This window comes from Microtus pennsylvanicus, chromosome 1 (assembly GCF_037038515.1).
Source record: "Microtus pennsylvanicus isolate mMicPen1 chromosome 1, mMicPen1.hap1, whole genome shotgun sequence".
In the NCBI taxonomy this organism is placed as follows: domain Eukaryota; kingdom Metazoa; phylum Chordata; class Mammalia; order Rodentia; family Cricetidae; genus Microtus; species Microtus pennsylvanicus.
The window spans coordinates 93518177-93572861 of NC_134579.1; the positions used below are offsets into that span (position 1 = coordinate 93518177).

Consider the following 54685-nt stretch of genomic DNA (forward strand, 5'->3'; position numbering starts at 1 on the left):
TTGACCACTGAGGCCTCGCTTCAGCTCTTAGTCTTGTTTTTGGTTTGTGTTTTTTTGTTTGTTTGTTTGGTTGGTTTTTATTTTTTATTTTTCGAGACAGGGTTTCTCTGTGGCTTTGGAGCCTGTCCTGGAACTAGCTCTGTAGACCAGGCTGGTCTCGAACTCACAGAGATCTTCCTGCCTCTGCCTCCCGAGTGCTGAGATTAAAGGCGTGCGCCACCACCGCCTGGCTTGGTTGGTTTTTTGAGACAGCGTTTCTCCATGTAGTCCTGGCTGTCCTGGAACTCCCTCTGCAAAGCAGGCTGGCAACAAACACATAAAGATCTGCCTGCCTCTGTCTCCTGAGTGCTGAGATTAAAGGTGTGAGCCACCATCATCTAGCTTTGTTTTTTTAAGAATTCACTGATTTTTAATTTTATGTGTATTGGTGTTTCGCATGCATGTGTGTTTGTGTGAGGGTGTTGGATTCCCTGGAAACTGTCCTCAAACTAGGCCCTTACATGCTAGGCAAGTGCTCTACCACTGAGCAACATTTCCACCATCTTAAATTTTTGTTTTCTAAACCAGGCATAGTTGTGCAGGTCTTTAATCCCAGTACACAGGAGACAGAGGCAAGCAGACCTCCGTGAGTTCAAGGCCTGCCTGGTCTACACAGAGAGTTCTAAGGTGGCCAGTTCTACAAAGTGAGAATCTGTTGTCTTAAAGATGGTTTTATTTAAATTTAAAGTTGTATTAGTAGTGTGTGTGATGTGTGTGTGGCCGCAGACACAGACCTGTGGTGACAAGCACACGGAGGTAGGAGGACAGCTTTTGTGACTTCCGACTAGCCAATCCAGGCTGTCAGGTCTGCTAATTCAGGATCTTTGTCTGCTTGGGCCAGCTCACTGGTCCTACCACACTTTCTGTTGTTAACATATTCATTTATTTGAAACATGACTTCATGGAGCTCAGACTGGACTGGAACTCTGTATGTAGCTGAAGGTGACTTTTTTCCAATCCGCCTGCCTCTGCCTTCCAAATACCCGGATTACCGGTGAGTGCCACAATTCCTGTTTTACGTGGAGTTGCAGAAGGAACCTTGAGCTTTGTGTTTCTTAGGCAAGCACTCCACCAACCCAGCCACGAACCAGCCTTTGCTTTTGTGTTTCTGAGATGGTGTCTGTTTCTTTAGCCTAGCTTGACTTGAAGTTCAACATGTAGCCCCGGTGGTCTCTGGGCAATCCTCCTGCATCATTCTTCCAAGTGATTGGTTTACAAGAATGAACCAGCATGACTGATTTACCAGCCCTTTTTATTTACTTACTTTTTTGTTTGTTTTTTGTTTTTCAAGACAGGGTTTCTCTGTAGCTTTGGAGCCTGTCCTGGAACTAGCTCTTGTAAACCAGGCTGGCCTCGAACTCACAGAGATCCACCTGCCTCTCTGTCTCCTGAGTGCTGGGATTAGAGATGCGTGTAACCACCGCTCGGTGCAACAAATGCTCTTAACCACTGCCACACTGCCATCTCTCCACACCCTTATTTATTTATTTCAATAGAACAGGGTTTTTCTATGTAGCCATGGCTGTTGTTCTGGAACTAGCTCTTTAGACCAGGCTGGCTTCAAACTCACAGAGATCCACCTGCCTCTGCCTTCTGAGTACAGGATTAAAGGCATGAACCATCATGCCTAGTTAAGTTTTGTTTTGTTTTTTTATATAGTCTAGCCTCCAGTTCTCCCAATCATCCTGCCTCAGCCCCTGGGATAACTGGATGGATAGGTCTATGCAACCATATTTGGTCTTACACTGTCTTGATTGTTCATCTAAGGGATGGGGAGATTCCGGCTGACTGGGTAGGGGTGTGGTAAGCTAGGGGTAGCAGGCAGTACCCTGTAGGCACTCAGCAGGTTGGGAGGCCAGGACTGAGGCTGACCCCTGGGGCTCAGTTTATGAGTCAGCTGTGGCCAGTCACACCTACATCTATCTACCCAGCATTCCCTCCCAATCCCACTTCCTCCAAGGCCGGCATCCCCCTCGGTAAAAACTCTACTTCTCCACTTGTAAGGGGCATTTCCAAATATAGTCCTCCCCCAAATCTCAGACAAGCAGGGTTCTCCACTTGTGAGGGACATTTCCAAACTGAGTCCTCCCCCAAAATGTCCAGCAAGCAGGGTTTTTTTTTTGTTGTTGTTGGTTTGTTTGTTTTTTGAGACAGGGTCTCACCATGTAGCTTTGGCTGTTCTGGAGCAGGCTGGCCTCCAACACAGAGATCACCCTGCCTCTGCCTCCTCAGTGCTGAGATTAAAGGCATGCACCATCACACTGGTTAGGCAGAATATTGGTTTTATTGTTGTTGTTGTTGTTGTTGTTTTGTTTTTCGAGACAGGGTTTCTCTGTAGCTTTGAAGCCTGTCCTGGAACTAGCTCTTGTAGACCAGGCTGGCCTCGAACTCACAGAGATCCGCCTCCCGAGTGCTGGGATTAAAGGTGTGCGCCACCACCACCCGGCCTAGGCAGAATATTGTTTTTTTTTTTTTTTTTTTTTTTTAAATATTTATTTATTTATTAATTATGTATACAATATTCTGTCGTGTGTATGTCTGCTGGCCAGAAGAGGGCACCAGACCTCATTATAGATGGTCGTGAGCCACCATGTGGTTGCTGGGAATTGAACTCAGGACCTTTGGAAGAGCAGGCAATGCTCTTAACCACTGAGCCATCTCTCCAGCCCCTAGGCAGAATATTGTTAAAGCTAAACCTTCTCTTACCAGGAAAGGAGCAAGCCCCTCATATTGACCCCAGGACCCAGCAATGGCCTGACCTTCAGACTGTGACTCCCTACATATTCCAGATTACCTACCTATTTTATTGTTTATTTATTGGGCTGGGAATGGAACCCAGGATTTTGGATGTGTTAGGGACCACTCTTTGTTTTGCTTTGTTTTATTTTTCAAGATAGGGTTTCTCTGTGTAACAACCCAGGCTGTTGTCCTTGAACTCACTTTGTAGACCAGGCTAGCCTCGAACTCACAGAGATCCACCTGCCTCTGCCTCCTGAGTGCTAGGATTAAACATCTGGACCACAGCACACAACATAAGTTAGGGATCATACTTTGTTGAGCTACACATTCCAGCTCCTCAATTTGAGAATCTAGGTAGGTATTTCACCACTGAGCCACACCCCAGCCCCTCACTGGGGGATTCTAGGCAGGGGCTCTAACCCTGAGCCACACCCCAGCCCCTCACTGGGGGATTCTAGGCAGGGGCTCTACCACTGAGCCACACCCCAGCCCTCACTGGGGGATTCTAGGCAGGTGCTCTACCACTGAGCCACACCCCAGCCCCTCATTGGGGATTCTAGGCAGGGGCTCTACCTCTGAGCCACACCCCAGCCCCTCACTGGGGATTCTAGGCAGGGGCTCTACCTCTGAGCCACACCCCAGCCCCTCACTGGGGATTCTACGCAGGTGCTCTACCACTGAGCCACACCCCAGCCCCTCATTGGGGATTCTAGGCAGGGGCTCTACCTCTGAGCCACACCCCAGCCCCTCACTGGGGATTCTACGCAGGTGCTCTACCACTGAGTCACACCCCAGCCCCTCACTGGGGGATTCTAGGCAGGGGCTCTACCACTGAGCCACACCTCAGCCCTCACTGGGGGATTCTAGGCAGGTGCTCTACCACTGAGCCACACCCCAGCCCTCATTGGGGGGTTCTAGGCAGAGGCTCTACCACTGAACCACTCCCCAGCCCTCACTGGGGGATTCTAGGCAGAGGCTCTACCACTGAGCCACATCCCAGCCCCTCACTGGGGATTCTAGGCAGGGGCTCTACCACTGAGCCACACCCCAGCCCCTCCCTGGGGATTCTAGACAGGTGTTCTAGGAAGCTCTTTCTCCCAACTCTTTTTGAGACAGGCTTTCTATACACCCTAGGCCTCCCTTGAACTGGTGTTCATCCTGATTGAGTATTCTAAATACCTGGACAACCTGAAGAGACCAAGGTCCCCAGGAATGCCTTAGCCCTCAGGTGACAAACTGGTGGCCACACCCTTGCAGGCTGTTACTTTGGTTCCAGGGATTAGTGGATACCCTAGCCTCCTTCCATCCCTCCCACTTCCTTTCCTCTGAACACTGGGTGGTCTTTCCACCAGGAAGGAGGGACTGGAGTTCTGCCCACCCTGGGACAAGCGAAAGGGCTCAACTGGTGTGTGTACAGGGGAAGGAAGACCTGGAAGTTTCTCTTCTGTTTCTGAATAAATCACTTTGAATTTGCAAATCTGGGAACTCCCCAGAAGGGTGCGGCGGTTTTTCCTGGTGCCCTCGGGGACTAAGACAGAAGGTAGTTTTTAAAAGGATTTTTCAAAACTCTCCCAAGAAGCCTAAGAAGTTCCCCAATTCCTGGCTTAGGGCAGTGGAGCATGCTTCTAATCTCGACACTGGGCTGTGAGTTTGAGGCCAGGCTATGCTATAGTACGAGAACTTGCCTTACAAAAAAAAGCAAAGGTGAGATGGAGAGATGGCTCAGGGGCTAAGAGCACTGATTCTTCTTCCAGAGGACCCGGGTTCGATTCCCAGCACCTGCATGGTGACTCACAACTGTCTGTAACTCCAGTTCCAGGGGACTCGACACCCCACACCGCCATCCATGCAGGAAAAATTCCAATGCACATAAATGAATAAATTATTTAAGAAAAGCAAACACGGCCCAGTGAGATGTCTCAGTGGGTAAAGAAGCTTGCCACCAAGCCTGATGACCTGAGTTAAATCCCCAGCAATCCATGCAGTGGTAGAGAGAGGGGCCTGACTCTTCTATCACAGGGAGCACATGTGCGTGCATATACAAACACACACACACACACACACACACACACACACACACACGGTTTATCAATTAATCCTGTGGACACTGAGTGTGAGAGCATTTAACTGTTTTTTTTGTTGTTGTTTTTTTTTTTTTTTAGAAGACCTGGATTTGGCTCACAGCAGCCTATAACTCCAGTTCCAAAAAAAAAAAAAAAAAAAAAAAAAAAAAAGGAGAGAGAGAGTGAGAGAGAGAGAGAGAGAGAGAGAGAGAGAGAGAGAGAGAGTTCAAGGTCATTGTCCTCCCTTCACAGCTGATTCGGGTCAGCTTTGGGAGACTGTTTCAAAACAAAAACAACAGCTGGGCACGGTGGGGCACGTCTGTGTCATCCAATGGGATTCAAAGCCAGCCCAGACTATGAGCATATGAGCAACTGTGCAAAACAAAGAAAAAGACAAAAAGCCCAGTGAGGTGGCTTAGGGGGCTCCAGCTCCTGACCTAGCTGGTAGGGGAGAGCCACCTCCCCAAGTTCGCTGTGGCACACACACAAATAAACGAATGTAATAGAAATAACAAAGATCTAAAAGCACCCTCAGCATGCGCCCTTCCTAAGGAAACCTTACTGATTGATTAATTGATGCGTTGATTGAGACAGGGTCTCTGGACATAGTCCTAGCGATCCTGGAACTCACTCTGTAAACCAGCCTACCTTGAACTCACAGAGAGCTTTGCCTGCCTCTGCTTTGCTGGGATTAGGCGTGCGACACCATGCCTGCTGGAAACTTTTTTTTCTTTTTTTTTTTTTGGTTTTTCAAGACAGGGTTTCTCTGTAGCTTTGGAGCCTGTCCTGGAACTAGCTCTCTTCCAGACCAGGCTGGCCTCGAACTCACAGAGATCCGTCTGCCTCTGCCTCTGCCTCCTGAGTGCTGGGATTAAAGGCATGTGATACCACTGCCCAGCCATGAGGTGGCTTTCAACTGTCTGGCATCTGCATTCACACAGTGCCCATAAATTCCTGCAGGCACACAGACATATACACACATAAATAAAAGTAATAAATAAATCTTTTAAAAATAGTTCAGAGCCGGAGCATGGTGGCACACGCTTTTAATCCCAGTCCCAGTCCTAGCATTTGAGGGCAGAGGCAGGTGGAGCTCAGTGAGTTTGAAACCAGCTTAGCCTACAAACAAGTTCCAGTTGGAGCTACACAGCGAGGCCCTATCTCAAAGGCAAACAACATCAACCAAAAAAAAAAAAAAAAAAAGAGAAAAAAAAAAGAAAACCCTACATTTATTATTTATTTATGTGGGGGGGCATGCGGAGATCAGGGGACAGTTTGAGGGAGTTAGTCTCTGTCCTTCCATCATTTGAGTTCCAGAGACTGAACTCAGGCAGTGAGGCTGGGAAGCAAGTACCTCTATCCACTATGCTACCTAGCCAACCTTATAGAGATTTTTTTGCAGCTGGGCGGTGGTGGCTCAGGCCTTTAGTCCCAGCACTCGGGAAGCAGAGGCAGGCGGATCTCTGTGAATTTGAGGCCAGCCTGGTCTACAAGACCTAGTTCCAGGACTGGCTCCAAAAGCTACAGAGAAACCCTGTCGGTCTGCGGAGGTGGGGGTGGGGTGGGGGTGGGGGGATCTTTTGTTTTCCTTCTTGACACCAGCAAGCATTCTCTTATTTGAGGGCCAACTCAAAGTATCTACATTATTCCCATTGCTCAAATCAGGGCCTGATAAAGCACTCCTCCCCCCCCACACCTGGTGCCTCCAGCCGAGTAGGCAGTAGGTACCACAACAGTGTAACTCAGCAGCTGCTTGGGAGGAAAGGTCTCTCTGCTTTGACCCCAGGCTATTCCTTTTCTGGGTCATATTGTTACCTGGCTCACTTGCTTTCTAGGCCTGGAAAGGGCGCCAAAGGCTGACAAGTTAGAGGAACCCCATAACCTTATTCTAAAAAATCCCTGACGAACTCAGAATGGTTGGGGAGGACCCTGCCCGCGGATTTCCAGGAGACTCTTCCAGAGGTACCTTGGGACCAGGAGCCTTCGGCTTGTCCCCATGGAACCCCAGGAGTTAGAAATATGTACTGAGGAGGGGGTGGGGCCAGGAATTCAGAGCAGTCCTTGGACCCAGTCCCCGGGGACATTCCAGAGGTCACTTTACCCAGGGAGGGGCCCTGAGTACAGAGGCCTATGACTGGATTTCAAGGCACTGGGCAGTGATCAGTCCCACCTCAGTTTCCTAGTCTGTAAAAAGGGGTTGTTTTCTGGAACACCCCAGGTCCTCCCTCATTCATTTAGTTAGTGTCTCACTGATAACTGACATCCTGCTGTCTCCAGGAACCCGCCCTCTTGGACAGAACCCTTGCCAGTGTAACAGGAAGTTCTCTTCTTCCTCAATTTCTTCTCTAAAAATGTGTAGCTTAGGGTCTTCCTGGATAGCTGGGCTCGAATGTTCCCAGCAGAAGTGAAACGTGGCTTCTGAGTGAAGGACCAGGGAGCAGGCCTTGAATGAGACTGTAAAAATTCTTTTGTCCCAAGGTCTTTCAGGATAGGGGATTCTTGAAGAAAAAAAAATGGACTCAAGTTATAGGTGTCGTGCATCGGCTGGGTCAGCCTGACTGCCTGCTGGGTAGCTGCCCGACAGTGACAGCTCTCTGTGAGGGCAAAGTTCTCCTGAGACCAGCTTCACTTCCTCTGCCTTTCCCTTCCTCCACTTCCTCTTTCTCCCCACCCCCACCCTGTTTTCTGAGATCAGTGTCTCCCTGTCTACACCCCAAACTCAATAGCACAGGCCCCCTCCTGCCCTGGGGTCCTCTCAGGGTCCTTCCCCTCCTTCAGGCCTGAGAACGCCCAGGCCAGGCAGCCTCTCATTCATCTGACAGAACAGAACCCCTCAGTGTGTGTGTCCTGGGAGGAAGTGGGGGTGATGGAGCCCCTCAAAGGGCTGGCTTGTTTGATGTTGTGGGGGCTGGGGATGGTGCTGAAGTATTAAGACTAGGCTGAATAGGCACCATGACCAGCTTCCTAGCTCCTCAGGAAACTGAGGCAGGAGGATCAGGAGTTTGAGGACAGCCTGGGCTATATAGGTTACAAACAAGGGAAGCTGGGCATGGTGGCACATGCCTGGAATCACTCAGGAAGTGGAGGCAGGAGGATCAGGAGTTCAAGCTTACTTGGCTACACAGTGAGTTTGAGGCCAGCCTAGGCCCTGTCAAAAAACAACCCTTCACACACACACACACACACACACACACACACACACACACACACACTTCCAATAAACCAAGAGAATCAATTTCTCTTCCTCTCTCTCTCAAGAATGTGTAAGATAACACTAGAAAATGGCCACTGTAGACAAGACAGAACCATAAGTCAGTGGTGTAGATCAGAACTGTTCCAGAGGTCGGGTGGGGCCCCAGTGCCTGCCCCTTGACCGGTCCCAGGACCAAGGGGTGACAGAGTGGCAACACAGGTCCTGCCTGCCTGGGAATCTGGTCTGTTCCTTCCTAGTAAAGCTGCCTGGTGTCACACAGAGGTTCCCACCTCATCCTGCACCCCTGGTGGTAGGTAGCACGTCCTCCCCTGCACCCCACCAGGGCTCCTCTGGGAACACTCAGGCAGTCTTCATTGACAGGCGGTATTCGCCGTGCCCCACCCCCACCTGTGAACTGCAGGGTTGGCAGGTCCTCAGGCAGCTGGCAACCTGCCCGAACAATTGAGAGATACAGGGCCAGGGCCAGGGCAGTCCCGTCCCCCGGAGGCAGGGAGGGGACAGGCTGGGAAAGTTCTCTCAGGCCCAGGGCTGGTGACTGCAGAAGACTTTTGTCAAATCTCTTGGGTAGCTCTGAAGCTGGGGGTGTGCTTCCAGGACATGCTGGGGTCACCCTTCCACCCTGAAGGCCTATGCAACGTCAAAGTGCGCGGCTACCAGCTGCACAGCCGAGTACAAGGAAGTCGGTCCAGCCTCCATGCAGGGCCACTGCTCCAGTCCATATATGGACGAAGCCATTCTGGTTTCAACACCTACACTCAGGAGCTCCTACCATGCATCTGCAAAGCCATGAGAGGCCCAGAGCATCTCACCTGAAGCACCGCTCTCCCCTCCACTCAGTTTTCTGTCACCCTGTCCCGGGAAGTGTGTGTCCCTCTAAACGAAGGCCTGGCGGCTTCAACCCCGATCCCTTGTGTGCAGATATCAGCTGAATAACGTCCTGAGCAGAACACTCTTGGGTGCCTAAGTTTTGCCTGAAGTTTGATACACAGAGCCATGCTGAGAAGAGGGGGGAAATCTTCTCGGGTGGGGGCTCCAGGCACCACCAACGCCTCCCTGAGCACGCTGTCATTCCCAGAGCCCCCCCTCCCCCCCAGCCTCCAGCTGGATTGGAGTACAGTTCAGCTGTAGCTGCACTTAGCAAACAGAGGATAGATGGTGGGCCCCAGCCCAACGGTGCCTGGCAGTCACCCAGAGCCACCAGTTAACGGCCCGGACTTAGTCTTTCCTGGGTGTGATCAGGCAGCCCTCCAAAAGTGCCTGACTCCATGACAAGGTTTGCTTGTTCTATAGAGCACAGTTCCTTTCTAGGTCTGGGGTAGGGGACATCCGGAGACATCTTCCTGCACCAGCGCCAGTCACTTGACCACCAGGCTTGCCTTGGTCGTGGAGTGTGGCCCCGAGTCTCCTGAGTGGCCCAAACCCTCTCACCATAGTTCTGCTCCTAAACTGTACCCCAACGCACCTAGCGAACTGGAACCCCACCAGAAGTCCTCCAGATTTGGCTTTCAGGCTATTGCTGGCTAAAGGGGAGTGACTTCCTGCCCATTCAATCCAGGCCCCGAGTGTCCCTCAAACAAGAGGCCACATAAACATGGCCCAGGCCTCCATGCTGACCCTTGCCCACTGAGGTACTCAACGTTCACGTGACATCCACACCCAGGGGGTCCTGGGGTGGGTGGGTGACCCCAGAATGCAGGCCTGATAGCCGAGACCCTGAATCGGGCAGTGTCCACATAGGCGGAGGCTATTCGTGCATGTCCGCATGTCCGGCCTATCGGGCCAGCACCTATCGCCAGAACTCTCCATCCTCTTCCTCAATCTCGCTTTCTCTCTCGCTCTTTTTTTTTTTTTTTGCAAAAGTGGGGGGGGGGGTAAAAAAAATGCTGCACTGTGCGGCGAGGCCGGTGAGTGAGCGGCGCGGAGCCAATCAGCGCTCGCCGTTCCGAAAGTTGCCTTTTATGGCTCGAGTGGCCGCTGTGGCGTCCTATAAAACCCGGCGGCGCAACGCGCAGCCACTGTCGAGTCCGCGTCCACCCGCGAGCGCAGGCCTTTTGCAGCTCTTTCTTCGCCGCTCCACACCCGCCACCAGGTAAGCAGGGACACCAGGCCCAGCCAGCTACAGATCTCCCGTGGGCAGTCACCTCGGGGCAGGGCCGTGGGAGACACTCAGGACGGACACTGGGCAAGGGTGGAGGGTGGTGTCCTGCCGCGGAGCGGACACTTGCAGATCCAACTTTCCGCCCAGGGTGGCGGCCCTTTGCAGCCGCATTACCACGGTGTAGACACTGCTGGACCGGCTCTGGCTCAGAGCACGCGGCTTGGGAACCCACTAGGGTCGCAGTGTGGGCGCTAGGAGAACTGATGCGGCTCTTGGGGGTTGAGCCCTCTCTGCCCACCTTGAGGGGGACACAGTGTTGGGAACCAAACGCTACGATCACGCCTTGGTGATCCAGGAGTCTTTGTCCAAACCGGTTTGCCCATTTGGCTCGCCGGGCTGGGTGGATGGCGGGCGCGGCGGGGCCGGCTCGGCCGGGTGGGGGCTGGGACGCCACTGCGCTTGCGCGCTATGTCTCTGGGTATTGGGGCGCGTGCACGCTGGGGAGGGAGCCCTTCCTCTCCCCCCCCCTTCCAAGTTAAACTTGGGCGTGCGTATTGAGACTTGGAGCGCGGCCACCCGGGGCTGGGCGAGGGCGGGGCCGTTGTCCGGAAGGGGCGGGGCCGCAGCGGCGTCGGGGTGCCCGCTCGCGCTTCCTGCTGGGTGTGGTCGCCTCCCGCGCACTCCAGCGGCCCGCCGGCGGGGCGGAGGCGGGGCTTGTGCCCGTTTGGGGAGGGGGCGGAGGCCTGGCTTCCTGCCGTGGGGCCGCCTCCGGACCAGTGTTTGCCTTTTATGGTAATAACGCGGCCGGCCTGGGCTTCCTTTGTCCCCCGAGCTTGGGCGCGCGCCCCCTGGCGGCCCAAGGCCGCGGCGTGCCGGAAGTGGGCAGGGCAGCGGCGGCTGTGCTTGGTGGCCCCGCGGTGACCGTGGCTCTCTTTTGTGCTTTGATAGTTCGCCATGGATGACGATATCGCTGCGCTCGTTGTCGACAACGGCTCCGGCATGTGCAAAGCCGGCTTCGCGGGCGACGATGCTCCCCGGGCCGTCTTCCCCTCCATCGTGGGCCGCCCTAGGCACCAGGTAGGTGACCTTTCCTTTTGCGGGTGGCGTTGCTGGGGTTTTCCAGGTGGGAGGTGGCCGTACTGAGAGCACCGTTACCCTCCGCAGGGCGTGATGGTGGGCATGGGCCAGAAGGACTCCTACGTGGGCGACGAGGCCCAGAGCAAGAGAGGCATTCTGACCCTGAAGTACCCTATTGAACACGGCATTGTCACCAACTGGGACGACATGGAGAAGATCTGGCACCACACCTTCTACAACGAGCTGCGTGTGGCCCCCGAGGAGCACCCTGTGCTGCTCACCGAGGCCCCCCTGAACCCCAAGGCCAACCGTGAAAAGATGACCCAGGTCAGCAGCCCCTGTGGCCACCTGCGCCTTTGCCAACTTCTCAGCCACGCCCTTTCTCAATTGTCTTTCTTCTGCCATTCTCCCATAGGACTCTCTTCTATGAGCTGAGTCTTCTCCCTTGGAACTTTGCAGTTTCTGCTCTTTCCCGATGAGGTCTTTTTTTTTCTCTCGATTGCCTTTCTGACTAGGTGTTTAAAACCCTACAGTGCTGTGGGTGTAGGTACTAACAATGGCTCGTGTGGCAAAGCTAATGAGGCTGGTGATCAGTGCCTGGAGTGTGTATTCAGTAGATGGCACAGTACGTCTAAATGGAGCCCCTGTCCTGAGACTCCCAGCACACTTAACCTATCTGTGTTCTTGCACTCTGCATGTTCCAAATCTGTCCTGACAGTCCCACCTTCTTGGACAAGATTAGTGGCTTTAGGAGCTTGACAAAGCCCCCTTTCTCCCTACAGATCATGTTCGAGACCTTCAACACCCCAGCCATGTACGTAGCCATTCAGGCCGTGCTGTCCCTGTATGCCTCTGGTCGTACCACTGGCATTGTGATGGACTCCGGAGACGGGGTCACCCACACTGTGCCCATCTATGAGGGCTATGCTCTCCCTCATGCCATCCTGCGTCTGGACCTGGCTGGCCGGGACCTGACAGACTACCTCATGAAGATCCTGACCGAGCGTGGCTACAGCTTCACCACCACAGCCGAGAGGGAAATTGTGCGTGACATCAAAGAGAAGCTGTGCTATGTTGCCCTGGACTTCGAGCAAGAGATGGCCACTGCTGCATCCTCTTCCTCCCTGGAGAAGAGCTACGAGCTGCCTGATGGCCAGGTCATCACTATTGGCAACGAGCGGTTCCGTGCCCCTGAGGCTCTCTTCCAGCCTTCCTTCCTGGGTGAGTTGACGTGACCTAGTTTCTTCATCTAATGGTGACCAACACTTGAGGCCAGACTATAATAAGCCTACTATCTCACCCTTTCTCCTCAGGTATGGAATCTTCTGGCATCCACGAAACTACATTCAATTCCATCATGAAGTGTGACGTCGACATCCGCAAAGACCTCTATGCCAACACAGTGCTGTCTGGTGGCACCACCATGTACCCAGGCATTGCTGACCGGATGCAGAAGGAGATCACTGCTCTGGCTCCCAGCACCATGAAAATCAAGGTGAGCTAAGTATCCTTAGGCCTGGACCCATGATGAGGCAGGCCTGTGGTTGGCAGGGTTTGGCTGCAGGTAAGGCAGGTATCCAGAATGCTCACCATCACTGTCTTGCTTTTTCCTCAGATCATTGCTCCTCCAGAGCGCAAGTACTCTGTGTGGATCGGTGGCTCCATCCTGGCCTCCCTGTCCACCTTCCAGCAGATGTGGATTAGCAAGCAGGAGTACGATGAGTCCGGCCCCTCCATCGTGCACCGCAAATGCTTCTAGGCAGACTGTGACTGAGCTGCGTTTTACACCCTTTCTTTGACAAAACCTAACTTGCGCAGAAAAAAAAATGAGACATCATTGGCATGGCTTTATTTGTTTTTTTTTTTTTTTTTAATTTTTTTTTAAAGAGTTTGTTTTGTTTTGGCGCTTTTGACTCAGGATTTAAAAACTGGAACGGTGAAGGCGACAGCAGTCGGTTGGAGCAAGCATCCCCCAAAGTTCTACAATGTGGCTGAGGACTTTGATTGTACATTTTTTTCTTTTTTTTTTTTCTTTTTTTACCTTTTTTAATAGTCATTCCAAGTATCCATGAGATATGGCTACAGGAAGTCCCTCACCCTCCCAAAAGCCACTCCCATTCTGTAGGGGAGGATGGCTGAGTCCAGCCCTGAGTCCACACCGGGGAGGTGACAGCATTGCTTCTGTGTAAATTATGTACTGCAAAAATTTTTTTAAATCTTCCGCCTTAATACTTTTGTTTTTTTATTTTTGAATGGTCAGCCATCGTGGCCCTCCTTTTTTTTGTCCCCCCAACTTGATGTATGAAGGCTTTGGTCTCCCTGGGAGTGGGTTGAGGTGTTGAGGCAGCCAGGGCTTGCCTGTACACTGACTTGAGACCGGTTTAATAAAAGTGCACACCTTACAAACACTGCTTGTGCTTCTGTGGCTTTGTCTGGAGGAGGGGTTGGGAAGGGTGGGGCTTTGCCTTTAAGGGGACCTGGGGTGGCCTGGGCCTTGCCCATAGTAGGTTTTAGTGGGAGGGCATAGGGACCATGACCTGTGACCACTAGTTCAGCAGACCTAATGTGTCTTGAGGGTGGAGGTTGGGAAAGCAATCCTTTTTTGAATTTGGAGACCTATTCCACCTTGTCATGCTGGGCTCCTGCACCATAAAACACAGCCCTGTTCTAGCAGGCTCTGTCTGCTAGAAGCCAAGAGAGGTCACCTGGGAAGGGGGTGGGGAAAGGTAACTACTGCCTATGGCTGCATTTCTAAGTCCAGACCAGGGCCCAGAGTGCAGGAGACCTTATTTCTGTGCTGGTAGACTTTGAGTTGTGCAAGACAGTGGGAAGTTGAAGCAGCTGTGGCTGCCCTTCCTTTACCAGAGCTGTGACAAGAGAAAGGGTGAGACTCCCCAGGCCGGGTATCTTCCTCCTCTTGGGGAAGAGCCTTGAGTTAGGGACCGCCCATGGGGAGTTGCTAATAAAGGAGGACCTTAACCCCGCCCACTTGTTCACACGGAAAGCCATCTGCCCATCCATTTGCCACCAACCCAACCCGTACATCGTACATCTAGCCGTTCACCCACCCACTTTGACCAAGCAACCACTTGGGTTATAAGGTAGAAGGCAAACGGGATGTACCCCATACACAGTCTCAAGGTTCTGGGCTGGAGAGATGGCTTAGCTCTTAAAGGCTAAAAAAATCGACCAAAAATCGAGAGCAGAGGCCATGCTAAATAACACAGAAATAAAATGTGAGATGCGGTCTCAATAGGGTAGACATCAAAATTAACAGCCAGGTGTGGACGCCTGTCATCCCAGCTCTGAGGCGACGTAATGAGACCCTGTCTTAAGGCAATGAATCTCATAAATCTTGTTTCAATGTGTAGCAGGAGGTCATCCCTAGCTACACATTGAGTTTGAGGCCAGCCTGGGTACATGAGACACTGCCTCAAACAAAAGTCCCTAAACCAAACCCTAAAACAAACTTACCTCAGGCGAGAACCAAACCTAAGAAATTTTTTTTCTCCCCCAAACAGGCTGGGCATGATGGTGCACACCTTTAATTCCAGTAGTCTGGAAGCAGAGGTAGGTGGATGTGTGAGTTCGAGGTCAGCCTGGTCTACATAGTAAGTTCCAGGACAGCCACCACTGCGTACTGAGACCTTGAAAAAGAAACCAAAGGAAAGGTGATGAGAGGCTCATGCAGAGACCCTGGCAGAGAGGCTGAGGAGTGACCAAGGCGGACAGTACAGTGTGGATGGAATCTAGGGTTGACTGGGGACAAAGCTGGGAGACAAAGCACTACCCTCAGGACAGGACAGGACGCAGGTTGGTTGCCAAGTCGCCATTTGAGAAATGGGCACACCAGTAGCGGCTGATGCTCCTTCAGTCTTTGCCATTAAAGGATCCAAAGTGTAGCCTCCAAAGTATCCACTGTATCCTCTGGCCCCGCCCCTTGCCTCCCTGCTGTAGCAGGGGAACAGGCTATTCTAGGCCTTGTTCACAACAAAGGCCTGTCACTGTGGGAGCTCCCCCTCCCCGCCAGTGCAGGACTTCACCAGAGAAGTCTATCTCCAACCTCTTTCTGGTCCTCCTGCCTCCAGCTCCTGACTGCTTCCCCTAACCCCCCAGCACTGCAACAACAACAATAATAACAGCAACAATAGCAGCTATAGCTCAGTTGACAGAGTGCTTGCCGTGCCTACACAAAGCCCTGGATTTGATCCCCAGCAGGAGGATCAGTAGTCCAAGGTCATCCTTGGCTACGCAGGGAATTAGAGGCTAACCTGGGCGACTTGAGACCCCGTTTCAAAACAAAAAACAAAGGAAAAAAAAAAAAAGCGGGAGTGAGTGGTCTGATGGCAGAAGTTTCCGCCCCGGAGCCTTAGCTTTCTAGGAGACTTTGAAGACTTTGCCCTACAAGAGATAAGAGTCTAGCAAGGCAGTGATGGTGCACACCTTTAATCTCAGCACTCAGGAGGTAGAGGCAGGCAGACCTCTAAGTTTGAGGCCAGTCTGGTCTACAAAGTGAGTTCCAGGACAATCAGGGCTACACAGAGAAACCCAGTCTTGAAAAACCAAAGAGAGACAGACAGAAAGAGGGAGGGAAGAAGAGAAGGAGGGAGGAAGGGAGGAAGGGAGGTTCTGCTTGCTCTGAGCTCTCTCCTTCCGCTGCAACAGGGCAGTTTCACCTCTGCAGACTCCACCCCTAGGAGTTGGCTCTGGCTTTTTCAGGTCACTGGCTCCCCCATGAGGCAGCTCTGACCCGAATATTCACCTGTGCCGACTTGAATCCCACTCTCCTCCCACAGGCCACTCAGGCCCTGCCCCTACACAGGTGGGAGGGTTGGAGTTCCGGGTCTTCTTCCATGGAGCCCCATAGAGACAGAGGGAATCCTGCTCATGATCACACTACTGTTTAAAGGGTGGTCATCTCACCTGCGGAGAAACTGAGGCAGCTCTGGGGAGACAGGCAGGGTTTGAACACATGACAGGCTGGGAGAGGGAAGGCTGGAACAGCATCCATTGTCCTAGCACCAGAAGGGCAAGTGTTGGGGCAGAGCTTCGGAAGGGTGATCCTTCCAGGTGCACTGCATCAGGTCAGCTGGCAGTCACCCAAAAGGGACAGGAACCTTCACAGCCCATACCACTGACTGGACTCTTCATTCAGTCATTTGCTGCCCAACAAAATGTGTGTGTGTGTGTGTGTGTGTGTGTGTGTGTGTGTGTGTGTGATAGACAGAGCCTCTTGTAGCACAAGCTGGTAGTAAATTCAGCATTTAGCTGAGACTGGTTTGGACAAGATGGTACAGGGCTCTTATTTCAGCTTGTGGGTGGTAGGAAGGAAGTTCAAATTCAACCTTGAGACTCTGTCACAAAAGAGCAGAAAAATAAAACAGACAAAAAACAGGCAAAGTCTCACCGTGTAGTCCTGGATGGCCCACAACTATGAAGATCAGGCCAGCCCCTTAATGGCAGGTGCTACATTTCCAGCCCCTCACTGGAGGATTCTAGATGAGCATTCTGCCACTAAGCCACATCTCCCACTGGCGGTGGTGGCGCACGCCTTTAATCCCAGCACTCGGGAGGCAGAGGCAGGTGGATCTCTGTGAGTTCGAGACCAGCCTGGTCTACAGAGCTAGTTCCAGGACAGGCTCCAAAGCCACAGAGAAACCCTGTCTCGAAAAACCAAAAAAAAAAAAAAAACTTATTCTTGCTCTTCAGTTCAATTCTATGTGTGACTTGAGTTGATTTAAATTTAAATTTAGTACAATGAATTCAGTTCTTTAGCCACACACACCACATTGCAAGTATGCAATGGCCAGCAGCTGCAGGGCTGGGGCAACCATGAGAAACTGAGTTTGGACACTGTCTTAGGGTTTCTGTTGCTGCGACGAGACACCACAACCAAAAAGCAAGTTAGGCAGAAAAGGGTTTATTTGGCTTACTTACATACTTACTTCCACAGCACTGTTAATCATTGAAGGAAGTCAGAGTAGGAACTCAAACAGGGTAGGAGCTAAGCCAGAGGCCCTGGAAGGGTGCTGCTTACTGCCTTGTTTCCCCTGGCTTGCTCAGCCTGTTTTCTTATAGAACCCAGGACCACCATGCCAGGGATGGTATCACTCACTATGGGCTGGGCCCTTGTCTGTCAATCACTAATTGAGAAAATGGCTTATAGCTGGATTTCACGGGGGCATTTCCTCAACTGAGGCTCCTTCCTCTCTGACGATTCGAGCATGTGTCAAGTTGACACAAACCCAGCCAGTACAGACACCCAGATATGTCAAGCTAGACATAGCGCACATCTGTAGTCCCAGCACTGCAAAAGCAGGATGGGATGTAGGTTCAGAGGACTCCCTGGAAGCCCAGGTCGACTGGCAGGGTTTACACACAGCAGCAAACAACAAAGCAAGCCTACCTTGAGCAGGGTGAAGTGTGGACCCCACCCCCACCCCATTGTTTTCTGGCCTCCACATGGGCACTCATACATGTACATAAACACACACACACACACACACACACACACACACACAGAGTGAGTTCTAGGACAGCCGGAGCTAAAGACAACAAACAAACCAATAAACCTGTCTTGAAAACCCCCCAAAAACAAATTTAAATTTTATTGATTTCTGGGTAGGGAATAGCATGCCAGGGTGTAGTGTATGTGTGGAGGTCAGAGGACAACTTACGGGAGTCAGTTCAGCCTTTTACCATGTGGGCTGTGGCTGAACTCAGGTCATCAGGCTTGGCAGCAAGCACTTTTATTTGCTGAAACCCCCCCCCCCCCCAGTATCTATGTTCCCCTATGATTAAAAAAAAATCAATTAACTGTGTATGCGCAGTCCTGTGGCAAAGCACTTACTTAGCTACAGAAATCTGTACCCAGCACTGGGAAAAAGGAATTAATATTCTTTAGAGCAGTTTTTGGGCTCACAGTGAGCTCCAAGGGAAAGCACTGAGAGTTCCCGTGTGATGCCTGTCCTCATCCACCCACAGCCGCCCCCGCTGCCAACATGGGAAAGCTGGGTGCTCCATTTGTTACAAGCGATGAGTCTATCTCCACCCCTCCTTGCTTGCTGGCAGTGCTGAGGCTGCAGTGAGCACCGGGGTTTCCTCTTGATGCTGTACCCCTGTGGGTCTGCACACTTGAACTGGCTACTGTCGTAACTGATAGCACTTGGTCCTGCGGTGAAGACACTGGGGGTGGGGGTGGAGCTTGGGCTGGAAGCGATGGCCCAGCAGTTATAAACACTCTGCTTTAGAAAAGGACTTGGGTTTGAATCCCAACACCCACATGGCAGCTCACAACTGTCTGTAACTCCAGTCCCAGAGGATCTGACATCTGTGGGTACGGCATGCGTGTGGTACACAGATACACATGCAGGCAAGACACTCATACCCACGTGAATGTTAGTCTCTGTGTGTTTATGCACATGTATGTGCCAGTGCCTGAGGAGGCCAGAAGAGGGTGTCAGGTCCTCCAAAGCTGGTGTTACAGGTGATTGCAGGTGCTCTGAAGATCAGTACACACCCTTTGTTTATTTGTTTGTTTTTTGCTTCGAACTCACAGAGATCCACCTGTCTTTGCCTCACAAGTGCAGGGATTAAAGGCATGTGCCACCACCACCAGACAGCCAGCACACACTCTTAATTACTGAGCCATCTCTTTAGCCTCTTGAAAGTAATTTTTTAAAATATTTTATTTATTTATTATGTATACAATATTCTGTCTGTGTGTCTGCCTGCAGGCCAGAAGAGGGCATCAGATCTCACTTCAGATGGTTGTGAGCCACCATATGGTTGCTGGGAATTGAACTCAGGACTTTTGGAAGAGCAAATAACCATAAGATAAAGTGGCCTAGGTATAGAGGGGAGGTAGAGGCAGGCGGATCTCTCTGACTTCGAGGCCAGCCTGTTCTACAGCTAATTCCAGGACAGCCATGTCTACGCAGTGGGACCTTGTCTTGACGCAAACAAAACAAGGTAGAGTAAGTCAGATGGTGCAGAGAGCTATCGAGAGTTTTAACACAAGTGAGGGGTAAGTTCAGGTAGGATGCCTGCGTGCTGTGACAGGTGGCTTGGAGAGCAGTGTGCAGGGCGAAATGTCAGGAGCTGGATGCGAGCTGGATTGACTGCATCATTTGTGACCTTCTCGATGCCTCTCGGCCACGCCCAATATGGCGACAGCACCCGGTCCATTCGGGCGCTAGAGGAAATACGTACAGAGGGGCGCCGGAAGTGAGACTCAGCCACGCCCCTTGCCGGGGTTTCTGTGGAGCTGTGGTGGTGCCGGCTTCGAGCATCCCTGCCCTGGCAGGCTGGGGGACTCCGAGGCTGCAGCTCCGGCGGTCAGCTCCGGAGAGGTATGACCCGCGCCTTTCCCGCCCCGGCGGCTGGGGTCCTCTTGGTGCTCCCTGCCGACCCTGGCCTTTCTCCGAGGCCCATTCTTGGCCTCTCCTACCCTTCTCCCCAGGCCCCATCCTGTTCCCAGGCTCACAATCCCGATGGTCAGGATGGACATTTTCACTTTGCCTCCTGAGTTTCTAGGCCTTTCCCCCATCTCCCTGGGCGTTGACTCAGCTCTCGCAGCTCTGGGACGTTGTCCTTTCTCTCCTGTTTTCTTGTTTATTTTACTCTGTAGCCCAGACTTGCCTGGAACTCAGTGTGCAGCCCAGACTAGTCATGAATTTACAGCACTTCTCTTGTGTTAGCCTCTGTAACGCTGGGATTACAGGTGTGTATCCCCACGCCAGGTTTTATGCCATGCTGAGGATAGAACCAGGACTTTGTGCATGCTAGGCAAGCACTCTGCCTACTCAGCCACATTCCCAGCCCCCGCTTCGTTTTTTCTGTCAGCGTAAGTGCAGCCCACTTCTTTCTGGAGCCTGATTGTGGTGTGGGGGAGGGTGATAGGGTTTCGGTTTGACCCCAAAACTCTGATCTAGGTCCGCTGGAGAACCCACTGCGTTCTGTTACATGAGCGTACAGTATTTTCTCTGCAGTCAGCAGTACAGGGGAAGGGTGGAGGGTCTGGCTGCTTCCCTGTTGCTGCCTGCCCATGTGAGTTTTATATTTGTTCTTTCTTAGGACTCTGCCTGTGCACTTTATTTTATTAGTGTGTATGTGTGTGTATGAGTACTGGCATGTTCATGGCAGGGCATGCATGCAGACTTCAGAGGACCACTTTCAGGAGTTGGTTCTTGCCTTTCACCTGTTTCGAGTACTTGCTATTAATTATGTGTATGAATGTATAAGTGTGTGTGTGTGCGCACTCGAGTGCAGGTGCCTGAAGAGGACGGAGGGATCACATGCACCTGGAAGTGGGGTTATAGTTGGTTATCAGCCCCTCCCCATGTGGATGCTGGGAACCGAACTCAGGTCCTCTGAAAGAACAGTGGTCGCCTCTAACCACTAAGCCTTCTCTCCAGCTTCTGCTGTCCTCTTTGTTGTTTCCACCATGGTGCATGCTCCAGAGTAGCTGCCTTCTGATTCTCCTGTCTCCTACTGTCTGGGGGCCGCTGCACCCAACATTTTATGTGAGTTCTTGGGTTTCAATTCAGGTCATCAGGTTGGTGTGGCTCTGGGCACACTCCCCTCCCCACCCCTCACCCCCCGAGACAGGGTTTCTCTCTCACAGAGATCCGCCTGCCTCTGCCTCCCGAGTGCTGGGATTAAAGGCGTGCGCCACCACTGCCCACCATTTAAGTCTTAGGAGTTTCCTTGTGTTTATCCAGTGAGACTTTGAAGTGTTTTCCAGAATAGATGGAACATGGGTATGAGAACCGTGGCTGGGGTCTGTTGGATGCTTCTTCCTTGAAGGAAACTGGGCCCAGAAATGTCTCCTCAATGGACAGGGAAGAGTGTGGTCCAGCTGCAGATGAACGAGAGAGGCGTGTGATGCTAGAAGGTCTGTCTCCAGCAAGAAGAGTTCCAGGGTAGCATTGCCGTTTTTGCGGCTCTTGAGGAGTGGTATGGGCAGGGATTAGGCGTGTCTGGTCATGTGGTCCTATGGAGTCCTGACTCAAAAGCCTCTCCCTTCCTTGAGTGGGCAACATAGCCACCAGTAAGGTTTGAGCCATTGAAAATAGATCTTGTACTGTTGCCCAGGCTGCTGTCAAACTTAGAGATTCAAGCCATCTTCCTGCCTCAGCCTCCTAAGTAGGGCGGGACAATAAATCCACAATACTGTGTCTATCTTATTTGTGTATGTGTGTGTCAGTCTGTCTGTCTGTGCACCTGGCTGGGTGCATGTGCAGGCCAGAGGTCAGTGTTAGGTGTCTTCCACTCTCTACCTTAAATTTTTTTTTCTTTTTTTCTTTTTTTTTCCCTTTTTGAGACAGAATTTCTTTGTATAGTTTTATCGTCTGTCCTGGAACTCGCTCTGTAGACCAGGCTGGTCTCCAACTCACAGAGATCCACTTGCCTCTACCTCCCAAATGCTGGGATTAAAGGCATACCCCACCACTGCCTGACCAAAAAAATAGTTTTTTTTAAAAACCAGGAGTGATGGTGCCTTTCTTTAATCCCAGCACACAGTAGGCAGAGACCCTGTCTCCAAAAAAAAAAAAAAAAGTAAGTAAATAAATATTATTAATTTGGTTTTTCAAGACAGAGTTTCTTTGTGTAACAGTCCTGGATGTCCTAGAACTCACTTTATAGACCACACTGGCCTCAAACTCACAGAGATCCTCCTGCCTCTGCCTCCTGAGTGCTGGGATTAAAGTGCTGACTTTAATTATTTTTGAGACAGGGTCTGGTTATATAGATCACGGTTGGCCTAAATTTACCTCATAGAGATCCTCCTGCCTTTGCCTCACAAGTGTTAGGATTAAAGATATGTGCCACCACACCCAGCCCCCCCTTTCCCCCTTTTTAATGTGTATGTGTGTTTGCTTGCATGTATGTTTATGTACCGTTTGCATGCAGTGCCCACAGAAGTCAGAAGAGGTTGTTGGATCCCCTGGAACCAGAGTTATAGGTGATTGTCAGCCATCATGTGGGTGCTGAGAACTGGACTTGGGTTCTCTATGAGAGTAGCAAATGCCTTTAACAGCTGAGCCATCATCTCTCCAGAACTCAGGACTCTGGAAGCGCAGCCAGTGCTCTTACCCTCTGAGCCATCTCTCCAGCCCCAGAGTAGTTCTTTTTCTTTTCTCTTTCCTTTTGATTTTTGTTGGGACAGGTATGGTCAAAGCTGGCCTTTATAATCCTGCCTCCTTCTCCTACAGGTGTGTGCCGTCACACAGATACACGCGGTAGTTCTTAACTTAGGGCCTCGTTTTTTGCTCTGAGACAACACAGGGTCTGATAAAGAAGAAAATGGCTGGAGATGGCAGCTTTCGGCTCATGGAGAAGGAACTATTGGGAAGCACAGAATCAGTGTGTCCCGGGCCAGTACCTGAGTCAGCCTGGTGAACCATGAGGCCACTTCTTGACACCAAGCCCTTTTTAATTTTTGCAAGTTTTTTTTTCCCTTTCAGTTTTCCTGTGTTTGCATGTATGTATGCACATGCCTGTAGGATTAGAGGAATCCACCACCATGCTTGGCTTTTCAAATTCTCTAGCAAGCTTTGGAGTGTCAGTTCCAAGTCAATCACATTCCAATTAAGTTGCTGGAAGAGTCTGCTGTCTGAAGGGAAGGTGGCCATGGCGCAGAACTGCTGTCATTCGGAGGCGAGTTAGCCTGGTTTTGTGTTTCGTGTTTGTTTGTTTGTTTTCTCTTAGGCAGTAAAAAGTAATCCCTAATCTAGGGGGCTGGCTCCGTTGGCAGAGTGCTTGCTGTGCAGACGTGTGGACCCGAGTCTGCATCTCCAGCCCACATAAAGCAAAGCAGGTGGTGTGTGTCTGTGTCTAATCCGTGTAAGTGGAGTGAGACAGCTGGAATGTCTCGAGATGCTTCCGGAGAATATGATAGAGACTTGGGAAGACACTCCCCGTCCACCTGGGCTCCCTACACAACTCACACCATCACATACGTGTTGGACATGTTGTTACAACGTCACACACTCACAACAACAGTGTAAACAAGGAAATCCTTCTTCACAATTGGAGTGGTGGTGCACACCTGTAATCCTAGCTCTTAGAAAGCCGAGGTTAGAAAATGGGGTGTTCCAGGCCTGTTAGCTCCATAGTGACATCAGAAAACTGCACAAGATATTTCATCTCCATCAAGTGCCCACCCTGAGTGTGGGGAGCTGGCCCTGAAGGTGGCATCTTGCTCCAGACCCAGGCTATGGTGTGTGTCTGTTTGTCCTTCTCTTCCTCCTTCCCTCCCTCCCTCCCTCTCTCCCTTCTTTTCTTGAGAAGGGTTTCTCTGTGTAGCCCTGGCTATCCTGGAACTTGCTCTGTAGACCAGGCTAGCCTCGAACTCAGAGATTCACCTGCTTCTGCCTCCTGAAGGCTGGGATTAAAGGCCTGCGCCATCACCACCTGGCTATTATGATAATGATGATATATATTTGTGTGTGTCTGTTTTGGGATGTATGAGTGTAGTTGCCCACAGAAACCATGCGATTCCCTGGAACTGGGGTTACAGGCAGTCAGGAGCCACTCAACATGGGTGCTGGAAGCTGAACTCTGGTCCTTAGCAAGAACAGTATGCTCTTGTAACCTCTGAGCCATGACAACCTTAGTTTTATGAGAACTCCATAGTGGACGAGGGAACCGACTTTACACACCTTTACAAATTGGCTTCCACAAGCGCTTGTGCACCAATACGCACTCACTTTCTCTTCCACCGTTTTTTGACTTAACACAGGCCCTTGTGCACCAACCTTCTCTCACACACAGACATACACACACACACAATTACATATATAAATGTAAAAAAGAGGGAAAATTCAGTATAGTATGCACCTGTGAACATTACTGAGCACCTTGTGTAAAATTTTGCTCCTGCTCTAGTAGATGTGTCTGGGAAGCAGAGTGGGAGAGGGTAGGCTGTGGCTCAGGGGCCTGTATGCACCATACGCTGTTCACTGGGAAAGGCTGTAGAGGGCTGGCATGTTGCTTGGCTAGAGTACAAGCTCGCCTAGCATGCGTGAAGCCCTAGGTTCCAGTCCCAGCACTGGGTAGACTGGGCCTGGTAGTGCGTTCCTGTGATCCCAGCACTTGGGAGGTGGCGATCAGGAGTCCAGGGTCATCCTTGGCCAGTTTGTGGTCAGTTTGGGCTACGTTGAGCCCCTGTCAGGAAGGAAGGGAGTAGAAGTGATTGTTGGGAGCCACGTGTGATGGTGCATGTGTATATTGCCAGCACCATGTTCTAGCTCAGGCTGGGCTACCTAGTGAGTTCAAGGCCAGCCTGGGCTATATGGCAACCTGTCTTAAGGGATTTGGTTGATGGTGGCCGTCAGAGGTTCTTTCTCACTGGTGTGTAGTTCTAAGAGGAGATTCTGGGGAACTCTGTGTTCTTCACCCTTGAGTGAAGAGTTAGTAAGATTTTTCGGCTGTGGGGGCAGGATCCTCCTGTTTGTGCATCCCCAGCATTGGGGTTCCAGACATATGCCACCTTGTACGGCTCTTTCTGTGTGAGTGCTGGGGATCCAAACTCAGGTCCTCTCCTTGTTCAGCTAGCATCTAATGACTGACTCCCTCCTCCCTCTACTGTCCCCGACTTCCAGGACATGTCCAATGATGATGATGCTGCCCCCACAGCTGCAGAGGCAGCAGGTGACATCCACCTGCTGGGCTTCTCGGATGAGATCCTCCTGCATATCCTGAGCCATGTCCCCAGCACAGACCTGGTTCTCAATGTGCGGCGCACCTGCCGGAAGCTCTCGGTCCTGTGCCTGGACAAGAGCCTGGTGCACACTGTGCTGCTACAGAAGGACTACCAGGTGAGGCAGGCGTGGGCGGGAAGTCGGCGTCAACCAGGGTGCCAGCCTGTGTTTGCCCAGAAGACTGTGTAGCCGGGAATGGTCAGTCACACATTAGGACACAGTGACAGGGCCAGGGTAGAAAAGGGTAGGTGGGTGTCCCACGGCAGGAGGGCATAGAGCCTGTGGATGTAGTGACAGGGATCAACGGGAGGCCTCCTTCCCCACAGGTACCCTGGGATGGAGTTACTGCACCACAGGACAGATTGTAGAAGGTCCTTGTGAAGCGCCACGGGGGGGGGGGGGGTCGCAGTTGACACTGCTGCAGAAGGGCGAGGGGCTGAAGTCTCTGATTAACCTGAGATATGAGCCCACTATGGTAGGATACACATGTAGTCCCAGCGCTCAGGAGACTGAGGCAGGATGCTCACAGCTCAGACCAATTCAGTAAGGCCTTGTCTCAAACAAAAACAAATAAACAGCCCAGATGTGTGTGCCTGATGGCATAGGCCTGTAATCCTACCATTCAGAAGCTGAGACCGGATCTGCAAGTTCAAGGCAATGGTGGTACATGCCTCTAATCTCAGCACTTAGGAGGCAGAGGTAGATAGATCTTTGAGTTCAGGGCCAGTTTGGGCCACAGAATGAGTTCTAGGACAGCCAAGGCTGAGAAACCCTGTCGTAAAAACAAAAAAAAACAAACAAAATGCAACAACAGTTTAAAGAGAGAGAGAGAAAGCAAAAGAAAAAAAATACAGCTTAAAAAGATTAGTTATTTTTAAGTGTACCCATGTGAGTGCTTTGCCCCCAGAGCCCAAAGGTATTGAATTCCTCTGGAACTGCAGTTCCAGGCGGTCGTGACCCCCTGCTATGGGTCCTGAGAGCAGTACTCGGGCCCTCTGGAAGAGCAGCGCATACCACTGAGCCGTCTCCTTTCCCAGTTAGAGCTTTCAGTAAACTACTGTTTTTCTTTTTGAAACAAGAGTCTAGGCCGGGCAATGGTGGCACACGCCTTTAATCCCAGCACTCGGGAGGCAGAGGCAGGTGGATCTCTGTGAGTTCGAGACCAGCCTAGTCTGTAGAGCTAGTTCCAGGACAGTCTCCAAAGCCACAGAGAAACCCTGTCTCGAAAAAAGAAAAAAAAAAAGAGTCTAGCTATGTCCAGATTGGTGTTAAACTCGTAATGCTCCTGCCTCAGCCTCCCATATGCGAAGATGACAAGTGTATGCTACCAGGCCTGGGTAGCAAACATCTTGTTTGTTTGTTTGTTTTTTCGAGACAGGGTTTCTCTTTTGCTTTGGTGCCTGTCCTGGAACTCACTCTATAGACCAGGCTGGCCTCAAACTCACAGAGATTTCATCTGTCTCTGCTTCCCAAGTGCTGGGATTAAAGGCGTGCACCATCATGCCCAGTGGTAGCGAACATCTTTCTACTTTTCTTCCTGGGCATGGGGTTTCTTCACTGCTGGCAGCGTGAAGCTTTCCTTTGCTCTGAGCAGGAGTGGGGAGTAGCCCTGGACACCCGTCTCTCCTGCCCTGTCCCCATTCTGCAGGCCAGTGAGGACAAGGTGAAGCAGCTGGTGAAGGAGATTGGCCGGGAGATCCAGCAGTTGAACATGGCGGGCTGCTATTGGTTGTCTGGCTCCACCATCGAACACGTGGCCCGCTGTCACAGTCTGGTAAAGATGAACCTGTCAGGCTGCCACCTCACCTCCCTGCGACTGTCTAAGGTGCTTTCGGCCCTGCAGCACCTGCGCTCCCTGGCCATTGATGTGAGTCCCGGCTTCGATGCCAGCCAGCTGAGCAGTGAGTGCAAGGCCACCCTGAGCCGTGTCAGGGAACTCAAGCAGACACTTTTCACACCATCCTATGGTGTGGTGCCCTGCTGTGCCAGCCTGCAGAAGCTGCTGCTGTACTTCGAGATCCTGGACCGCACACGTGAGGGTGCTGTCCTTTCAGGCCAGCTCATGGTGGGCCAGAGCAATGTCCCCCATTACCAGAACCTGCGTGTCTTCTATGCCCGCCTGGCCCCTGGCTACATCAACCAGGAGGTGGTGCGGCTCTACCTCGCCGTGCTTAGTGACCGCACGCCTGAGAACCTGCATGCCTTTCTCATCTCTGTCCCTGGCAGCTTCGCAGAGAGTGGGGCCACCAAGAACCTGCTGGACTCCATGGCTCGCAACGTGGCCTTGGATGCCCTGCAGCTGCCGAAGTCGTGGCTGAACGGCTCCACCCTCCTCCAGCATATGAAATTCAACAATCCCTTCTACTTCAGCTTTAGCCGGTGTACGCTGTCAGGTGGTCACCTGATCCAGCGGGTCATCAATGGGGGGAAGGACCTGCGCAGTCTGGCCAGCCTCAACCTCAGTGGCTGTGTGCATTGCCTGTCTGCAGACTCGTTGCTCCGTAAGGCAGAGGACGATATTGACAGCAGCATCCTGGAGACGCTGGTGGAGTCCTGCTGTAACCTGCACCACCTCAACCTCTCAGCTGCCCACCACCACAGCTCCGATGGCCTGGGCCGCCACCTCTGCCAGCTCCTGGCCCGCCTCTGCCACCTGCGTTCCCTCTCCTTGCCTGTCTGCTCCGTGGCCGACTCAGCACCCAGGCCTGACCGTGCGCCTGCCCCGCCGGCAATGCATGCAGTGCCCCGTGGCTTTGGCAAGAAGGTGCGCATTGGGGTGCAGGCCTTTCCCAGTCCCTTCCTGGGCCAGTCGTCCGCCCAGCCTGCCTCTGTGTTCTGGTCTCTGCTGAAGAAGCTCCCTTTCCTGGAGCATCTGGAACTGATAGGGTCCAATTTCTCCTCAGCCATGCCCCGCAACGAGCCTGCCATCCGCAACTCCCTCCCGCCCTGCAGTCGGGCACAGAACGTCGGGGACTCAGAGGTGGCTGCCATTGGCCAGCTGGCCTTCCTGCGGCATCTGACACTAGCGCAGCTGCCAGGCATGCTGACAGGTTCTGGACTGGTGAGCATTGGCCTGCAGTGCCAGCAGCTTCAGTCTCTGTCGTTGGCCAACCTGGGCATGATGGGGAAGGTGGTGTACATGCCTGCTCTTGCTGACATGCTGAAGCACTGCAAGCGGCTGAAGGACCTGAGGTGAGGGGCTGTGGTTGGAGGGACTGAAGTTAAGGGGAGAGGACCTGAGGGGTGAGGGGCTGAGGACCTGAGTGGTGAGGGGCTGAGGACCTGAGGGGTGAGGGGCTGAGGACCTGAGGGGTGAGGGGCTGAGGACCTGAGTGGTGAGGGGCTGAGGACCTGAGGGGTGAGGGGCTGAGGACCTGAGGGGTGAGGGGCTGAGGACCTGAGTGGTGAGGGGCTGAGGACCTGAGGGGTGAGGGGCTGAGGACCTGAGGGGTGAGGGGCTGAGGACCTGAGGGGTGAGGGGCTGAGGACCTGAGTGGTGAGGGGCTGAGGACCTGAGGGGTGAGGGGCTGAGGACCTGAGGGATGGGGGGCTGAGGACCTGAGGGGTGAGGGGCAGAGAATGTGAGGGGTGAGGGATGGAGAACCTGAAGTGAAGAGCAGAGAACCTGAGGGGAGGGACAGAGGGTCTGAGGTGTGAGGACCCGGGTGACAGCATTTCGTCTGCCACCACTCTCACAGGAACTCAGCCCCGCCCATTGTCCCACACAGTGCTACTTCATTCACACCCTTACCTTATTAAAAGTTGTTTAGCCGGGCGGTGGTGGCGCACGCCTTTAATCCCAGCACTCAGGAGGCAGAGGCAGGTGGATCTCTGTGAGTTCGAGACCAGCCTGGTCTACAAGAGTTAGTTCCAGGAGAGGCTCCAAAACCACAGAGAAACCCTGTCTCGAAAAACCAAAAAAAAAAAAAAAAAAAAAAAAAAAAGTTGTTTAGATTGTTTTACTTGTTTGTTTTGCCTGTATGCATGTTTGTGGTAGCACATAGGTGCAGTGCCTGTGGAGGCCAGAAGTGGATGTTGGATGCCCTGAAACTGGAGTTACAGAAGGTTGTGAGCTACCATGTGGATGCTGGAAACAGAACTTGGGTCCTCAAGAATGGCAGCCAGTACCCCTAACCATTGAGGCATCTCTCCAGTGCAGGGTCCTATTTTCCACACTCCCAAATCCCCCATTTTTTGAGACAAGGTCTCATTATGTGGCTCTGGCTGGCCTGGAACTTCTGTAGACCAGGCTGGCCTTAAATTCAGAAATCCTCCTGTTTCTGCCTCCTGAGTGCTGGGATTAAAGCTGTGCTCCTATACTCAGCCCCGAATTATATTATTATTACTATAATTACTATTATCATCATCTACCACTGAGCCACACCCCAGCCCCTCACTGGGGGATTCTAGGCAGGTGCTCTACCATTGAGCCATACCTCCTAGTCCTTGAAGTTTTGGCTTTTTGTTTGTTTGTTTGTATTTTTTTTAATATTTATTTATTTATTATGTATACAATATTCTGTCTGTGTGTATGCCTGCAGGCCAGAAGAGGGCACCAGACCTCATTACAGATGGTTGTGAGCCACCATGTGGTTGCCGGGAATTGAACTCAGGACCTTTGGAAGAGCAGGCAATGCTCTTAACCTCTGAGCCATCTCTCCAGCCCCCTGTTTGTTTGTATTTTTATGCAAGGTTTCTTTTTTTTTTTTTTTTGGATTTTTCGAGACAGGGTTTCTCCCGTAGCTTTTTTGGTTCCTGTCCTGGAACTAGCTGTTGTAGACCAGGCTGGCCTCGAACTCACAGAGATCCGCCTGCCTCTGCCTCCCGAGTGCTGGGATTAAAGGCGTGCGCCACCACCGCCCGGCTATGACAAGGTTTCTTTGTGTTCTTTGTGTAGCACTGGCTGTCCTAGAACTCACTCTGTAGGTCTGGCTGGCCTCAAACTCAGATGTGCCTGCTTCTGCTTCCCAAGTGCTGGGATTAAAGGTGTGCGTCACTATGCCTGGCTGGTCCTTCAGTTTTTGAGATAGGTTCTGTCTAGCCCAAGATGGTCTCTAACTAGGTGTCTCTCCATCTGGAAATACAGGCCTGCACCCCATGAACAGTGAGGGCCTTGCGTATTCCAGGGAAGTACTCTGCCACCGATCTGTCTCCAGCTCTCGTTTTACTTTGTTTTAAGCAAGTTGTTTAGGCTTGCTTTGAGTCCACTACTGTCATCCAGGAAGGTCTTTAACTCTGATCCTCCTGCCTTCACCCTAGAGCATCTGGGTCCTAAGTGTGCCCATCATGCTTCAGTTGTAAGCATCCTTTTTCCTGCTGGGGCAGGGTCTCTTGTGTCCTAGACTGGCCTCCTTTCTGTGCACCTGAGGATGGCTGAGGTTTCTGGTTGTCCTGCCTCTGCCTCTCAAGTGCTGGGATTAATTCTATGCCCCACCACACGAGGTTCTTTTTTTTGGGTTTTTTTTTTTTTTTTCGAGACAGGGTTTCTCTGTGGCTTTGGAGCCTCACACGAGGTTCATGTAGGACACACCACGTAGTGAAGTCCCTGGCTCTGGACAGGACTTGAGGACTCTGCCAGTCCATAGCTGCTGGTGGGTGGGTGGAAGCATCATCAGGGCCACAAAGCCATGTCAGCCTAAAGGGACTTGTACGTGGCTGTCACTCTCTCTAGTACAGTTAGTTACTGCTTCTTTGGTGCCTATCTTAGGGTTTCTATTGCTGTGATGAAGTTCCATGACCAAAAGCAGCTTGAAGGCTTACACTCCTACACTCCTGTCATGACAGGGCTCAAACAGGGCAGGAACCTGGAGGCAGGAGCTAATACAGAGGCCACGGAGGGGTGCTGCTTACTGGCTTGCTCCTTATGGCTTGCTCAGCCTGCTTTCTTAAGAGCCACTGCTTTCCATGAGCTGGGCTCTCCCACATCAATCACTAATTTTAAAAAAGTGCCCTACAGGTTTATCTGCTTACAGCCCACAGTCTTACGGAAGCATTTTCTCAACTGAGGCTCCCTCCTGTCAGATGACTCTAGCTTGGGACAAGTTGACTTAAAACTAGCCAGCACCAGAGCTGTGCCTTGGGCAGGCGCAAAGCTGACCTTTCTCTCCCAGCATCCATGGCCGCTGATGTCAGATCTGAAGCAGGAGGCTCTTGACTACCAATCTGTCCTCAGGACCCACAAGGGAGGACAGGGTGTGTTCTTTGCCTTGCTCCCTGCCTAGCTTCAGCGTGACAGGAAGTCAGCAGGTCCTGTGTTGCTAACGGCCCAGAACCTTCCAGAGCTGCTTGGCCAAACTGTGAGCTCTACTTCCTGTCCTCCTTGGAACAAAGCCACGCTATGGCTGTCTGGGTTTGAAGCCTCTGTCTTATCTGGTCACTTGCCCTGCTGCTCTGGCTTGATCCTCAGCTGAGCAGAGCTACAGCCCAGGAGGTCTCTGTGGACAGCTGGTATCCATGCCTGGGTGTCTATGTCCATGGGTCCTCTGCCTTCTGGCTCTACTGGCTTTGGGAACACACCCCCTGTTTATAAATCCCAGTCAGTTGTTTGTGGTGACATATGCCTAAAATCAGGAGGCTAAGCTGGAGGATTGCCTTGAGTCAAGGTCAGCCTGGACTAGACTGAAACCTTGTCTTCAAAGGCAACAGCACCCCCGCACCACCACTCCCAGACACACAAAGAATCAGATATTGTGACTCTACGCCAGCATCATTCCAGCTCTCAAGAGGTGGAGCCTGGAGCTCAAGGTCAGCCTTGGCTCCACAGTGAATTCAAAGCCAGCCTGGGCTACCCAGACTCTATTTGAACAACAAAAACAAGACAAAGTTAATGTGAGCCTTGGGTTCTCTCTCTTAAGAGCAAACTCTGTAGCTATAGTGGGAAAGTCTGCCACAGCCGCCGCCCCTCCTCCCTCTCCCACAGCTGCCTTTGCCTCTCCCAGGCGCACAGATGGACGCCGTCCTTGGCTGCATCTGTGGCTCCCTGTAGTCACTAGGCCCTCCGTTTCCTCACTGCTTCCTTTGTGGTGTCTCTCACACTTGTGTCTTCCTGTGCCTGTCCTGTCACGCCCCTGGCCTTTCCTGAAGCCACGGTTAGGGCATGCATGGTCATTGTTTGCCAGGATGGTAAATGTATCACAGAATCAGGCTGGGGATGCAGCTCAGTCAACAAAGAGCTCGCCTGACGGATGCAAAGTCTGGGGTTCCAACCTCAGTGCCATACAGACTGGGTGTGGGGAGGAGGAGGATCAGAGGTTCAAGGTCATCCTTAGCTACATAGTTTGGGCCAGCCTGGGCTACATGAGACTGTCTCAAGAAAAGAAAAGAAAGATGGATCAGAGAATATATTTGATGTATAACTCTCTGCTGGGCCACTGCTGTTGACTTCCTTCCGTGATTAGGATCATTTCCTAAATTCGAGGGTACCAGGTGAGCCTTTGAATCTTTCAGAGCCAAGGTCTTTCTAGATTTTTTTCATCTTGCCGTCAGTGTTTGTTTTCCGTGGGTCCAGCAAGCCTTGTGTTTTTGCAGGTAGGTGTGATGGTTCACACCTGCTGTGTAGGGAGGCTGAGTCGAGAGGATTGTGGATTCAAGCCAGCCAGGGCTGTATGCTGGTTTGTCCCTGGGACCTGGCATCCTCTCCAGAGGCAGGACCTGTAGGACTGGGGATAAGTTTGTCTTGTAGGCTCGCAAGAGCTTGATGACAGTTCATAGTGGCATCTCTACCCAGGCTCCAGCCTGTGCCCACAACCTCAGAACTGTCTGCTGTGTGAGGTACTGCCTGTTCTGAACAAACACAGGCTCCCAGAGCAGCCAAATGGCGCCATTCCTCTGGATCACTGCCTTCTGAGCAGGCGAGCCCAGAGATGATGCAGCAGGTGGCAGGAGCTAGTATAGGCTCCAGAGTCTTTGCTCGCCAGGGAGTTGCTTCCTGGGGTTGCAGGGGCTGCATGGGGGCGCCCGCATTTTCTTGGGGAGTGTTCTGATCGCAGCCCTGGGACTCCCAGGCTCACCTGCTGCCGCCTCCACCACAGTCTGCCCTGAACCTGAGCTCGTACCAGCCTGGCTCCCTGTGGGGTGGAGGTGCCACAGGGACAGGTTGTTCTGGCTGTGGGTTTGGGGCACACCCCTGTGGTGAGAGGATCACGTGTCAGGCAGAAAAGGGTGCCACCTTTCCCACGGCTGGAGGCGGGTGTTACCCTGAGTCACCCTCTGCTGCCTGGGCGGAAACGAGAGTCACTTGAGCCAGGGCTGGCACGGTCTCAGGAGCAGCTCTCAGCTGTCATTCTCCCTCATCCCGCCTGGCCGGAGGGGGTGGGCACATTCACCCCAGAGAGCTGAATGGCAAGGAGAGGTCCGGTCTTTGCTGCCTGGTGGTTTGAGGTGGTTGGGAAGGGTCAGAGTTAGGACGAGGTCTGATCTGGGTGGATCCCATTTCCTTGTTCCCTGTCTACCCTTAGGTGCCTCAGATGGTACCTCCTTTAGGTCAGTTTCCCAGCTGCCCTGGGTGCTGACCAGTCTGGTGCACAGGGGAGAGGGTAAGGGTGCATTGGCCCCACAGTTGGGGAGGGAGAGAGATAGGATTTTCACAGCAGGCTGAACACTGACAGATTAGTTATTTCAGGGCAAGGTTCTGTAAGTGGCTGTCTAATTGGAAAAGGTTTAAAAGTATGAACGGGACACATTACTGCTGTGACTCAGATGGCCTGGGGACACCTGGGCCTGTAGTGCAAGTCCATGCTGCCACCTACTGGTAGAGGTGATGGCTGCTGCCTGGCACTGGGATTCCATCCCCTGCTGCTGGAGAAGGGGAGGGGACAGGGGGACACACACACACACACACACACTGCTGCTGCTGGTAACTTCAAGGTTTCCAGGGGCCCTGCACCCCTGCTTCCTACCACTTTCATACCCTATAAAGAAGCACTTGAGAAGCTGAGGCAGGAGGACCATTGAATTCAAGGCTAGCCTTGGCAGCAGAGTGAGACCCTGGCTCAAAATAGAAATTATTGAGGGGTGAAAATGACTAATTTACATGATGTGCGTATGCAAAACTGAAAGAATAAAACAAGGTTAAAAAAACTAAAGGGCCGGGAGTATGGGTCAGTGGAGGAATGCCTGCCTAGCCTAGCGTGTCTGAGGCCTAAGCTCAGTTCCCACACCGTGGAAAGCTAGGTGGTGGTGGTGCACACTTGAGAGGCAGAGGTAGGCGGATCTCTGAATTAATAGACAGAGTGAGTTCAAGGCCAGCCAGGGCTGCACAGAGACCCTGCCTTGAGAGAAAAAAATCAGTTAAAATTAGAAAAAAAAAAAGTGAAGTCTGAGGTTGTAGCTCAGTAGTAGAGCCTGGCTGGTACGCTTGAGCGCCTGAGCTCAGTCCATGGCATCACGCTAACAAAAATGAAAAAAAGGGGGGGGGGGCATGGAGAACTGGCTCAGCGGTTAAAAGCGTATAGTATGCTTGCAGAGGACCTGGAATCAGTTCCCAGAAACAAGTGGCTCACAACCACTGGTAGCTCTGTTTCTAGGGGATTTAATGCCTCTTCTGCCCTCCTTGGGTACAAGGCACACACACACGGTACACATACGTGCAGGAATTCACACACATATGTATAAAATATAAATGACTATACTTTTTATTTAAAAGGGAGGGAAATCAAAATTCCAATGTGAGTGTGTATCGCTTGGGGCTCTATAGATGATGTAGGTGACTGGTATCCTTGGTGAAGGAGAAAAGCCATTTGGCCCCCTCCGTGGCCTAAAGAAGCTTCTTCATTGTGTCTGAGAACAACAGTAACCCTTTCATGGAACATGTGTAGAGGGGCTTGTGCTCTGGGATGACGACGAGATGCTAGCCTCAAAGCATCCCTGAGGAGCTTTCTTCCTTTTCTGCCCCTTTCCCACCCACTTTAGCCTATTGGACCCCCACTTTTTCCCGGTTTGTCTCTGCCATCAGACTGACTCCCCAAGGCTGCGTCATGTGTGAATCCTCCTAAGGCCAGCAGGTGTGACAGTATGGGGGTGGGACAGCTTGCTGAGGAAGGAAGACAGATGGCCTTGAGCCAGTGCGAGCTGGCAGGGTCTGCAGACAGTGACTAGCCGCATCTCGTCCTGGGAGTCAGGATCTCCTCAGGAGAGCCAAGTCCCTGGCACTCACACCCTTCTCTCCGCAGGCTGGAGCAGCCCTATTTCAATGCCAACGCACAGTTCTTCCAGGCACTGGGCCAGTGTTCATCTCTGGAGCGCCTGTGCCTGGTGTCTCGAAGTGGTACCGTGCAGCCGGATGCCGTGCTGGCCTTTATGGCCCGTTGCCTACATGTTGTCGTGTGTCACATGTTCACTGGAGAATCCCTCACCACCTGCAAGAGCCTGCAGCAGTCACTCCTCCGGAGGTGAGTGGCATGGCCTGGCATGGTCTGTTGGTGGCTGGGAGGTCTTGGACAGCATCAGTGTCCCCAGCCCAGCTCCCACTTTCGGGAGATGGAGTACCAGATCCTAGCAGCATGATCAGAGAGCCTGATCTCCTGCAGTTCCTATAGATGGTCTCTGGTCTCAGCTACTTGGAAGGCTGATACACAAGGATCCTGGGAGTTCAGGGCTAACCTTAGCTACAGAGTTTATCCTGGGTTCTGGAGGCAGTCTTACTTAGTTCACTGTGTTTCATGTGGGCCCAGGAAGGACTTCTTGATCCTGCCCTCATCATTGCGAAGGCTCTGCCTTCAGACCTCCCGAAGCTCCACCTTCTGTTGTTGAGACAGGGTCTCTCTGTATCTCAGGGTAGGTTGGAATCACTGTGCAAGCCAGGTTCCCTCGAACTTGTGGCTCTTCCTGCCTCTGCCTCTGGAGTGCTGGGATCTCATGCCGAGTCACTGTGCCTGGCTCGTCCCTTTTGCTAGCTGCATGTCAGGAGTAGGGTTTCAGCACGAGGACTTTGGGGCACAGCGTGCATTGCCTGATCGTTGGTGATGGTCTTGTGTCCTGTCTTGGCCTTTCTCCACTCACTGAAATGCCGCCAGAGAAACCTGCTCCTGGCTCCCCTGCTTTATCCATGGTTTTGGTCATGTTATCAGGTACCAGATGGACTTAGAGTATTTAAATTTTGTATTACATTTATACATTTATTTATTTTGTGTATGTTTGTGGGACAGGTGTGCAGGCCACAGCATGTGTGGAGAGGTCAGAGGTCAGCTTTCAGGAGTTAGCTCTCCTTCCACCACAGGGGTCCTAAGAAATGGCTGTAGTAACTGCAGCTTACAGATGAGGGTACTGAGGCAGGAAGTACCGGACCAGTTGGCAGCATGTAGGACGGAACTGCACATTGGGATGGAGAGAGAAGCTAGGATGGAGGAGGACGCTGAGAAGGCTGAGACAGGGTAGGGTGTTTGGGTCGGCCTGGGCTACATGGTGAGTTCAAGGCCAGCTTGGGGTATACAACAAGACCATTTCAAAGACAAGTAAGGGACAGAGAGCTTAACTTAGTTAGTAGCGTGCTTGCCTGGCAGCCACCAAACCCTGGGTTCAGTTCTTGCAGTGTGGAGCTAGAGAGATGACTCAGCAATTAGGAGTGCTCACTGCTCCTGCCAAGGGCCCGCAGCTGCGGCTGCCTGCAGCACTAGTTCCAGGGTACTCCATGGACATCTGGCCACTCTGCGTACCTGTACACATGTGGTGCACATAAACATGTGGACTAGCCGGGCGATGGTGGCGCACAGCCTTTAATCCTAGCACTCAGGAGGCAGAGGCAGGCGGATCTCTGTGAGTTCGAGACAGAGCTAGTTCCAGGACAGGCTCCAAAGCTACAGGTAAACCCTGTCTCGAAAAACCAAAAAACAAAAAAACATGTGAACTAACACACATACATGAGCCTAAATAAATAAGCTCAGTCTTGCTGGTGCCACAGATGAGCTGCCACACGCCTGTAATCTTAGCTCTTGACTGGTGGAGGCAGGATTCAGAGTCGTCCTCTGCTACTTAGTGAGTTTGAGGCTAGCCTGGGCTACATGATACTCTGTCTTAAGAAAATGTAAATGAGGAAGAGGGAGCTGTGCTGCTGGTGTGAGAAGCCCTTCAGGGGAAGTCCTGACCCAGGCCAGCACAAATCCTTCTCCTGGATTGCTGGCAGCCTCAGGCCATCTGCAGAGCCCCCTCCCCCAGCATGGCACCAGCCTCTCCAGGTGCCTCTTGGGCTCCTGCACTCTTACAGTCATTCCTGGGTCCTCCAGGAGCCCAGTGCAGGGCGCTCTGCCGCAGTGCTCCAGCAGGTGGCAGTGTTGCTCCCAGCAGCCAGCACTCAGTGCCCAGGGTGTTTGTGAAAAGTAGCCAGGACAGCGGGCTGTCCTCTTTTCTGATGCTGTTGTTTGTTTGGTTTAGAAACTTTTCACAGGGTTTTTGTAATTCAGGCTGGCCTTGAGAATGACCTTCAGCTTCCCCACCTCCTGCCTCCATCTACCTCCTGAGTGCTGAGATTATAGGCTTGTAGGCATGTTATACCACTTTTGGGGTTGCCCAAGCTGGCCTCAGCTATACGGAGCAGCCCCCAGTGCTCTTCTTTTCCTGTCTGGAGAGCTCAGGGAAGCACTGAACTTTGGGCTGCTTGTGTGCCTCAGGTCCTAGGCAATGGTTTCTTTTTTACCCTCCTGTGTTCGGCTTTTTTGTTTTTGATGACAACACTGCAGCCCTTCATGTTTTGGGGTTTGAATTTGGATTCTCCCCACCTCACAGGAAGCAACTGGGCTTGGTTGATCTAATGCTCCCCTCGCATGCACAGAGCCCTGGGTTCTAGCCCACCATGGTACAGACTGGGCCCCGTGGTGCAGGTTTATAGCCCCAGTGCTTGAGAGATGGGGGCAGGAGGATCTGAAGTTCAGCGTCATTCTCAACTGCTTAGCAAGTCTGAGGCCAACCTGGGAAACATGAAATGTGGATTTATGTCTCAAAAAATTAACAAAGAAAGCTGACCATGGTGGATGGCCATGCCTTTCATCCCAGCACTTGGGAGGCAGAGGCAGGCAGTTTTCTGCGAGTTTCGAGGCCAGCCTGGTCTACAGAGTGAGTTCCAGGACATCCAGGGCTACACAGAGAAACCCTGTCTTGGGGAGAGAAGGAAGGAAGTAAATAAGGAAGGGAGGGAAAAAAGAGCGGGCTTTGCACTGTCTTGAAGCCTGCACAGCTTCTGTACGAGGCACATGGTGTCTGGGCAGTGTCTGGCTCAGCACTGCGTCGTAGTAGCACTAGAGCAGGCTGTTGGGATGTTCCCACCTGGGAGAACTGTGACCTGGTTGCTGAGCTGGTGACTGCTAAATTCCAGCTCCAGGAGCTGTGAACTGTGAGGCCTGGAGAAGATGGCCAAGGAGCTTGGGCCCCCGTAGCATTGGCAGCACACAAGGGTCAGTAAGGGACATGAAGGAGCCTGCCTGGGCCACAGGCTATTTCAGATAGGAAAACATTTGGGTGTTTCATTTGGTAGTCTGTCCTCCTGGGAGTGGAGCCTGAGGTGGTGTGACCTGGGGATTCTATTCTTATTCCAGAGCCTCCAGTTGTTTTCTATGTGCTATGTGTCTGTGTGTGTGCATGTGGGTCCAGTTACCTGCAGAGGCCAGTAGAGAATATTGCATCCCCCTAGAGCTGCGGTCACAGACAGCTGTGCACTGCCGTGTGGGTGCTGGGAATCCACAGGTCCTCTACAAGAGCAGCCCGTGCCTTTAGCCAGAGAGCTGTGTTTCCAGTCCTCCCAGAGCCTCCAGCCTTCCGGGTGAGTCAGGTCCCGTTGCCGCTCGCTCAGCCAGCGCTGGTTGAGAGTGGTTGGGTTGTGTGGTACGGGTGCCATCAGTAGTCTGTCACAGCTCAGTGAAGAATGGCATGTGGTGTGTCTTTTCCTCCTCAGCTTTGGTCTGAACCCCGCCTTTTCTGATGTCTCTATGAAAACAGTGCAAGGGAATGTTTAAGAACAGTGGGGTGAGGTGTGTCCAGCTCTGGGCTCCTGAGGCTGCGGACAGGAGCTCTATGGGCAGAGAGGAGGTGACTTGAACATCTGGCCAAGCAAAGCATTTTGCCATCCCTGCCCCTCATCTCACTCCAAGTGAGTTTTGCTCCTGCCTAAGTTTTTGTTTTGTTTCCTCTGAGACAGGGTCTCCCTGTGTGGTCTTTGTTAGCCTAGAATTCACTATGTGGACCAGACTGGCTTCAGGCTAACAGTTTGATCCTCCTGCCTCTGACTCCTGAGTGCTGGGATTAAAAGTGTGCTCCACCACTGCCCAGGTGTAGCCAGCGTGCTCTTAACTGCTGAACCATCTCCCAGCCTGCCGCTGTGCTCAGTGTGTGCTCAGTGTGTGCTCATCACTGCTCTGTCCAGACAGATGCTCCATGTGTGTTAGACACTGACTGTCCGGCCCTGGCCTAGCCACAACCCCTGTCTCCCTCCATTCTGCGTTCTGGCTCTAGGATCTGATGGCTTAAGTAGACAGAGGCATGTGTGCTGGAGACTGAACCCAGGGTCTCCTGTGGTTCCCCGCACCCTTCCCCTTCTGAGCTGCATCCTTAACCCACACAGCCCCATTAATGGCTGGTCTCTGGTTCAGTTTCCAGGCAGAGAGGCCCGCATTGAACGTCGTCATCTTCCCCCTGCTCCACGAGGGTCTGACAGATGTCATCCGAGATGTCCCCATGGTGCACCTGGACGAGATCACCTTATTTAAAAGCAGAGTGGCTGAGGAGCCGCCGAACTTGTGGTGGTGAGAGGGCTGTCTGGCCCCAGCCCCGCCACTCCTGCAGCAGAGCTTCTTCATGTCTGAGTCTCCACAAGGGTCCAAGAAACCAGGAGAGTGGGTCCTTGCCTTGTGACAGAAAGAAAGAGTTTGTGGTTGTTCCGAGACATTCACGCCAGTCCCCCAGGTTCCCTCTCCCTCTCAGGGGTGTGCTTGGGCATGGTGACCAGTGATGAGGTGACCATGACCGAGAGCAGTGGACGAGCCATCCTGGCCTTCAGGGCCTGGCCATACTCCCCAGTCCCCCCACTCACTTCAGTCTGGGGACTGTCCCTTTGTCCATGGTCATCTACAGTTGAGCTCAGTCATGTGATTGTGTCTACGTGGGGTCAGTGTGGGCCGGGCTCTCACTGTGACCTCCCCACAATGTTATCTGTGAGCCTTTGGCTCCTTTCCTATTGACACATTAGGGCATGGTCTAATGTGTGTGTGTGAGGCCCTGGGTTCCATCCCCACCCCAAAAAAGAAAATGTTTTAACCCAATGATGTCTCTGGGATGTTTTCAGCCTAATGATGCCTGTGCCAGAGGGTCCCCTGGGCAGGAACTGTGGGATGGCATCATTCCTGAGCTGAGCCTGAGGAGCTGGGCCTGTGTCTCGCAAGTGCTCACTTCTCCCCTCCGTTCCTGGGCTTCTGCTTAAAAACTCGAGGTGCTGTGGAGGTCTGAACGCTTCCTGGGAAGTCCGCACCCTCTGGCCTCAATAGAATAGCTAAAAACAGTGAAAGCCAGAGTGGGCATTACAGAGATTCACTGAGAGCCGTGGGTGCGACTTGAGTTAGAGGGTGTGCATGGACCGTGGTTTCTGACCCCAGCACCTTCATGGCGGCTCACACCTGTAATCACAGCATTCAGGAGGTCAAGGATAACTTGGGTTATCCTCAGATATATAATTGAGGTAGAGGCTAGCATAGGCTACTTAAGACCCTGTCTTAATCTTGATAAACCAAAAAAAGGAAAGAAGAGGGAGGACCCAGTGTTTGTGGCCTCACCCCATTCCTCACACTAGAGTCTGTAACCCTAGAGGGGCCTTGTGAGAGCCTGTGGTTGGATTGGTTCAACTAGACTCCTGCCTGGGCCTCTCTTGGTAAAGGGTCACCCGTACACTGTGGGCATTGATCCAGGTAGCTTCCAGTCGGGACACCTCAGTCCATGCAGGGCCAGCAGGCCTCGCGTGCTGCTGTGACCTTCACAGACTCAGCCTGTCCCTGCCCCTTCTTGGCTACTGATCCTCCGAAGCTGTGGTCTCCTCAGCTTCCCTTCTTGGTAAGGAGCGAGTGAACTGGCCTCTGGGCGTGTGCCCTGTGGTCTCAGGCAGGCTGTGCCTGGCAGTGGGAGCCTGGGGAGGCCTGGGGGCTTCTGACCTGGCTCTGGGTACAGCATTAGGGAAACAGCCCTCAGGCCCAGGCTCTGCCTGCCCCCTGCTGTTCTAGCCCCAGTGTTTAACATGGTCTGCAGTGCCAAGCCCTCCCTTCTCATCCAGTCTCTTGCCTGAGGGAATCCTCCCTCTCTCCCAGAGGGATCCTTCTGTCTGTAGGCTGATCCCAGGGGATACCCACCCCATCCCCGCAGCCCTTGCCTTCACAGACCTAACGTGCTTTCTGAGAGCTGTGAGCCTGTCTTACCTTTTCCTGGCATTGCAGGCCATGAGACCGGCTGCTAAGATTCCAGGGCAGACTGAGGGCCCACACAGCTGTAGACAAGGGTCCCAGAGGTGGTGGAACTCCTTCCCCAGTTTCTGGGTGTGTCTTTAAAGCATTAAGCTGACACCTGAAGGCTACCATGTAGGCTGTCCAGGACCAACTGCTGCTTGTCTTTAAAATGAGACAAGCTGGTCACAGCCTGAGGGAGGCAGGTTGCTTGGAGGTGTCAGGTCCCAAGAGTCCTGTGATTTCTTCCTTTGAAGGAAGTTCCACTCAGCTGGGTGTGGTGGTGCAGGCTTTAATCCCAGCATTTGGGAGGCAGAGGCAGGTGAGTTTGAGGCCAGCCTGGTCTATATCATGAGTTCTAGACCAGCCAGGGCTATATAGAAACCCTATCTCAAACAGCAACAACGATAAAACCACACAACAAAACAACAAACGGCAGCCCTGTTCAGACAGGAAATTACCTTTCTGCTGGGATTGTATCCCAAAGGCCAGAGCTGTCCTGTCAATCCTGTGGATAGGCAGGTCTTGGGAGCCAGCAGTTTTCGCTAGTGGCATCATTTGTGTTCAGAAACTGGGCTGTCAGGGAGGGGGCCTGGTTGCAGGAGGCTGGGGTGCAGACTGCCTGAGGAAGCACCCTCAATAGTAGGCCTTGTATTCTTAGCATCTCTTGCAATAGTCCTTTGACTTCAAGTGAGAATTTTCTCTCCTTCTCCACTGGGGACAGGATCCACCAGATGTCAATAGCGTGCTTATTTTTGCTAAGTGCTATTTTGGCACCGGTGTTAATCGCAATTTATAGCCTGCAGCATTTGACGCTGGGAAAAGAACCCACCCTAATGGTCCCCGATTGGCAGGACTCGGCTGTTAAGTGGCAGACCATATGCTGCCTGCCGAGAAGACAGTGAGACAGTGAGTGCTCGTGCCTACGTACGGGTGTCTACGTGCTAGTGTGTGTGTGCGTGCGTGTGTGTGCACATGTACCTACCTATAGGTGCGTGTGTGCATGTGAGTGTGTGTGCACCCGCATGTGTGTGCACGTGTACCTACCTATAGGTGCGTGTGTGCATGTGAGTGTGTGTGCGTGCGTGTGTGTGCACGTGTGTGTGTACCAGCATGTATGTGCATACGGGCTTGCTTCTTCTGGTGTGTGTTCTCTGTGTTGGAGTGAGAAGGTAGAGAGGAGGGAGAGTCTTTTGTAAACAGAAATCTCCTGACCTCCACAGCTACCTGTTCCCCTGCCTCCTCCCAGCCCTGGCTGCTCCTGCCCAGACCTTGTGTTCATCGATTTGTTCATTTTGTTTTTCAAGACAGGGTTTCATTGTGTAGCTCCGGCTGTCCTGGAACTCACTCTGTAGATGACCAGGCTGGCCTCTAACTCACAGAAATCCTCCTGCCTCTGCTTCCCAACTGCTACGATTAAAGGTGTGTGCCACCAGTGCCCAGCTAGTCCTTGTGTTTTATGTCCTGCTTTGATGCCATATCTCCTAACCCTGTGGCTTGGCACATACCAGCAAGCCATATTGGGCTCACTGAGTGGCTTTTCTCATTTTCTCTCCTTTTAAAATTCTATGTGTGTATGTGTGTATGCAGGTCTGTGTGTGCCCCCGCTCATGTGTTGAGGGCAGAGGACAATCTTTGGTGTCCCTTTTCACCCCCGCCTTGTTTGCTGCTGTGTACACTAGGCTAGCCCACCCATGGACTTCCCATCTCCATCTCCCAGCTTGTGATGGGAGTTCTGTGATGACCCATGTGCACCACCACTTCTGGGGATCTGAACTCAGGTCCTCACGCAACAAGTACTTTACCCACTGAGCCATCTCCCCAACTCGCTTTCCTGATTCTCATAGGGAGGAATTTTATTGCCCAGAGTGAGGAGTGCTTTGCTCTTAAATGACAGGGTCAGGCTTTGTCCTGCAATTGGCTCTTGGAGGCCCTGTAACAAGACCTCGAGGTCTAGGCCCAGGCTGTGGCCAGCAGAGGACTGGGCCCAGACACAATCCACTGGGTGTCTCTCACATGGGCATCCAGGGTAGATTCAGTGTCTGTCCACCGCATCAGACCCAGAGTTAAAAGCTAAGTTCTCAGCAAGATGATATCTGGGCCCAGAGGGGTCTGTGGGAAAGACGGGCCCAGGCAGTGGAGGAGTGAGTGCCAAGGGCCAGGCCTCTTGAGCCAAGGCTGAACCCTCGAGGAGGATGGACAGCCACCCTAACACCCCTTCCGAGAGATGCCAGTATGCCACCTCCTCCTCCAGCCTTTGCTGTGACCTGCCCCTTTGAAGAGGTGGAAATTGCTGTCTCACAAGGAAAAAAGAAGCCAAGTGTGATGGGGAATGCGAGGTGGAAGCAAGAGAATCAGGAGTTCAAGGCCAGCTTCACCTATATATGAATTTGAAACCAGCCCAGGCTACATGAGACTATGCCTGAAGAGATGAGGGAGGGAGGGGGAAAAGAGAGAGAGAGAAATTTTGAATGGGGTCCTATACGCTGACCTCTTCCTGTGGATGTGACCAGTTCATTGGTAATTATTATTATTATTGTATTATTATTATTATTTTGGTTTGAGACAGTTTCTCTGTAGTTTTTGGTGCCTGTCCTGGAACTAGCTCTTGTAGACCAGGTTGGCCCGAACTCAGGGAGATCCGCCTGTCTGCCTCCCGAGTGCTGGGATTAAAGGCGTGCGCCACCACCGTCCGGCCTGGTACTCGCAGTTATTAGCAGCACCCACTGCACTGCTGTAGGAGCTTTGTGACTGGTCTCATCTGCATTTGGGCCTGCAGGGCACAGTAGAAGTTGCTAGGCTCTTGTGTTACTACTGCGTGGAGTCTAGACCGTCCATGGGTCCTATGCTGGCTGCTCAGTCGTCACACGTACACATCTCTGGAGGCCCACCAGTGGGGGGTGCTTTTCTTTGAAAGCTCAGACCAGGAGCTTGCTTGGCTGCACCTGCCCTGCCCTAGCCAGACCTGGCAGGCTGCCACGGGTCTGCCAGCAGCAGGTCAGGGAGACCAGCGCTGCTGCTAATGCTGGCCTGGGATCTGCCTCAACCTGGGGGTGCAGACAGGGCAGGCTTGGCTCCAGCCAAAGCCCTGACCTCTGTGCCGGCGAGGTGTTCATGGGTTGCTTTGCAAGGAATGTGTGTACAAACAAAGGTTTCCATAGCAGGAGTGTGCGTGCATCTGTAGGTGTCTGGTGTGTGCACACGCAAGAGCACGCGTCTAGGTAATGCCGCTTCTGACCATGACGCAGTGTGTGTGACTTTATTTGGCACCACCTGAGTTGAGTGTTTATTGTTTCAGGGCATGGAAGGCCTTGTGACCAGGTGCTAAGTGACCATTCCCCCCCTTTTGGTGACTGACTGCCCGGACTCCTGTCTAGCTGGGAGAACTGCCTGTGTGGTTGGTATCTGGTAGTGACACACCCAGGTGTCACTGTGGTGCTGACAAACTGCATTCTGAATGGCTGTTTTTATGTAAATCTGTGGCATGTGGAAAATCTCAAATAAAATGAACTTGATTTAGAAAACCAGGCAGCTCTGTGGTCCTTCCACCAGGACTCTTGACTCTCCATGTGTGATCTGATTCATAGGCTCAAGGAGGGAGGAGGTTACTTCATTCTTTTTTTTTTTATTAATTACTTTTATGTGCATTGGTGTTTTGTTTTACCTGTGGAAGGGTACTGTAGTTACAGACAGTTGTGAGCCACCATGCGGGTGCTGGGAATTGACCCTGGGTCCCCTGCACGAGCAGTCAGCGCTCTTAACTGCTGAGCCATCTTTCCAGTCCCTCTCCTTCATTCTTCTTTGAGACAGGATCTCAAGTGGCTGAAGCTGGCTTCAGATTTTACACGTAGACCAGGCTGGCTGGCCTTGAACTCCCAATCCTGCTTCTGCCTCCCAGGTGCTGGATTACAAGCGCACACCCACCATTCCTACCCGCTGATGTTAGTGTTGACCTTGACCTCAGCGGAGCCTGTGGCAAGAACACCTTCACTGGCCTCCTCTGGGCTAGTTGGGCTTCTTTATAACATGGCTGCCAAACCAAAGCACAGGTATTCCCAGAAAAGCAGCAAGATCTGTTCAGCTTTGGCTCTCTCCGTCCCTGTCACCTCCACCCTTGACGGGCAGTCCCCGGAGTCCACCACATTCAACAGAAGCCCCCCCCCAGTACCCAGGGGCTGTGGGGGTCTCCTCGCGGAAGACCTGGCAGGGCAGGAGGTAGTACTGTGCCCATGTTAGGAAGGGATCTCTACACCTTGGGCGGTTCAGCTCAGCAAGGCAGGGGCTGTGGCCTGTGAGAGATGTACATGGGGGAGCCTTGCCTCATTTTGGAGAGGGCTGACATTAGTGCATGCCTCCCTTAGCCAGTGTCTGTCTGTGGGGCCCACTGTCTGGCAGCTGTGGGGCCGTGGGCTCTTAGGAGCAGTACCTTAGGTATGCTACCCTTAGAGCTGGCTAGAGGGCGAAGCCACCTGACTTCTGTTTGTAGAAAGAAAAAGCCAGTAGTGCATGGGAGGCAGAGGCAGGCAAACCTCTGTGAGCTGCAGTCCAGCCTGCTCTACAAAGGGAGTTCCTATTACACAGAGAAACCCTGTCTAGGCAGGAGAGTTGGCCCAGTTTTTAAGATCACTGGCTGTTCTTCCAGAGAACCAGAGTTTGATTCCCAGCACCCACGTGGGGACTCACTGTCATCTGTAACTTCAGTTCCAAGGGATCCAATTCCCTCTTCCGGCCTCCTCAGGCAGTGCATCCATGTAGTGCCCAGATACACATACAGCTACATAGACAGCACACATAAATAAGGGTTGGGCTGTAGAGATGGGCCTGTGGTTAAATGGCCTTGTTGCTCTTGCAGAGGCCCTGGGTTTGGTTCCCAGCACCCAGCCAGTCATCTCTAAGTCCAATTCTAGGTTCTTTGACGCTCTCTTCTCACTTTGAGCACTAAGCACACGTGTGGTACACAGGCATGCCTGCAGGCAAAACACTCATACATGGGGCTAAAGAGATGGCTCAATGGTTAAGCACACTGCCTGCCCTTCTGAAGGTTCGGAGTTCGGTTCCCAGCAACCACATGGTGGCTCACAACCATCTGTAATGAGATATGGTGCCCTCTTCTGGCCTGCAGGCATACATGCAGCTAGAATACGGAGAATACTGTATACATAATAAAGAAATAGATTAAAAAACCACTCATACACATAAAATAAGACAAACTATAAAAATAATAAATCTTGGGGAAGGGGAAAGCTGAGTGTGTTGTGATAAGAACTCCCACAGAATCTCTGCTAGAACCACAGCCTTCATAAAGGAGCCTCAGACATCCTGTTCAAGGACGTCCATCTGATGTGTGTAGCTTTGGACGAGCGTAACCAGAGTTATCCCTGTGATCAGGGACAACTGTGTTTAAATAATTTGTGTGCCCTCATTTTACCTCTAACGGTCTCCCTTTAGTGCTGGGCATCGTTGATCCACTCAGCCCACTGTGGGCAGCGTTGTTCCCTAGGCAGTGACCCTCCTGAACTGGAACTATAAGGCTAAAAGAAGACCAGGCGGTGGTGGCACACGCTTTTTATCCCAGCACTCGGGAGGCAGAGGCAGGCAGATCTCTGTGAATTTGAGGCCAGCCTGGTCTACAGAGCAAGTTCCAGGACAGGTACCAAAGCTACACAGTGCTGGGATTATAGGCGTGCGCCACCACTGCCTGGTGGCAAGGGCTCGCCTTTCCTTTCTGTGCTGGGTGTTTTGTCGCAGCAAAAGAGATGAGGCTGTAACAGTGGTACGCCCTGTCTGTCATCTCAGGACTTGGGAGGTGGATACAAGGGGATCAGGAGGTCAAGGGTAGTCAATTGGAGACTAGCCTGTGCTATACAAAACCACAAGTAACAAGGCAAAACAAGATAGATGATTTCATTTACTGTCTTTTGAATGCACTCATTGTTTTTATGACAGGTGTATTCCACAAGCAATCTTTCCTGCTTCATTTCCAGATAAATATTATAACTTTGTTTTTGTGTGTTGTATGTGGTTCTAGTGGTGAAAACCAGGTCCCTGCATGTGCTATATAATTGTGATAATGCATAGCTCTGCCCTCAGCCCCTCACTGGGGGATTCTAGGCAGGGGCTCTACCACTGAGCCACATCCCAGCCCCTCACTGGGGGATTCTAGGCAGGGGCTCTACCACTGAGCCACAACCCAGCCCCTCACTGGGGATTCTAGGCAGGGGCTCTACCACTGAGCCACACCCCAGCCCCTCACTGGGGGATTCTAGGCAGGGGCTCTCCCACTGAGCCACACCCCAGCCCCTCACTGGGGGATTCTAGGCAGGGGCTCTCCCACTGAGTCACGCCCCAGCCCCTCACTGGGAGATTCTAGGCAGGGGCTCTACCACTGAGCCACGCCCCAGCCCCTCACTGGGGGATTCTAGGCAGGGGCTCTACCACTGAGTCCCGCCCCAGCCCCTCACTGGGGGATTCTAGGCAGGGGCTCTACCACTGAGCCACACTCCAGCCATCAGCTGAGAGTCCTGTTTATTTAAAGACATTTCCCTCTCATTCTTCAGTGCTCTATTCTGTGTGTGTGTGTCCTCTGCCCACCTCCCGCAGGCATCTGACCTTAGGTTTGTGGGGTTCCAGGAAGGTCATCATATGTGCACACACCCAGGGTCCTCTAATCAGAGGCTAACCAGTGCCAAGCTCGTGATACCAGGGCAGATAACAAGGACAATGGATTGTATTTATTGAGCACCTACTGAGTGCAGGGTGCTATACCGAATACTTCTCATCATTAACCTACCCTATAAAGAAAAAAAAGCATTAATGTGCCAAGGGCTGAGACGAGAAGTTAATAATGATCAGGTCCCTAGACCACCCCGCCCCAGGCTAGATGCTATCTGCCCCTCAAAACCGTGTCTCAAACAAGTTAAGGCAAATCCTACTTATATGAGCATGCTCGGGCTGGAGAGATGGCTCAGCTGTTAAAGGCTAGGCTCACAACCAAAAATATAACAGCATGCTCAGGAAATCACAGTGTTAGCCCCTCATCACCTGTGAAAGTGGTAAAATTAAAATGTTAGGCCATGGAGAGATGGTTCCGTCAGTAAAGTGGTTGCCATGTGAGCATAAGAATCTGGGTTCCGGGGGCTGGAGAGATGGCTCAGTGGTTAAGAGCATTGCCTGCTCTTCCAAAGGTCCTGAGTTCAATTCCCAGCTCACAACCATCTGTAGTGACGTCTGGTTCCCTCTTCTGGTCGGCAGACATACAGACAGAATATTGTATACATAATAAATAAATAAATATTAAAAAAAAAAGAATACGAGTTCAGCCGGGCAGTGGTGGCGCACGCCTTTAGGCAGGCAGATCTCTGTGAGTTCAAGGCCAGCATGCTCTACAGAGCTAGTTCTAGGACAGCCAGAGCAGAAACACAAACCCTATCTCAAAAAACAAAAGAAAAAGAAAGGAGGACACTAGACAGGACGATCCACACTTTAAATCCTGGCACTCAGGAGGCAGAGATTGATGGATCTTTGTGAGTTTGAGACCAGCCTTATCAACATAGTAAGTTCCAGGCTTATCATGATACCGTGTCATAAAAAACAGAAACAAAAGGACTGGAGAGCTGACTCAGTGGCTGAGAGCACTGGCTGCTTTTGTAGAAGGCCAGGTTTGATTCCCAGCACCTGCGTGGTGGCTCCCACCATCTATAGCTTCAGTCCAGGGCATCTGATGGCCTCTTCTGACTTCGGGGGCAAAAAAAAAGATGGAGAGCAACTGAGGGAGATGCCAGATATCACCGTATACACACAATTACGTGTGCATGCATGCACGTATATGAACACGCACAGAAACATGCACCTCCAGACACACGCACCTCCAGACACACACAAGTTGACAAGCCTGCGAGGGGGACAGAGATGGGACTGTCAGTGAGCTCTGCTAAGTTGTGTGCTGCCGTTACTGACCCAGACTTGCCACCCCAGGATTTTTTCACAGCCCATTGAACAGGCGCAAAGTGACAGATAGGTAATGGTCATTATCACCATCCCATGTAATTCCCAAAGGCTGAAAGTATTCTAAATGTCCACAGAGGCGGGTTAAATAAATTATCACAAGTTCATCCAGCTGCAAAGTATGATTGAGGAGATGAATGAAAAAAAATGGTAAAAATGGCGGACAGAAAAACTTCAAGGGCTGCAGCGGGCTCAGTGGGAAACCACAGACCTTGGGTTTTATCCCTAGCACTGTCAAAAAAAGAAAAATAAGTCTTAAAAATTTAATGGTTAAGAGCACTGACTGCTCTTCCAGAGGTCCTGAGTTCAATTCGCAGCAACCACATGGTGGCTCACAGCCATCTGTAGTAAGATCTGGTGCCCTCTTCTGGCCTGTAGGCATACATGCAGACAGAACACTGTCTACATAATAATTCTTTTTTTTTTTCTTTTTTTCTTTTTTTTTTTTTTTTTGATTTTTCGAGACAGGGTTTCTCTGTGGTTTTGGAGCCTGTCCTGGAACTAGCTCTTGTAGACCAGGCTGGTCTCGAACTCACAGAGATCCGCCTGCCTCTGCCTCCCAAGTGCTGGGATTAAAGGCGTGCGCCACCACCGCCCGGCTTCTTTTTTTTTAAAAAGATTTATTTATTAAGCATACAATGTACTGCTGGCAAGGAAGGCACCAGGTATCATGACAGATGGTTGTGAGCCACCATGTGGTTGCTGGAAATTGAACTCGGGACCTCTGAAGAGCAGGCAGTGCTCTTACCCTCTGAGCCATCTCTCCAGCCCCTACATAATAATTCTTAAAAAAGAAATATTCACACCCAGGGCTTTTGAGATGAATCTGTAGGTAAAGGCACTTGCTGCCAATCCTGACGACCTGAATTCAGTCCCTGAGACCTACATGGAGAGACTCAATTCTGAAAAGTTGTCCTTGGAACCTCACACACTTGCCATAGTATAAATTCAAGGCCAACTCAGGGTACAGTGTGAAGTCCTAAAAACTAAGCCATTGCCAGGCAGCAGTGTAACACGCCTTTGATCCCAGCGCTTGGGAGGCAGAGGCAGGAGGATCTCTGTGAGTTTGAGGCCAGCCTGGTCTACAGAGCGAGTTCCACAATAACCGGGAATGTTACACAGAGAAACCTTGTCTTGAAAACAACAACAAAAACTAAGCCATTGAAAAGAATAGCCAGGGATTGCATGTGTATCCTGAAAAATCTGTCTGTCTCTGCCTCTCTGTCTGTCTGTTTCTCTGACGTCTCACTAGGTAGCCCTGGCTAGCCTGGAACTCACAGAGATCCTCCCGTCTCTATCTCCCAAGCGCTGGGATTAAAGGAGCACACCACCATGCTTACCCCTTTTAGCAGAGCAAACGCAGGTTTATCATAAAGATAGAAAGAGTTCCTGAGAGTAGGAGGAGTCCACCCTCTTCCCACGCTCAGGCTCTCCTCCTGGACTCCAAGCACCATGAGCAAAGAGGCCCTGGGAAGCTGCCTTCCTCCCGGGGAAAACTCGCACAAGGAATCCAGGGCCCTCCTCCCCAGAATGCGCCTTGCTCTGTTGCTCTGGCAACCAGTGCCTCCTTATCAAGCTGCAGAGAAATCCTGAAGGCCCCACCTGTTTTTCAGTTTATGATTTAGGGCTCTGGGTGTTTTTAATTGTAGGAAGTGAAATGAACAGTGCTCACTCCCTCTGCAGGGGAAAGATAAAGCCAGAATCCGCCAGAGCGCGCGCTGTCTGCTGGGAAGAAATCTCTTTCAACTCGCGGGCAGTTTTCCAGTGAGGCTCCGGCGGCAGTGAGGGAGCTGGCAGTACACGTGGTGACAGACTCGGATGGAGGAGCTGCCATTTCAAGGGGGTCCTCTCCCCATCAGGGAAGGCTGGTTCCTGGCCAGCCCAGCATTCTGTCAGGCTGGGGACCTAGAGATCCAGGGACCGAGGCTAAAGCCCTTGTGTCTCCCTTCCCCAACCTTTCTCCTCTGCACTCCACTGGGCACGGCAAGCCCGAAGCTTGGACATGGACAGGATGGGGCGGGGCGGTCTTTAGCCTCAGCATCCGAGAGGCAGAAACAGATGGATCTCTGTAAGTTCAAGGCCAACCTGTGTCGCGCCCCACCTCGTCCAGCAAGGATGACGCGACCACCGGAGCTCTTCTCACTGCAGTTTTATTCCAGGACTTTTTCCACTTCTCTCTCTCTCCCCCCCGCGCCTCCTTCCTCTCTCTGACCTCTCTCAGCCCTTAAGTAGGCATGGGCTGCCAACCCCGAACTGCCAGGTGAGCACTGCCCATAGGTTCACGCATATGCAGGCAGCTGATGATTATTGCGTGATCATAGCATAGGTCAGACTTTAGCCATAGGAGTTGATTATACATCTCCATTAGGTGTGACACCACACAGCTCGCTACAAACCTGGTCTACACAGTGAGTTCCAGCCAAGACTAAATTGTGAGACCCTGTCATCATATAAAATACAGGTCAAGGGCCAGTGCGATGACTTTGCAGGTAAAGGCAATTGCCACCAAGACTGAGTGACCCTCGGGACCCACATGGTGGAAGGAAAGAACTGAGTTCTTTTGTTCTCTGACCTCCACACACATGGACACATGCACACGCACCCCGCATACACACATACACACACTCAATGGAAGAATAATAAAAATTCAGTTTGGCCCACCCTGTCCCAGGTCCTCTAGCTTCCTTCCATCTGGAAACTGTCCCATCTGGTTCCTGAAGTGGTCTGCTTGCTGTTGGAGTCTTGGCATCAACTCCCATTCCCTGCATCAGGATGCATTTGTTAGCAAAACACAGAAAGTCTAGCTCAAAGGTGTGATATGAGGTTTAGTTGGTAGGATGCTTGCCCAACCACCTGTAACCCCAGCTCCAAGGGATCCAGTGCCCTCTTCTGGCCTCTATGGGAAATTACACCCATGTGAACACACACACACACACACACACACACACACACACACACACACACACAAATCTAGAGAGATAGCTCTAACTACTCTTCAGTTCCCACATGGTGGCCCATCACTGGCTGTGACTCCAGTTCCATGAGGATCCAGCGCCCTCTTGTGGCCTCCAAGAGCACTGCATGCACACAGTTCCCAGACATACATGCAGGCCAATCACAGATACACATAAAATGGAAATAATTAAGTCTGGCTGGGCATGATGGTGCACACCTTTTGTTTTTTTTGTTGTTGTTGTTTTGTTGTTAGAGACAAGATTTCTCTGTGTAGCTCTGGCTGTTCTGGAACTCCCTCGGTAGACCAGGCTGTCCTCGGACTCACAGGGATCCTCCAGCCTCTGCCTCCCAAGTGCTAGGATTAAAGGTGTGCACCACCACCAGCTGGCCAAACTTTATTATTTTTGTGTGGGGGAGTGTTTTGCCTGTATGTATGTCTGTGCATCATGTGTGTACAATGTCCACAGAGGCCTGAAGAGGGTGCCAGACCCCTTCTGAAGCTACATATCATTGTGAGCCACCATGTGGTGCTGGGAATGGAACCCAGGTCCTCTGACCATTAAGCTTCACCCCAGCCCTGGGCCGGCCAGTTTTGGCAGACGAGGTCCTGATGTTTTCACCTTCGCCACAGCCTCTTACTGCCCTCTTAGGGACCCCTCCGGAGCCAGCTCCACGCCCTGGGGAGTGAACTGGGATCAGAGGGTTTGGGTCTGCTCTCCAAGACTCAGTGTAGACAGACATGTGTAGGAGACAGCTGTCCAAAGAGCCAACCTCCTGGGCCTGGGTGGCAGACTGGGGGTAAGCGGGTGGCCGTGGTGATGGAATGTCGGATAAATTGCCTTCCTGAGGGTTATCAGGGCAGAAATCAGACTGCAAATGCAGAGACAGGCAGAAACCTGGGGACACGGTGATTGGCGTATGGGCTGGGGCTCTCGGTGGTGACGCTATGCATGAAACCTGAAGGGGTGAGACAGGAAGGGAGACACTGGACACGGTGGGGGCTCCGCGTGCACAAGCTCAGGACTGGAAGCCTAGCCCTGCTTGGGTGATGCTATTCTAATGAGCAGGGGCTGGAGGGTGGGGCTGGGGATGCTTCTTCTGATGCTAGAAATGCCAGGCAGGGAGACTAAGGTGAGTGCTCCCCACTAGACCTCAGACTGTTCCCCGAACACCTCCCCTCTGGTACCTGACACTTTATCCCAGTAATACCCAAGAGTGCTCCCCAGTAGCAGTGTGTCCCCTCCAAAAGTGCGCTCTGATAGTATGAGCGCTCTTAAGTAGTACCAGGAGGTGTACCCTGAGAGTACCCCATTAGTTCCAGAGTGCATTTTCCAAAAAAAATACCCCAGTGATCCTATAATTTACTTCCAGAGAATGCTCCTCTATAGTACCAGGAATGCTCCCCAGTAGTAGCAGAATGTATTCCCTGAAAGTACCCTCGTAGTACCGAGGAGGACTCCCCAGGAGTATTGATTACTCCCCAAGAGTGCTCCCCAAGAGTGATCTCACACAGCTGGTCCCTAAGGGTGCTCGTTAGCAGCATTTGGTAGAACCCTCCAGTAGAACCCCTCTGTAGCTCCCTAGCGTGCTTCCCAGAAAGACTCAAGGGTACTTCCCCCCAGTACCTGAGAGTGCTCCCCAAGAATGCTACTCACTAAAAGTACTTCCTGTTGTGTTACTGTGTGGACGAGACACGCATGCACAATTGTCTTCTGAAAACTCTATCTGTTCCTAGATGACGGCTGCTGTCGGCTTTGGTCAGAGAAGCATCTCTCGTGCGGTGGGTAGAAGGAACCGCTCCACTCCACAGTTTCCAGCTCTGAATGACACATTTACATCACCCCCTCCAAGGCTCAGGGGCAGAAAGATCTACGCGCCAGCGGAAGGGGTGAAGTGCTGTGGGATGCTGACTTCCAGCTGCTGTGGTGCTGTGGCACCTGTGCAAGAACTGGATGGGAAACAGTCACGGAGTGGGAGGGGCTGATGAGGGCCGCCCCTTTCAGTAGACAGTTCAGTTCATAGCTGTGGAGGCGGTGAGACAGGTTTGCAAGGGTGTAGTCCTTCACTCCTGCCCCGGGAAACAGCTCTAGTGAGATTCTCTGGATCTCTCTTTCACACACACACATGCACACGTGTGCATACGCTCTCACAGGCATGCACACGTGTGTGTATACACACGCAGGGCATGAAAACAGGAGGAGGACATGTTGGGAAGACTAAGGTGGGACTCAGTGGGAGGAGGGGGGACAAGAAAAGGTGGGGTAACTATAATCAAAACACATTATAATGTGGATGAATGCCATAGTGAAATTCATTAGGTATGATTCAAACACCAATCACACCAGAGGGCTCCCCAACGGTGCCTGAGGGTACCCTGCATCAAC

At 52.0% G+C, this 54685-nt stretch overlaps 2 protein-coding genes across 3 annotated transcripts; both read left to right on the forward strand.

Annotated features, from left to right (window-relative positions):
* The first annotated feature begins 10031 nt into the window (after positions 1–10031).
* Actb (actin beta) lies at positions 10032–13638 on the forward strand. The gene is made up of 6 exons (XM_075974021.1): positions 10032–10144; positions 11102–11230; positions 11318–11557; positions 12013–12451; positions 12544–12725; positions 12846–13638. The coding sequence occupies exons 2-6, from the start codon at positions 11108–11110 to the stop codon at positions 12987–12989; spliced, it is 1128 nt and encodes a 375-aa protein (XP_075830136.1). The 5' UTR covers positions 10032–10144; positions 11102–11107; the 3' UTR covers positions 12990–13638.
* A 5845-nt stretch (positions 13639–19483) lies between these two features.
* On the forward strand, positions 19484–40641 carry Fbxl18 (F-box and leucine rich repeat protein 18). Of its 2 annotated transcripts, none has more exons than XM_075974037.1 (5): positions 19484–19581; positions 24838–25053; positions 26585–28128; positions 35106–35324; positions 39510–40641. In XM_075974037.1, the coding sequence occupies exons 2-5, from the start codon at positions 24841–24843 to the stop codon at positions 39664–39666; spliced, it is 2133 nt and encodes a 710-aa protein (XP_075830152.1). In that variant the 5' UTR covers positions 19484–19581; positions 24838–24840; the 3' UTR covers positions 39667–40641. The 2 variants fall into 2 exon arrangements, with proteins under 2 accessions (XP_075830152.1, XP_075830164.1); XM_075974049.1 differs by lacking the exon at positions 19484–19581 and adding an exon at positions 19860–20075.
* Positions 40642–54685: the final 14044 nt, after the last annotated feature.

Bases quoted from the DNA above. Each gene is read 5' to 3' on its own strand.
- Fbxl18 (XM_075974037.1), top strand. From the start codon at position 24,841: ATGTCCAATGATGATGATGCTGCCCCCACAGCTGCAGAGGCAGCAGGT. The intron at 25,054-26,584 runs GTGAGGCAGGCG...CCCATTCTGCAG, and splicing joins TGCTACAGAAGGACTACCAG to GCCAGTGAGGACAAGGTGAA. The intron at 35,325-39,509 runs GTGAGTGGCATG...TCTCTGGTTCAG, and splicing joins CAGCAGTCACTCCTCCGGAG to TTTCCAGGCAGAGAGGCCCG.
- Actb (XM_075974021.1), top strand. From the start codon at position 11,108: ATGGATGACGATATCGCTGCGCTCGTTGTCGACAACGGCTCCGGCATG. The intron at 11,231-11,317 runs GTAGGTGACCTT...TACCCTCCGCAG, and splicing joins TGGGCCGCCCTAGGCACCAG to GGCGTGATGGTGGGCATGGG. The intron at 11,558-12,012 runs GTCAGCAGCCCC...TTCTCCCTACAG, and splicing joins ACCGTGAAAAGATGACCCAG to ATCATGTTCGAGACCTTCAA.